At 39.1% G+C, this 72,089-nt stretch overlaps 1 protein-coding gene across 1 annotated transcript; it reads left to right on the plus strand.

Annotated features, from left to right (window-relative positions):
• The first annotated feature begins 11,003 nt into the window (after positions 1 to 11,003).
• HMGN3 (high mobility group nucleosomal binding domain 3) lies at positions 11,004 to 41,658 on the plus strand. Its single transcript, XM_044246856.1, has 6 exons — positions 11,004 to 11,178; positions 29,860 to 29,910; positions 36,533 to 36,562; positions 39,258 to 39,308; positions 40,750 to 40,863; positions 41,407 to 41,658. Exons 1-6 carry the CDS (start codon positions 11,164 to 11,166, stop codon positions 41,443 to 41,445), a joined length of 300 nt encoding a protein of 99 aa, XP_044102791.1. The 5' UTR covers positions 11,004 to 11,163; the 3' UTR covers positions 41,446 to 41,658.
• Positions 41,659 to 72,089: the final 30,431 nt, after the last annotated feature.

A 72,089-nucleotide genomic window follows, 5' to 3' on the forward strand; every position in this document is an offset into this window, starting at 1 on the left:
TATAAAGGCCATCTGCATTCCTTGGCTCATGGTCCCCTTTCTTCTCCAAACTCAGAAGTGGTGGGCTGAGTTCTCTTCACATGGAACCTCTCTGACACTCCTGTGGTCACATCTGCCTTCTGACCATAACCAGGAAAAGTTTTCTGCTTTTAGGAATCCATGTGATTATACTGGGCCCACCTGGAGAGTCAAGGATAATCTCCCCATGTCAGGGTCCTTACTGCAAAATCATTTTTCCATTTTTACATATTCACAGGAATATCCTGGGAATTAGGATGTGGATATCCTTGAGGGACTGTTATTCTGCCTGCCATAGCTAGTTAAACCTCCAAATCTATTTTCTTCTTCTTCAAAAGTAGAACCTCCATGTTATTTACTGGAAGCAGGGAACATCATTGATCAGAAAGAAGACCATGTTTCCCTGCTTCGTTTAATATGTGTGATGTGACTAAATTCTACCATGGGATGTAAGTAGAAGGGCTATATGCAGCTTCTGGAAGTTGCCTTAAAGAAAGAGAGAATTTCTTCCTTTTTCTTTTTTCCTGCTGGCCAAAATGTACACATGAGGAATAAAGTTGGATCAGTCATATTAGCAGATGACAAGCTGTAAAATGAGGATGACAGAAAGATGACATAGGAGATAGCATCCCAGTTGGTCATGGAGCTACTATATAAACCCTGTGATTTTTTTAATTTTTTTTTTTTTTTAAGATTTACTGATTTGGGAGAGAGATAGCAGGGGGAGGAGAAGAAGGAGAGAGAGAGAGAATCCCAAGCAGACTCCAAGCCAGGGCATAGAGCCTGATTTGGAGTTTTAACCCTACCACCCTGAGACCATGGCCTGAGCCAAAATCAAGAGTCAGATGCTCAACTGACTGAGCCACTCAGGCACCCCTCAATCCTGTGATTTTAATGAGAAGGAGAAAATTAACTACCATCTTCCCAACTTCTGTTATTAGAGAGTTTTGATGTTCAAATGTATTCCTATCAAATATATAGGGTGCAATGACATTGACCATGCAAAGTACAGAAAACGAGATGATAAACAGATAAGGAATGAGAAATTGGGACCTGGGATTTCTCCAGGCTTTGGCCAACCAACTAAAGAAAGAGAAGTCATGGATATGGCTATAGAAAACAAAACAAGAACAAAAACAAACCACCAAACAAACAAACAAAACTCACAAAAAAGGTATAACCAATGTGATCCAATAGAGGTGTAAGGTTCAAACATAGCAGCCTTTTCACTGTAAAGGCCTCTTTCATTGTTTTTCCCTGGGAACTTTGAAAGAGTCAAATTTTAATTTTAAAAGTTAAAACTAACTTTTAAAAGTTAAAAGGGGAAATAGGATCCTAAAATCTCAGTGGTTTAAGATAACAAAGTTTTGGGCAGCTGGGTGGCTCAGTGGGTTAAAGCCTCTGCCTTCGGCTCTGGTCATGATCCCAGGGTCCTGGAATCGGGCCCACATCGGGCTCTCTGCTCAGCAGGGAGCCTGCTTCTCCGTCTCTCTCTGTCTGCCTCTCTGCCTACTTGTGATGTCCATCTGTCAAATAAATAAATAAAATCTTTAAAAATAAATAAATAAAATAACAAAGGTTTATTTCTCATTCACTCTATCTGTTCACTGCACGTCAGCAGGGAACACTGCTCATTTCAATAATTCAGGGATCCAGACTGAGAGAATTCATCTTACTGTATGCCTCTTTGTTCACAACAGCAGGAAAAAGAGCGAGTATGGTGAATCAGACACTGACTTTTTAAAAATGGGGCTCAGCATAGCACACTATTCACAGTAGCAGGAGGTAAAAGCAACACAAATGTCCATAGGCAGCTGAATGAACAAACAAAATGTAGACTACTCATACAATGGAATAGTATTCAGCCTTAAAGAGGAAGAAAATCCTGTCATATGCTATAACATGGATGAACCTTGAGGACATTATGTTAATAAAATAGTCCACAATGACAATAATACGTGATTCATTCCATTTATACGAGGTACCTACAGTATTAAAATTTATTCAGAAAGTACAATGGTGGTCACGGGGTAGAGGGGAGGGGAGGTAAAAAGGGAAGCTGTTATTTAATGGGTACAGAATTTCAGTTTTGCAAAACGAAAATGTTCTGGGTTTCATAAGTACATTCATGGGAATGTGCTTAGAGCTACAGAATAGTACACTTAAAAGTGGTTACGATGGTAAATTTTATGTCATGTGGTTTTTACCACAGTTAAAAAAAAATGGTACTCAGGAAAGACAAGCATCACTTATCTTCACATTTAATTAGCCAAAGTAAGACCCATAGCCAGGCCTAACTTTAAAAATGGGAGGAGGAGAAGGATAATCCCATTAGAAGTAAAGCCCATGAACAGTACTGATTATTACCATAGTCTTCTCTTCTGGGCATGAAATATTTCTTTCATCCTCCTTCCTGCCAACAAAATGCATTTACTTGATCCCTTCTGAGAAAAGAGAACTCAAAAGTCCCAGTGATGATATCAAGATCAAAACCCAGGACCTTTGGGTGATGTGTGACCGTCTTCATATCAGAGTATACTATCCTCTCCACCAGGTCCATGTACATCTCCTCTTGATCCAGAGATCTGCCTGGGAGTAGGATCAGGATGACTTTAATAAATGCTTTAATAAAATAATCCTTTAGTAGCAGTAGGAAGAATGGGAAACACACAGCAGTCACTGGCCTTTTATGACTCTGATATTAGACTGAGCAGAAGTTTTAGTACTTCTACCCCAAAGGTGAGGAATTGTCCTGAACAGTCTTCATATACGTTTCCTAGGAGGGGCTTTCCTATGTATTCATCTCCATGGTCCTTGGATTTTCCCTTTGGGAGGCTCCTCTTTTTCTATGATTCTCCTTGACCTTGTCTGAAGTAGGCAGTGGAGAATATACTTGCCTTAGAGATTGAGCAGTTTTCTCAGCATACTTCTCATTCAAGGGGCCAAGTGTCATTTTAAGTCTCAGTCACAGTGGTATTTAATCCAGGTTGGTGCCTCTTTTAGGTGAAACTGTCTTCCAAACTTAAATTTGGTTGACTTCTTATCTACTCCCATGTTTCCTTTCTAGACATATGAATTTGTCATATTTCTGTGCTTTCTTGCACCAAGGCCCGACTCCCTCCATCTCTCCTTCTCTGTCTGTCTCCATCTCTATCTCTACCCCTCTCTTTCTCTGCTTCATTCCCTCCCTTCTTCCTTCCCTTCCTAATTGTAGGTTCCCTGACCCTAGCAGTGAGAACACCTTTCCCCCAAACCATTTTATGTTATGTTGAAAGGAATTTCAGGTCCAACTGAAAAGAATTTCAGGCCACCACACCTAATCCATGTTCAGTGATTTGCTTGCTACAAAGCTGAGTTTTAATGGTTCCTTGTGGCTCAAAGTATCAATTTTATCCTTTATTGTTTAGGTTGAGAACCAGTTGCATTTGAATCCCTGAATTTGTAGACTCTCTAGTCTTTTCTTTTTATTGTTGCAAACTGACCAATTCTTCTTCAAACATATCTCTTTCTTGTAATATTGTGCCAAATGCAGTTGACAGCAGCAAATTAAATGGTAATATTAATGTTTTCAATCTCGTCCCTGAAGTTAGGTGTGCCTTTTACCTTCCAATTTACTGTGGACAACACATTTTCCAAATGTTTCGCTACCAGAAAATCCATTTCTCCAGTCTTCAGCAATCGCGTCTTTGATTCTCTCTGACCAGTTGTTAAGCCAATGCCACATATTTTAGGGTTTATTTTTAAAACAGTAGTCGAATCTCTTAGGTTCTAAGTTCTATGTCATTTCGGAATAACAGATAATCTCGTGATAATAAATTTCCCCCAAATATCAACAACTTAAATAAAAGGTTATTTTCACTTGTATCCCATTTCCATTGGAGGGGATTTCAAAGGGCGCTGTTCACAGTGGTCACTCAGCGACACGCACAGTCTACATCTCCAACATCTGTGCCCATAATCAGAGGTTCAGATGGAAAAGAGGGTGCCCCTTAAAGCTGGAAATATCTTGTAAACAACACTAATAGAAGCTCTACAGCTCTGAGTTCAAGTGCAGAGAACAGAACCAATTATACCTAATTTAAGGGGGAAGAGATACGTGAGTCAATGGCTTATGAAAAGCTGGGAGGACTAATGAAACAGACTCCACCTTTAACTTTCAGAAAACTCTCAAAGTCGCACCCCAGAACAAGGTCATCAAAGCATCCACTAGCATCAAGAATCCATGAGAATTAAAGTACTTTCTCAATCAGGAAGCCACCATTGCTCCAGTTCCAGACCACTTCACACCGGCCACAGTCTATGTCTGCAGAGTGGATGCAGGGAGTCCTGCCTAGCAAAACCCACAAAGCCAGAGCCTGGGATCTCTGCTGATGTTGCTGCAGGAAAACAGAAAGCAGCAGACACAGCAGACATAGCCTAGTGTGGCCTCCTCCTAATCTCCACTTTCCAAATCTCATACTAGTGCATCTAATTGGCCAAATCAAAATCACACCGAGAACCCGAGCTGCATGCGCTCTGGGCTGTGGTTTTTAGATTCTAGCATCGACAGTACAGGGAGGCATATGACAGCAAAGATGGAGTTGAGCAACAAGCCAACATATCTGTCCCTTAACACATGGCAGTAGGCCATAGTTTAGGGTAGCACATTCTACAACAACAATAAAACTTGTTTATAATGTTTATCTCTGCCTGTTTCAAAGTAATTTTAAGACAAACATTCATAATCAGGCCTTTAGGGTTTCAGAAAAAGTTAGAATTTTTCTATGTTCTATTTTATAATCTAGGGGGGAATATAATATACTTTTTTCTGTATTAAACATTTTATTAATTTATTTTTATTTAGTTTATTTTTTAAATTCAATTAATTAACAAAAATGTATTATTTGTTTCAGGGGTAGGAGTCTGTGATTCATCAGTCTTATATAATACCCAGTACTCATTACAACACTAATATACTTTCTTCAAACAAAATATGCTAAGTACTACGCAACAGGCATACATGCATTCTTATAGTTTATTGTCTCCTATTTTCACACCAAATCTATGAGGGATTATATTCATCTGTATGTCATAGGCACCCACCTACCATGGCCTGATCAAGCAGGTGCTTATTTTCCATGCATAAAAAGTACCGGAGTGTTACAATCCAGGGCCAGTACAGAAACCTGCATCCCCGTCTTTTTCTTTCATCCTCAACTTGTGCCTCAACTCGTCCTCTTGGACGTAGATAAATGTTCTACTCTAGACATCATTACCAACTTCTGGGATGGAGGAAGGGAAAAAACAAAGGCAGAAGGCAGCTGTGGAGCTGGGTCTGCCCCTGATCTGTCAGAGGTGGTGTTGACAGGATGGCCTTGTGATGGCTGCACATACCTCATTCACCAAAACGGTGTCACATAGCAACCTCTCCCTGCTGGCGAAGTGGAGAACTAAAGCTTTTGTTTTGCTTTGGCCGGGTTTATTGCAAAAAACCAGAATTCTGTCAGTAAGTCCGAAGACTAGTGTGATTATTGGGTTGGTAACTAGCAGTGTCTGTCTTGGATCAACATCATTATTGTCACTTTTCAGCAACAAAAAAAGCAGATTTCAAAGAGGTTAAGTAATGGGATCGCAGTTCAATGACTTGAGATTTGAGTTCACGCCGTATGGCTCCAAATCCAGGAATTTTTGATGATCATTTATTTAAAAAATAGTCAAAACTTCAGAAAAGTTGCAACATATCCTATATTTAAAGAGGTGAACTGGATCATTTGGAAAGAAAATTTTTTAAAAATCTTTTAAAAGTTCCAAAGGCCAGAAGTGGGACTAGAAATGAGAAAGGGGGAGAGGATGAGATATTCTGTGGGTATAACACAACTCCATGCTTCAAAAAAAAAGCAACGAGAACAACTCTGTGTAAAAGCAACCTTAAAGATTATGGCAACTTTTCAGGCCAGTGTTCCACTGCTAAGTCAAAATGTACTGCCTTGAAAATTATGACAGTTTTTAACCAAGCTAACCTGAAAAATCTTCTCCGATTGCCTTTCGGTGTTTTCCAGAATGATTCATTTGACTCTCATTTCCCTAAGCCTGGATTTTGTTTCTTTGTTTTCACTGAGGAAAGAAAATGGTTCAATCTGCCCTGAAAGGCAGGACCACTGTGCATAGTGACAAGAATGGGGCTCTTGGATGTTTCTTGCAAGATCCCAAGGATTCTGAGGTTTGAAGAAAAACGGAAGACATTAGAAATGGGTAGCCAAGATTGCCATCGTAGAAGGCAGGTGTGGTCCTGAGAGGGTACAGGCAATGGCCTTAATCTACAAGAATGTATAAGTGGGTCTTAGAGATCTATAACAACCCCTGACTAGTTTCTAGCACTTTGCAGCTATAAGCTTTTCCCCTAAAGTTATGACTGGTGTCCTTACCTTGCTGTGTCCTCACCACGAAGCCTCGGGCATTCCTGCCCTTAACTTTGACCTCTTTGAACACAGCTGGATCTTGGCACCAGACACACTCCCAATCTGGCACAAAGGGGTGGCTGAACAAATGGAGTCCAATCCCTGGTTCTAGCTACTGAGCATGGCTAATTCACCCCCAAATAGTTATTGGGGAGCCACAAAGAGCAAATTAATTATACTCTGACGCGTTTAAGCAGCAGCAAGAAGAAGGAGAGGTAAATAACACAGAGATTGAACCTGAAAAGGACTGGGGGTGGGAAACCTGTGTAGAACATACCTAGGGTAAAGAATGTGCACACAGATTAAATTTGATTGAAAGCTGGGAAAAACAACAAGTTGGTTCCTGTTAGAAGATCACAGAATGTCCTGGCCCCTTGCTGTTAATACAATTACAAGGTATGCTTGTACAATCACTAAGATAATAAAACATTGCAAGGGTGTGGTTTGTGGAGCTTTGGGCAGGTTAGGTTCCCTTTGAGGATGCGGGGCCAGGGAATTTAATCTTGTCGGGGGCTCAAAAAGCTGCCTAGAGCCCTGCCAGGAAAGAAGGGAGGAGGTACTATTCTAAGGATCTCAAAGTTTCTAATGACCCTGCAGGCTCCTTGCAAGTACAGGGGGGAGGGGGAGAAGAATGCAAAGTAAGCATGCAGTGCCAAGCAAAGCTGGAACCAAGGAGAGATGGAGCACAAGCCCAGGGGGAGGTCCACTATGGGGAAGTTTCACCTGCAAAATTAGGCTCCTTCTCTGGAAGTGTGGTAAGTAGGAAGCACGCTTTTATATCATTTGAGTCTCACTGCTGCATTCAGCAGATAGTTGTTGAGAACTAGGCCTAGCCTAAAATTCTCAAGTTCTAATATAGGAATCACCGGAGAAGGGCACCTGGGTGGCACAGTCAGTTAACTGTCCTCCTCTTGGTTTCGGCTCAGGTCATGATCTCAGGGTGGGAAGGGAAGCCCCCCACCAGGCTCTGGGCTCAGCACAGCATCTGCTCGAGAGTCTCTCTCCCTCTCCCCTGGCCCCTCCCGCTTGTGTGCACACACTCTCTCTCACTCCATCTCATATATACATAAGTAGATCATAGGAGAAACCTGTCTGATGTGCAGACTCCCAGGTCCAGTCATTACAAATTGTGACTCAAGGTGGGCTTGGGGTCTAGGAACCTGCAACAGACAGCTCCTGTGATTTGGGGTTGGTGGGTCTTAGTCCTGGTTACTTTGTAAAAACTAGACATGGTCTCTCCAAAAGTTAGTGTTCCGCAAACTAGAGATTTGACTAATAAAAATATGAACGAAATACAGTATTCCTTTGCCACCTCTTGTTAGTGGTTTTTGATGTTTTGTTATACTCCCGAAATCATTCACCTCTGGAATTCTTTGGCCAATTTGCTGAAGAGCGATTTGTTCCAGAATTACAGAGCTATCAGAAGCAACAATAGATAGATTCTAGATATTAATTCTCCAGAAATTTGCCATTAATTAAAGCAAAACCCTGCCTGTGCCTGCCTGAAAGAGGAAAGAAGGGGCAGATCAAGAGGGAGATTATCATTTCCCTTCAAAAGTTCCTTTCAAGATCTGAAGATTAAGTGCCTTTCTTCAGAGAAAGACATTGCTGGAACCCCAAAGATCCACAAGATTCACTGGGGCTGTGAAGTAGCTTTAAAGTTTTTTCACCAGTACCTATCCTAAAAATACATTTCAAGTCATAACTTAGAACACTCACACACACCTGCACACACATGTATGCATGTGCACACAACTGTATATGTACATGAGTGGTGAGTATTTATGTGGGAATGTATGAAAAATGGAAACATTTTAGAAAACACTACTTCCCTTTACCATGTAAAATGCACCCTGACATCTTTCATTCTCTGCCCTTTTTTTTCTCCCTCCCTTCTCCTTCTTCCTCTTCCTTAATAATAGCCATGATACCACCAATGGGTTTGCCCTGCTGTTTTGAAAAATGCTGGGGTAGGTATAAGATTCCAACTGTTTCGAGCAGGAAAGAAGAGACGAGGAATCAGAATTGGAAAAGAAGTCTCTTCCCTAATTTTATTTTCTTTCTCAGGCAGCAACTCCCTTCATTTGTCCATTGTCTGTCTTGACTAAGATAGTCTCCACATCTTGCAGAGAAGACTTTACTGGCTTAGAGGTTGATATTTTGAAACAAGTGAAACATTCAGCAGAATATACTGGTAAACAAATGAGTCTTCTTACCAGGTTGACCTTGTCTCCTCATTGTCTGGTATGAGGCATGCTCATTTCTGCTCAGGTGTCTTTACCTCCTAAATTGGAATTCTAGCTACCCACTAAACCATTCTCTTTGCCTACTCCTCTTTCCTCCACAGGTCTGTGCTTATTTTCTCAGACCTTAAAGCTACTGAAGGTACAGGGAGAACCCTCCATCCTGGAATGTTCTTCTGCTCAGGCAGGTGCAATCCACTTCAAAGGAAAGAGAATTGATGTTTTTATTCATTTCAAAACTAATCTGTTATTTTCATCACTTGTAAATGAACTAAGAGGCTCAGATGACCCAAGGTTCCTACAACCAACTTTCTTTACCCAACTAGCAAATTTCATTTTCATTGCAACTATTTTATTATGTAGCAGTAAAAACATTCACAATTTTGTTTGCTGTTGACTGCTTAGCCTTGAAAAATATGAACTAAAGAAGCCAAATTGTGAACCATTTATCATCATAGAGGGAAAAATTCACCCTAGACTGCCTTTGTTGTAAAACATTTTGATCTCCAGAAAGAAAAAAAATTTTCAACCCCGATTACAAGTGCTACCCAGCATCCTTCTCACATAATCTTATTAAAAATGTCTTCACTGGCTTTTTTTTTTTTAACTGCCAAGCATTTTGCAAATAAATTTTTTTCTGAGACAACTCCATTATAAATATTATTTTTATGGTAAAATTATTAACCTCAAAGTTTTTATCCACTTCTCAAGAAAAGAACTGGTTTTATCTGAGTTATCTTGAATATATTGTGATCTACTGAATGCCTGAAAGCAAAAAACCTATCAGAGACAAATCTGTCAAAAGGACCAACTTGAAAAACATCTCAGATTGGGGCAATATGAGCATAAAAAATAGTAATAATGGCAATAGGTTGAAGCATATTACATATATAAAAATCCATGAGTTCCTAAAGATATTACAAAAAGAAAGTCATTGACCACTTCTGAAGTTTGCTAGGATGTCAATTCATTATTTTGGAAATGAATAAAGAAAAAAGCCAAGTGTTAAAATTAACTACTTGATGACATTATTTAATACATATTTGCACCTTCTGCATGGCCAAAGTGGACTTAGCCATGTTTGTGGTGTGAAGTTTGCCTTTAATAGGATTATGAAATTAAGCTTGTCCAATTTTGCTTTTCCTATAATTTCTTAAGAATGAAATTATTTAGTACGGTCTTTTGTATTTGACTTCCTTCATGTGGCATCTTGTCTTTGGCATTTGTTCATGCAGGGATATTTTGTTCCGTTTTATTTCTGAGTATTATTCTATTGCATATGGTTACCAGAGTTCACTTACCCATTCACTAGTGCTTTTCCTGTACCTGCTGAAATGATCATTTTGGTTTTTTACTTTATTTTATTAATATAGTGAATTACATTGGTTGGTTTTCAGATGTTAAACCAACTCTGAATTCCTAGGATAAACCTCACTGGTCATAATGTCTTATCCTTTTAAATGCTGTTGGGTTTGATTTACTAAAATTTTGTTCAAGATTTTTGTGTCTGTGTTTATAAGGGATATTGGTCCATGGCTCTCTTTTCTTTTGAGATCTTATACTGGTTTGTCATCAGGGTAAAACTGATCTCATAAATTCAGAAGTGTTTCTGCAATGTCAGTTTAATGCCCTGCAGAACTTTGAGAAACATTAAATTATGTATATGTTAGATATATTTATTTAAATATATGAAATATATGTTTCAAATATAAAATAATCAGTTCTGACCTTGTTCATTCTTTTTCCAATTTCCATATCAAACATATCCTATTCATCTTCAAGCCTAGTTTGGAGTTGGCTGAATTAGCGTGTGATTTGTAATCACAGATTTTAGGAAACTATAACTAAGTAATTTTAGAGATTATTGTCACTAGATATCCAGGAAGGGAAGCCGAGACTCTTTGAAATTGCCACACTCTCCCAGAACAGGTTATCTTCTCACTCTTACAGGTCTCCATCACCTAACATTCATTGCAAGCCTTTTCGGGGTAGGAAACTTATCAAGTGCCTTGATGTGTCCAAACTTACTCTTTTTCCTGACTATAAAGGCCCACACTGTTCCTACTGACAGGATCCAAATAGGGAGCAGCAAAACAATGAAACTCCAGGACCGTGGGGCTTGGAGGTTACTAGGTGAACTGGGCATGCTCAGTCACCAGGCAGATTTTTTTCGGTGAAGTGGAAACTACAACAGCGCTTACCGTGTGCACCGAGGTGGGCGTGCCCTCGTGGAATTTAGAATGTTGCCGCAGCCAATGGGGCCTCGCGGCCGGCTGTCGGGGCTCCTCATTGGAGGAGCGGGGAGGCGAGCGAGTAGAGGGCCCCGGGAGGGAGCCGCGGAGGTGCAGGTCGGAGAGGCCGGGCTACGCCGTGCCCTGCGCGTGAGCAGCTGCAGCGGCGGCATCCAGCGGCGGTGTCTGCAGTTTCAGCCCGTTGCTTTACTTTTTAGCTGCACGAACGTAGTCATGCCGAAGAGAAAGGTAAGTCTTACCGAGAAAGATTTCAAAGGCCTTCAAATTGTGCTTCCAGCAGATCTTGTCATTGCGGTGGATCGCGCGGAATGCGCTCGGTAGTAAGTCGGGTTAGCGAATCTCGTCGCTTCTCCACGCTTGTTGTCAGATGCCTGTTGCGGACATTCCTCCTTCCCTCTCTCCCTCCCTCCGCCCTCATCGATTTCTGACTGTTACTTTCTCTCCAGCGACGCGGCTTCCCTTCTTTTTGAACTCGTGCTAGCTGGAATGGTTTCCACCTCGAACAACAAGAAGCAAAAAGCTTTCCATTCCAACCCTTCCAGGAGGGGAGTTTCCTCTTTGAAACTGCCGGGTTGTGATTAGTGTGGAGGGAAAGCCGTGATGTGGGGGAGGGGAGGGAAACAAGTCCGTGCATAAGGAGATGGTGGGGGGGGGGAATAAATAAGTCGAGCAGATGTTGGGGTTGTTCTCAGGTGGGCCTAGCCCACGGCTGGGCGCGCCGCGTTGGCTCTGAGGCCAAGGGAAGGGAAAGCCATGTTTAAAATAGCACTCACCCCCCTGCTCGCCTCTGCTGCAGACCCGTATGTACCAACTCCCGTGTCAATCAGGGCCGGGGACTGCGCAGGCGGGGCCGGGCGGCCGGGACCTGCCGGCAGTTCGCGGCGGGAGCGGAGGAGTTAGCCGCGCGCAGGACGGGACAGCGCCGGGGGCGCCCGCCGGGGCTACCAGGGGCCGGGGCCGCCGGGGGCCGGGGCCACCCGCTCCCCTCCGGCGACCCAAGCCCACACTCAGCCGGGAAAGGCGGGGTGCACGTGCCCCGGCGCCCCTCGGTACTCGCAGGGAACTGGGGACCATTTCGTCTCAGCTGCAGCTCCTTGAGGTCCATTACGTCCCCTTCCGCGCGGGCCCGGGACACCAAGTATCTCGCACCGCCATGCACGTTTCGCTCGGAGTTTGGCCTCGACTGACTGACTGGTCATTGTCCCGGGGAGGGAAGGGACGGCTTTCCTCCACCCTGAGAAATCCAGTGTGTGGCGGCTGTAACCTAAGAAAATGTTTTGCACCCTTCCATTGCCTGCCAGCAGGGTAAACCAGCCAGTGTCTTAGATTTGAGGCAAAATTACAAATATTATCCTGATTTATCAGTTAAAGACTGTGGTCTGATTTGTGTCAGTGAATGCATGATTTTAAAATATCGGAGTATTAAAAATACAGAAGCTTTTGCTTCCTTATCTGCCATGACCAAGAATTTGATGGGAACTTGTCTCCTCTACTTTAAAAAAAAAAATACAACAAAAGTTTGTTTGCTTTTTGTTCTTAAAATTTATTGTGCACGTACTATGTGCTTCATACTGTGGGAAGAGTTTGACTTGTGTTCTTTCTTTTACTGCTCAGAACACCTTGAGAGGTGTTAACGCCATTGAACTAGGGGTTAAAGACCTGATTTTCCCAACGTTTCACCGACCAATAGCTAGTAGCAAAGATTTAGTGGTGGGTGGGTCAAGATGAATTTAGGAAATGCAAAGAGATTAGGAACCTGAGAAGTTGGGTGGTACTAATACTTGAGAGTCATTATTTAAATTTGTTTATAAAGATGCTGCTTTCCAGGCTTGTTTTACTAGAACTAGGGTATTTAAAATGATACCACCATTTTCAAAATTGAACTGAGGTTTAATGACTAGGGTGGGAATTCTAGCAGAGTTAAAAGAACCAATCATCAGGAGATGAGTTATGGAGTGAATTCGTGCCATCCCTTTTCCTGAGAATTATTAACAAGTTTAAATGAACAGTAAGGTAGATGTGCGCAAACCCATTATCACAAACTTGCGGACAAGGGCCTGAATGTCATCCCGCCGGACATCAGCATGTTCTTCCGAGATGGAAAACCTGTCCTTGATTAATAGGAAGGCTTTTCGTTTATACCTGGAGCCCAAAGTTGATACCTGGACAGAAGCAGCCACAAATTTAACATAGTTACCATGGCCATCCCATCTATCAGTCACACCTTAGAGCTGCCTTATGGAATCCCCGAGATCACTGGTGCTTACACTGGAAACCACTATCATTAGGTAAAGCCTACCTAGATATGAAGAAAAGAACTGAAGGCAATCTGTGCCTAGCACTTCAAAAGCTATAAAGCTGGGGCACCTGCTAAAGCATTTACACATTGCTCCACATTCTTTTTCTTGACTAAAGGACTGCCTGTTCTACATTAAAATAAATTTTTAAAAGTGCCCCCTCAATACTTTTTTGCCATCTTGGCTCCTTTTTCTCAACTTTTTCCAGAAATCAAGAAAAGTTGTTTGATGAACACCTGTTTAGGCTGTTCTGCAGAGTAAAATCTGGAATCCTAGCACTGCTTTAATGTCATGGGGATACATAGTTCACTCTCGTGGAACTTATATTTACATAATTCATTGAAGGTGATAAGAGTAACAGGCACAAAGCACTTGAGTAACATTAAGCACTTGTGTACACACACACACACACACACACACACACACAGTATATATGTGTGTGTATTCATTCCAGAATATGCTGTTCAGGTGTAGATTGTAAACACTGTAGGATTGATAGGGAAAGAAGGTTGAATTTGGGCTGATCTTGCAAGTGTAGGTAGGAGTCAAATATATACAGAGAAAAACAGAGTCATTTTCTGTTATCAGGCATTTGAATGCCTCTTCTGATTGCATCTTAACATAAGCAGGTCTTGGTTATACAACTTCAAGGCCATAATATCCACATTAATGTAAAATGTTCTTTTATTTTATTAATCATATCTTTATTTTTTTCTGTATCTTTATTATGATAGTTACAGTTACATTAAACCAAATGGTTTTTTTATAACTGTGGTAAATATTTTTTGAAGCAATATGCACTCAACAGTAGAGAGTTCTCTAGGTAGCATTAGATCTCTGAGTTTGCTAAATCTGAAAAAAGTTCAGTTTCCAGTATTTATTACCTAATGGGTGATGGGTCACCCACCACTTTTTAGTAGTGAGTGGAATAGCAGGGAAAATGTAATATGCACGAATGCATGTGGTGGTGAGATCATGAGTGACTGAGTTCTAGACTGTTCTGGTCAGAAAGCCATGAATGCCTGCTGTGGTCACGTTATTATGTGATGCAATGATGTTCTACAAAGAGGAATCAGCCAGTGAGGCCTAGAGTCGTGGTCCTGGCATGATTAGCAACAGCAAACGCATTTTCACATCCTATTTTTTATTTTTCCAGTACCTCATCACTGAAATTATTGAAAATGTCTTGTGTATCACATCAGAAATATTCTAATGAGGCCATTTTCCGTAAATTTGGGATGTAAACATTAGTGTCTCTTCACACTCAAAGGCCTAAGAAAGAAAAGTCTGTCTCTAGCTTTGAAATTTGAAATGAGGTTTTATCTCTTAAAGTGGAGAGTCCTAGTAGTGCTGGGCTTGGCACAAGAGATGCTTAACTAACAATATTCAAGGTTTCTGATTAATGTTTCAAAAAAGTATCACATGTCATAATACCAGAGACAGACTCTGTAAATGAAAATACAGATGGATGTGACTGCATGAAAATGAATATTTCAGTATGACAAAAACCCATTGTTAACAAAATCTAAAAACTTAGGAAAAACTGGGAAAAAGTATTTGTATCACATATCACTAAACAAATTTGCTATTTTAAAAAGATAAAAGTGTCACATGTCCTTATGGAAAAGATGGATATCCTTATAAGAAAACAGCAGACTCAAATAGATGAAATGTTCAGTTTTGCTAGACAACAAAGAGATGTATATTATTAAGAATAAGGAGATGTGATTTTTTAAAAGCCAATCTGGTAAAAAAAGATTGGAAGTGTCACTGCCAAGTGGTAAATGATACACTTTAGCAACAATCAAGCAGTGTGGACAGGAGTATAATTTCCCTTAAAAAAAAAAAAAAAGGCCTTATTTAAGGTGTGATCTACTTATCGTAATGTCCATTCATCTATTCAAAGTATGCTAATCAGTAATTTTAAGTAAATTTATAAAATTGTATAACATTACCATAATCCAGTTTTGAACCATTTCCATCACTCTGAAAAGGTTTCTCGACTTGTTTGCATCTAGTTTCTGCTCCCACCCCAGTTCCAGGCAACTATAACCTACTGATTCTATAGATTTGCCTTTTCTAGAAATTTTATATAAAAGGAGTCAAACAACATGCAGCCTTTTGTGTCTGGTTTCTTTCAGCGTAACGTTGCTGAGGTCCATACATGTTGTAGCATGAATCAGTACTTCCTTCTTTTCTGTTGCCTAAAGATATTCCATTTTTTATTCTTTAACAAATGGATGGACATTTGGATTGTTCCGGTTTTCAGTTATTATGAATAATGATGCCATGAATGTTGATGTGTAAATCTTTGATGGGCATATTTTCATTTATCTTGGGAAGTTTCCTAACTGTAGAACTGGTGGGTGGTAAGAAAGTCTATTTTTAACATTTTAAGAAACTTTCAAATTATTTTCCAAAGTGATTGTACATACTGTCAGTGGATGAAGGTTCCAGTGTCTCTACATCCTAGTATTGTCACTTTTTATGCTTATAGCTATTCTGGTTAATTTAATATACATTTCCATAATAACTAATGACATTGAGCATCTTTTCATGCGCTTACTAGCATGATGTTATCTCTTAGGTAAAATGTCTATTCAGATATTTTGCCCACTCTTTAATTGGGTTGTTTGTCTTACTGAGTTGTTAAGAGTTCTTTAAATATTCTAAATACAAGTCCTTTATTAGCTGTATGGTTTATAGATTCTTTCTCCCAGTCTGTGACTTTTAAAAATAATTTGTCTTAATGATGCTTTTTGATTTTGATAAAATCTACTTAGCATCATGTCTAATAAATATTTGCCTAAACCACAGTCACAAATATCTTCTCCTAGAAGTTTTATAGTTTTCACTCATATTTAGTTCTGTGGTCCACTTGGAGTTAATATTGTATCTAGTGTGAGATAAGGGTTTAAATTAGCTCTCTCTCCTTTGCTTTGGTCTGGTTTAGGTTTTGGTTTTTTGGTTGATGTTTTTTTGTTTTTGTTTTTGTTTTTGTTTCTGTTTTTGCATGTTGATAGCCAGTTTTCCCAACACCAATTATTGAAAAGATCATCCCTTTCCCACTAAATTGCATAGGTACCTTTGTGGAAAACCAACTCATCATAAATATAAAGCTTTCTGGGTTCTCAGTTATTTTCCATTGTCTGTAAGTCTGCCCTTCTGTCATACCACATTATCATGATTATTATGGTTTTATAGTAAGATCTGAATTCTGCTAGTATCAGTCCTTTAGTTTGTTGTTCTTTTTCAGAATTGTTTTGTCTGTTACATTCTTTGCAGTGTAATAGACAAAATACCTGCAAAAATACCTGCCATGATTTTAAAAGGGATTGAATTAAATTTATAAATCAATTTAGGGTGAATAGCCTTCTTAACCACATTGAGGTTTCCAGTATGAATATGAAAGGGCCTAACTACATGTAGCATGCCATCCCATAAATGCTTACTGAGTTTAATTGAGTTAATATTGATATGGTACCTATGTTGAGTAAAGGCTCCAGAATAACGGCTTTTACATTTTATTCATTGATTCACTTATTTCATGTTAAATGACCATTTATGGAGCATCACCTTTATGCAAAGTACCATCATGTTGGGAAAATAAGTGAATTGGGTTGTTTTCCAATCCTTTTTGAAGTGAGTAAGTAAATGCCCTCATTTTGAAGGATCTTTTAGTCTGATAGGGAAGGTAATATACATACGTAAGTAATTATAATTCATGGCAAGAAATAATAATGAGCCATAAAAAAGGCTGAGAATTTAAAGGTTTGTCCAGACCACATGTCCACAGAAGAAACACTGACAAGAAGTTGTTTGGTTAAGAGGTTATAGCTTTTTTTTTTTTTTTTTTTAATCTCAGGAGGATTGGTGCTAGTTTGTTATTAAAGGTGATCTGTCATGGGTCTTTTCTGTGAAGTCTTGCTTTCTTTGAAGTATAAGGAAGTTAAATTCAAGGCCTGTTAGCAGTTGAGGTTACATTGTGTGCAGTAACTGCCCTCCCTCATTAGTAAGTGACTTCAGGGACTTTATGCCTTTCTTGTAACCACCATCTAGTATTATAAAGGTGGTTGTCTGACAAGCACTATGTTTCTAAATTAGCACACATTATTTGATTACCTAATACAGAATTAACTTCGTAATCTTCCTAATTTGACTTGACCGTGAGATATTTGATTTTCAAGGAAAGAAAGTAGTAAGTTTAATTATTTCATATACTTGGTGAGAAGATAACCTGGTATAGTTCGGACATGTACAGTTTACTAGCTGTATGATTTAGGGGGCATTGCTTAATTTCTTCCTAAACTTGGAAGTTCCTAATTCTCTCAGACTCTGTTTTCTTGTCTGAAGAGGGAAGCAGATATATTCTACCTCATTGGGTTGTTGGGAAGTTAAATGAGATGGTGAATGCAAAGTACTTAGCATAGCACCTGGTGTGTGTAAAACAGTCAAGGGGTGTTCATTATTGCAACAATGATATTTTCAGTTATTCAGAGAACTACAGTGAAATAGCAGGCTTCTGATAAGTATCATGCTTCCATTTTGTAGGAGGACAAACAGCACACACGGTGGAACTCACCCTGCATGTTTAATTAATTGCAGTTCTAGAAGGAGATGTTCCACAACCAGATAACAAATGCAGTGTTTCTGAAGGAACTTAGCTTTAATCTGGTGCATTTTTACATGGTTAGCTTTTCTCAAAGAAAAAATATGTTTAAAAATATTTCCATAGAACATTAAAATTCCCTTGGCAAATCAGTTATCGAGTGATCCTCTTTTCCTGTATTTTCTACCTAAAACACTGCTTTTGTTTACACCAAAGTTAAATATATTCCACTTTCCTGCAGGGTACGATTTGGAAACGGTGACTGAAATAAACAGCATTTTAGCTGTCTGCTTTCACAGTACCTAGTATGTTGAAATATGATGTTAGTCTCCTGAGTAATTTAAAAATCAGCGTTGAAAATAACAAACCAAATCAAAATGTTGAATTCTTTTTTCACTGGCTGCATATTTTTTTGCCCATTTCACTGTGTTCTTAGAAGAGTTCAGTCACATTAATTGGTGTGATTTGGTTCAGTCGGTTCAGTTGGTGATATTGGTTCCTGGTCAAGGTATTTATCGAGTCCAGTATTATATCTGTGGACATATCCAGAAATGGAGCCATTTAGATATGCTGAAGGCAAATGCGTATTTGATCACACATAAAGTAAATGATACACATATTCAGAAGAGGGAAATAGGAAAAACGTTTTTAAATTTCAAAATTGGTTGCAAAATTTAATACTTTAACAGTAACAACATATAAATATATTTATTACTATTAAAATTTAAATAGCTGCCATTTATTGAATGCCTGGCTGTACCAGACCTTAGCTGTTATATGCTTTATATTCATTAGGCATCTTATTTTAAACCAAAGTATGTGAAGCTGTTAGAGACAAACATATATGGGAAGTATTATCGTGTAATTTCATACTATTTCATGTTATTCTCACAACAGTTATATGAGGCTATTCTCATCTCACAGATACGATAATGACAGCCACGATAAATAACATTTAGATGGCTTCCTACAACTCAGGCACTGTTCTGAGCACTTTGCATTAATGAATAGAATCCTACCAACGACCCACTAAGGTATGCGTACTCTTCAAACTGCCATCTTACGGAAGGCCCCAGTGATAAGAAATGGCCCAGCTGGGACTCCTGTCCTGGCAGTCTGGCTCCAGAGCCTGTGTTTTTAACTGCCGCGCCCTATGGCCTCTCACACACACAAGAGAATATGAGGATTTAGTAAGATGAAGGAATTCCCCCCAGGTCACGCAGCTAGGAGGTAATAGACCCAGGAATTCTAAGCCAGCCTCTTTTGCCCAAGTATTTTGCTCTTAACCATCACACCAACAGTACTTCCATAAATGTTTATTTCTGAGAACCTCGTGTATTTTTGCTTAAACTAAGATGCCCAGTGAATGGAACAAGGAAGAATCAAGAGTTACATAGATACACGAGTGTTCATTTAAGTAAATGTTGTCGTTATTAAGACATAGGCTGATGCCGTTTTTTCTCGGTTCCTGTCCAAGTTACCCAACAAGTCATCATTATCTGTGATCTTGCCCTCAGGTTGGTCTCAGGGTCTAGGCCTGTGCTTCTGGGAGAGGCACGTTGCCATGAAGGCTTCTGGATATTTCAGTTAACTAATGGACCTTAGGACCATATACAAGATAGGTATGTGAACAGTATCCTCACCCAAGTATTGATATCTTTGAGTATCCAGACTCAGTGTTTCCTCTAATTACCATAAAGTGCTGGATTTACTATTTCCAACATATATTGTCTTCACGAATTTGTTCTATATAGAATAATAGGGATACACTTGTGATCAGAAACACGTAAGTACCTGGCATAGTTTACAATATATTGAGAGATTGTAATGTAAATATTATGTTACTTTTACTTAGGCATTGGATTTTAAAAATGAGCAGGTGCTTTTGTTTTTAGAACTCTTCAAATAAGAATAAAAGCTTTATAATTTAGAAAATCTTTTGGACCTACAACTGAATGGATTTTTATTTCAGGTTCTGGATTACCAAGATTAATGTGTAATTATAAAAGTTATTTTTAAGAGGTATGCTGTTAGGTGATATTATTTTAAAATTGTATTTTGATTATTGTGACCCCATGCAAAGATAAATACCAAGTCTATCCTGAGAGTTTTGTTTTGAGTTGAGTTTTGTTTTGGGTTTTTTTTTTTAACTTTATTTTATTTTTTCAGTGTTCTGAGATTCATTGTTTATGCATGGAGAGGAGAATGGTGTTGGGGGAAATTGGAGGGGAAGATGAACCATGAGACACTGTGGACTTTGAAAAACAAACTGAGGGTTTTGGAGGGGAGGTGGCTGGGGGATTGGGTGAGCCTGATGGTGGGTATTAAGGAGGGCACATACTGCATGAAGCATTAGGTGTTGAGTTTCTAATTTTTTTTTATTTTCTCTCTTTTCTTTTAGAGTATAAGCTGTATTTTTTTTTGTTTTTTGTTTTTTTTTTTACAATACTGGACAGAATTAGTTAAATTCTACTTTGTGGTTAGTCATGAGTATTAAGCATGGTATATGTGGGAGATAAAACATATCAAAGATTTGAGGTGATCAAAATGTGAAGCTTTGAAGGCTCCTTCTGAAGTTCTACATGTGTTCCATATAATACATTTTTAAAAACTATATTCTTTCTACTTCTCATTGCTTTCCTTTACCTCTCCTCTTCATTACAATTTTTAATTTTATTATACCCCTTTTGGTAGTCACATGCAATCACATCAGATCTAGCTGATTATCAGTTTTGCAAAAATATAAGGAACATCATAACTGTATTTACCATTTGCTAGAAATTAATTTATATCTGAACAAATTGGAAAACAAAGTAACCATCTGGAAAGATCCCCAGGTGTAGAAGTTGGAAAACTTGGATCCAGTGTGGACTCCGCCACTCTTTACCAGAGCAAAGTCACCTGACCTCTTGGAGCTTCTATTCTTTGTCTGTAGGATGAGATTGCTAGGGTCACCCATGTATAGTCCCATGTTAGCGAGAGGACCAAGTACAACACAATGTACAAGTCTCTGGAAAATATCAAGGGCTATAAAAACTGATAGAAAAGATTCGGTGTTTTGTCTTTAGTCTGAATAGTGAGATAAAGATACTTTTGTCTGTGTTAGTGACCATTCAGAAATCCGAAATGGTACATTTGTGTGCATCTCAACATACAGTATTTTTAATGAGAAATTGTTTATTATTGTTCATGGGTAATTGTTTAATGACTCAGCAATGAGGGGGTTAGGAAACATTCCACTACATGTTATGTGCTTTTCAGCAAGATCTACAGATTAAAATATTTCCCAATCCGGAAATCTTTTGCTCTTGTAGCATTCTAGATCTGCACCCAATTTTGAAATTCAGAAAACTGACACAAACCACTCTGAGAGGTGTCGTGCTGAGGAGAGTGAACTCTGAGCCAGCCTACCTGGATCTGAATTCCAGGTCTCAATTCACCAGCAAGAATACCAGCTAGGTAATCTTGAGCAAGTTACTTAACCTCTCTAGTCTCAATTCCTCATTTATAAAACTTCACAAGATTGTGGTAAAGATTAAAACATTTAGATCATTGCCTATCACATAAGTGCAAGATACATGATTTCTTCTTCTTCAGTGTCCCTTGTTTTATCCTTTTCCCAGACCCCAATACCTGTAGCCATCCCTGTAATATACACAGGGACACTTCTAAAGTGTGATTAATAAGGACATGAGCAGCTAAGTAAGTCAAGAAGATGAGATCTCCAGGCCCATCATTCTTCATTTATACTCATGAAGAAACTCGGGCAGAGGGAAGTGAGATATGAGCCAGACTGGAATTCAGGCTTCTGATTTCAGCCAGGTGCCTTCCCATCTGTACAGAATCTCTCACATGAAAAACGTAAGTCAGGTGGAAGAGGCGATTTAGACCAAAGAGAAGTGTGAAATGTTTAAGGTTGTTTATTTCATATTAAAGATATACTTCCGTTATTGCATTATATATACTTATGCTAATAAAACATAACCCAACATCCTAGAACATGGCTTTTTTTTTTTACTTTATTATCTTTTATACCTGAATCCCCTGAAAGTGTTTCTCAGAAAAGAGGTAGTTGCTATTTATTTTGGGTCATCCAATCTTTTACAGACAAGTTTTTAACTCAACTGCTTTTATCTCTAACAACAAAATAATATTTTGGGAAAACATACTTGTCTGATGTGACCAGACATACTTGTCTGATGTGACCCAAATAAATGAATTTGGGTTTATAAAAGGTGATGAAATTAATAGACATAAGCAAGGAAGGAGGTAGCTGAGACATTTAACGTTAGTTTGAGTAATAACTCTCTTAACATGATCTCTCATTATAACTATTGGGTTTTTAAAGATTATTGTAAAAGTTATGCAGTATTGGAGGATCCCAAACATAGATCTACAGAATGAATGAAAAACAACCATGCCAATGTTAAATAACGATTCTTTGGGCTTAAATAAAAATTTTAATGTCTGTTTCATGTATCATAGGAATATTTGAATTTAAGAGTACTACCTATTATTTGGAAACCCTCGAGAATTTCATTGGCAGTGCCCCTGTTTGATTATTTTAATCAATATATAGTTGAGTTATATATTCATCAAATATATTCATTTTAGCAGAAGAGCAACAGAGTTCGTTATATGCACATTTCTCTGTGTGGGTTATTTGGATCTTTCCTCCCAGAATTTTCTCTGCTAACCAGCTCACTCTTAGACTGCTTCTTTTCTCCATTCTTGGGTTTGTAACAGAAAATGTAAATTAATTTTTGGGGCGCCTGGGTGGCTCAGTGGGTTAAGCCGCTGCCTTCGGCTCAGGTCATGATCTCGGGGTCCTGGGATCGAGTCCCGCATCGGGCTCTCTGCTCAGCAGGGAGCCTGCTTCCTCCTCTCTCTCTCTGCCTGCCTCTCTGCCTACTTGTGATCTCTCTCTGTCAAATAAATAAATAAAATCTTTAAAAAAAAAAAAAAAAGAAAATGTAAATTAATTTTTAACGAAATTCTAGATAATAATAAAGAAGTTTAAAAAAAATTGGCCAGCAAGTTAGGGAAGAATCACCTCAAAGTGGGTTAAAAGAAGTAATTAATGGTTTAATTGCATTGTTTTATCTGCTCCCAGCTTTCCCACGTTAGCATGGACAGCCCAGGAGTTGAGACTGGATTTGTTCTACGGCTGCTAGAAAATGGTTACTTGAATTTCATACAGACTCTAGGCTCTCAAGTAATTCACTTAATTTATAAAGCAATATCCCTTGTCACTGACAATCTTAGAAGAAAATCTCTTAAGGGCCTACACTTACCAACAAAGAATTTTCGGAACTTTAATATAAGGCCCTGCACGGGTTGCTGAGACTCCTGAGCCTTCCCCTTTTCTTGTCTTGTACGGCTCAGAATGATGGCACAAGCCTCGTACTACCCTTACACGTCCCAGCCATAGCTGGCCACACCGTCAGTATCTGTCTGCTCAGTTAAACCCACAGGTGCATGCCGTTTAAACTGTCCCCAGGTAACTGCTGAAGGGTATAAGGATTTTCCTGTCTTCTCTGGTATCTTCTTGAGATTGGAGGGAGTTACCGCTATCCTGTGGTAACTGCTATTTTCTTTTTCTTTTTTTAATATTTTATTTATTTGACAGACAGAGATCACAAGTAGGCAGAGAGGCCGGCAGAGAGGAGGAAGCAGGCTCCCTGCTGAGCAGAGAGCCCGACTCGGGGCTCGATCCCAGAACCCTGGGATCATGACCTGAGCCGAAGGCAGAGGCTTTAACCCACTGAGCCACCCAGGCGCCCCGGTAACTGCTATTTTCGAAGAGAAAGAAGCTTGGCAATGGGGTAAAATTTTACCTTTTGATTCCTTCTGGGTCATCTGTGGAACAAAAATTTCAAGTTTCTTCCTGCTAAGGACTGCTGGTTTTGTTTAATCTTCAGGAGAATGAGGTTGTGTCCCCTTAGGGCATTTTCGCATCCTCATGTGCAGGGCTCAGGCACGTCTGCGTAGGGAAAGAATGGGGATGGGACCGTTGGTCCGCTGCTGAAGGAATCCATCCTCCCCATCAGCTCTCCTCCTACGCTAGCCCAAGGAGCATTCTGCATCCATGGGGTTGTGCTCTTGGCTGACCATCTTGCTCGCTCCAGTGTCTTCCTATGAACCCAGCTTGAAGCAATTATGAATACAAGTCTTGAACAGAAAAGAAAGAGGCAGTATATAAACCAGATTTATAAGTCATTTAAGAAGTGCAGAAAATGCTATGGATAAGCCTAGTCATGGAATTTGTGTTAGGACACTGTTAAACCAGACTAAATGGAACAAATTTTCCTCTAGTCTTTTTTTCCCTCAGTATTGCTAATATTTATATTTGGACAAAAAATAAATACAGAAAAATCCAGAAAATAATATTTTCATTTACCTGCCTCTCAAAATTCACAAATTTTAATATTATCATTTTGCTTCAGTTATTTTTGAAATAAAGTAAAATGTTACAGATAAAGTTTATGTTTCCTTAGAAATATCCCCTTGGTTCCCTTCCTTTATCATCCTCCTTAAAGGTAACCATTATCATGAATTTGTTGTGTATCCTTCCAGTCCATGATTTTATACTTTCTTGATATATGTGTCATATATAAATCCTTAATATTGACTTGTGCATGTTTTAAAATTTGTAAAAGTGGAATCATATACAAACATTATTCCGTTTTTCTCTTTCTGTCACTTGACATTATAATGGATGAGTGTAATCTGTCTAGGTATATTGTGATTGTTAATGTATTTGGACTTTTTCTAAAGACTGATTTTGTGGTTTTTATTTATTATTTGTTCTTTTCTTTCCTTATTTTTTTGGTTAAATTTTGCTTTATTCCACTCCTCCTGATTTGGAAGTTTATAGATCCTGTTCCTTATGTTAAAAAATTTAAGGGCTATCTTTAAAATTTATTTTAACAAAGTCTAAAATGATTCTGTGTCTGTATCATCCTCCAGAACAAAACCAGGATTCTAGCATGCTGTAACTTCTCATCTATTCATTCTGTTCTCATTTCTTGTGGTTATTATGGTCTCGAGTTATGCTGTCCAGTATGGTAGCCACTAGCTACATGAGGCAGTTAAGTACTCTTTAAAAAAGAGAATGAGCTGAATTTTTAAAATTTCAATTTTAATTGATTTAAATTTAAAAACCTATATTAGATTAAATTTTTGAAAAAATTTAAATATGTTTGGAACAACCTGGATATGTGAAACTACTATAAATTTTATGAACTCTTAAATATAGATCAGGTAGTCTGATGAAAACCTAGCATTTAAGTGGAGATGTGCTCATGTAAAGTGTAAAGTACATGCTGTATTTTGAAGATTTAGTATCAGAAAGCTTTGTAAAATAATACTTCATTAATAATTTGTAAATTGATAACACATTGAAATGATACAATTTTAGATAGATTCAGTTAAATAAAATATTAAAATTAATTCCATCTATTTCTTCTTTTTTAATGCGGCTATTAGAAAAGCTGGAATTACATGCTGTATTTCTATAGGAGAGCACTGGTCTAGGATTTCTGTTGAAACTCCTAAACACAAAAAAATAGGTGTTATTATCTACAAGTAAGAGTTAACTAGATTTACCAGTATTTCATACATTACTTCATATATACTTTGCTTCCATCTGAATTCATTTTTCTAATTGCTAAATTTGATCCATTAGTAACAGGTCCTTATTAAAAGGAAGGCTCTGTTGATAGTTAACTCTCTTAAGTATTTGTATTCTGAGATATCTGTATATCTGTATATCTGTATATCCTTCATTCTTAAATGATAGCTGGTTCTAGGTTGATAGTTATCCTCAACTACTTGACATTACTCCATATTTCTTGCATTTGTAGTTGCTGGTGAGAAGTAATTCTTTGTAGATAATCCATCTTTTAATTGATAATTTCTAAGATTTTTTTCTCACTTTACTGTAGTTTTACTCCATCATGTTTTATTGTATTTATTTGTCTTGTTTCCAGTTTGTTCCTTGGCATAAGATTTTGATCTGGAGACTCATGACTTCAGTTTGGGAAAATTCTCAGCCACCGTGTCTTTGCCTTCCTACTAGTACGTCTGTTCCTGGCTTCTGAAATGTCCGGTGTATGTGGAGTTTCTCAGTTAACCAGTGTGTCCGCTAACCTCTCTTGCGTAGTGTTCATGCCTTTGTTGCTCTCTGTTGTGCTCTGAGCTAATTCCTCCTCAGTCTATGACAATTTATTATTTCTTCGGTCCCTGGTCTAGAGCTTATTTTTGAGAGTTTTTTTCTTTTTTATTTCAGTGAGCCTACTTTTATTTTCGGAATTTGTGATTCAAAAAAATTCAGCTACCTGTTGATTTTTGCCAAAGTTCAGGCCTTCTTGGCTCATTCTCTGTACCCATCTGGTCACCAGGTGTTCAGTGATCCACCTTCCTGATGACTTGTCCTCAGATCAGCTCTCAGTGGTCTTCTAAACTTCTAGAATCCCATCTGGCCACCATGTATGTCTGCCATTCCCTTTCTGGCTCTCAATTCACTACTTGTACTCAGGTGCTGAAGTAGCCTCAGATAGGTGAGTGAGACCTTTTTGTTTGGCTGTGGTTCTGGATTTGAACCAGATTACCACAAATCTGCCCTATCCTGGGAAGTGAGATGAGAACCTTTCTGCCTTGGAATTCCTCAGACTCACCTCATCTTTCCCATTAGCCCACTAGAAGGTTGAAGTACATCTGAGATCATCACTATACAACTCCCAATCCCCATTTCCCCCTTTGTCTTTATTCCTCACAATCTCTTGGAACAAAACCTCTGGGCTTCTGTTTCAATCCTTTCATATCATACCCTCCTTCCTGTCCCCAGACTCATGGCTAAGTGTTAAAGCTGGACAGGGTGTGTGATAAGACAGTCTGAAATGGTAATTCCGTCTGAAATTACTCTGTGTTACCCTGTTCAACAAAAACAGATGACAAGGTTACAGGGAATCTGGATGTGTTGACCTTTAAGGTTCTGTTGAATATAATTTGACATTTGATAGTTTAAGGACTCACTAAAATACTTATTTCATTGTAAAACATCTGTATAACAATTCACCATCTACGAAATGCTCTACCATCTCTTAGTCTTTAGGATAATGCTTGGGAGTTTAATTCATTATCATCTGTCATTCACGGATGAAGAAACTGAACCACTGGTAAGTCACTGGCCCAGATCACAACTCCTAGGTAGAGAGCCAGCATTCAAGCCCATGTCCTGATGGGCATTCATGCTAAAGTACCACACTGATACCAGGGTAAAGATCATCTGGCTTGTTTCTGACTAAATTGTTATGTGCTTGTTAACAGAAGGCCCTTGAGGAGAGATTGCCAGAGAAACCAGCTTTGCCTTGAGTTGTAGTTCTTCACATTTCCAGTCTTATATTCATTCTTCTGAAGCCATTAACATTTTCACTTATACCTGGTTTTTTTGTGTTTGACGTCTTTCCAGGTTTCTCTCTCTCTTTTTTTTTCTTTTTTATTTTTTTTAGTTATTTGCATCTGACTTAGGTCAGTGTTTAGAAAGTAATCTTCCAGTCATATTGCTCTCACTAATGCACTTGAGAGAAAAATACTGAAAATTATGTCATTAACATCCATTTTTAAATTTTTAACATTAGTTAACATCAGAATAACTGTGTGCTACTTCTTTAAATGCCTACCAGTTACAGGTGGCCTAACAGGTGTGAATGAGAGCCCAGCACTTTTTTTTTTTTTAATTTTTATTTATTTTTTAAATTTATTTTCAGTATTCCAGAATTCAGTGTTTATGCACCACACCCAGTGCTCCATGCAATACGTGTCCTCCATAATACCCACCACCAGGCTCACCAAACCTCCCACCCCTCTGCCCCTCCAGAACCCTCAGATTGTTTTTCAGAGTCCACAGTCTCTCGTGGTTCATCTCCCCCTCCAATCAACAGAAGGTCTCATTTGTGGCCAGAAGGGTCGAGTTTGTAGCATGGAATAGAGCAAAGCCAAATGGTCCACGTACAGACTGTCTTCATATGCTCGCACTTTGTAAGATTTTACGGTCTCCAACTTGGCCGGCTGATATAGCAAGATCTGTGAATTAGAAATTCCTGTGCAAGAGAGTGGGGAACAGAAAAGAGAAGCTCTGTTTCCCTTCATGATAAAGAAGGTTTCAGGGAAGAGGGGAAAATGTTGGTTCATTTGGGAAATAAAAACTCCGTGAGAAGCGCCTGGGTGTTGCAGTCGGTTAAGCGTCTGATTCTTGGTTTTGGCTCAGGTCATGATCTTGGGGTCCTGAGATTGAGTCTGGCAAAGGCAACAGGCTTCCCACTCAGCGTGGTGTCTGCTTCTCCCTCTCCCTCTGTCCGTTCCCCAGCTCATGCTCCTTAGCTCTCTTTCTGTCTGTCAAATAAATCTTGAAAGAGAGAGAGAAAGAAAGGAAGGAAGGAAGGGAGGGAGGGAGGGAAGACTCCTAGGAGGGAGAGAGGACTCCAAGGAAGGAAGAGCTCACTCCATGCACATGCATGCAAGGTTCCAGAAAGAGGTGAACTGATGGACTGTGGGTACCAGGCAGCCCTCAGGGAAAATTAAAGGTTTACTAGGTTGTCTGCCTTGAAAAAAAGCTTTTGACTTTCTAAAGGACTTTATCTACTTCTGATCTATGTTTTACATGTTATTTTATAATCTCAGTTTTTTAAATTTAGCATTATTTTATGTGGACTTTCTATGTATTCATGCAGCCTATTTTTAATCCCATTGAATTAATAATTACATAGCTTACTTAAATATTTCTCTTTATTTACTGATCATGTGAGTTGTTTCCGGTTACTCCATATTAGAAACAGCATAACTAAGACTAATTTTACAGCCTTTCTTTGAGTCCTGGTTCCCAAACTGGGATTACTGGATCATTATGTAAGATTAGTCCTGTGTGTCTTTCTCAGATTGCCAGTTTGTTCTTTGAAAATATCACATTAATTTACAGTGTCACCAAGGCCCACCAGACAGTGGGTTTTATGATCTTTAAAATTTTTTCCTCATTTTAATAGATGAGGCATTACCGCATAGCTGTTTCATTTTGCTCAAGCCAAACATTATGCTAAATGTCAGTTTGCTCTTTGTATGTTTTCTCTTGGAAACTCTATTCATATTTTCTGCCCACCTGTGTCATAGAGATTGAATATTCTCCTTCCACCTTTATATGTTTTAAAGTATGTGAAGTAGTTCAATTTTCTAATTAGTTTTATCATTTTCATCTTACCTACTGCCTTTAGCCAATAAAAATATATTGGGATCTGCAGCATGTCGCTTAAATCCAAGAATATTTTTCCCACAGTTGTATGCACGGCTGTACGCACATAAAGGAGTCAGGTGTGAGCTGTCACCAGCGTGGGCAGGTGCTGCCCCAGGGGCTGGGTCAAAATCAGGAAACAAGTCAGCTGGGGTGGCAGGGCTTGGGCTGTCCTGCCAAGGCTGGGAGTTCGGTAGAGATGCTGGAGTTGATGGTGGAAGAATAATAATCAAGACACATTTGTCAAGTCCTATCAAGAAGTGGGCTAGAAATCAAAGCGAGGCAAATATGGAACAAAAATGTGCTTTTGTGCTCAGGCCGAGCTTTCTTAGCAGCCTCATCTTAGAGAAACAAAGCGACTGGAACGTGTGGTGGATTCCTGGCACCACTGCCTCTGGCCGCTGGGTCCCTATTCTTTAGTGATAGAATCATCAAAAATCAATGCAAATGGCTTAGGGTGAGTGCACATTAAAAACAGGGGTTTCTATCAGTTCTTGCACCACTCCGGTGTTAAAATTAGAGCATTTATGCAGATAAATGCTGTGTGTGTGTGTGTGTGTGTGTGTAAAATGTCTCCTCTTACAAACTTATTTTTTCTCCACAAAATATCTGTTGACTTATGTGGTCCTGTGAATTGAAATAGCTTTTTTTTTCCTAAATCTGCCTCAAATGTGTGCTTTCTCTTTTAAATAAAATTCACTGAAATATTTTCTTTCTAGTCTCCGGAGAATACAGAGGGCAAGGATGGATCCAAAGTAACTAAACAGGAGGTAAGTGTATCCTTGACATCCTGTATTTATTTTAACTGGAATTTTTTTAATATTGTTAGGATTGTCTACATCTGAATGCATACAATTCTGAGTAAGGTTGTTGAGACTACATAAGCCAGAGATAAAAGGGTCACTGTGGAGTGTCTCTTGGCCTAGGTAAATTTCAATTGAATACACTGATGAGGCATTTTCCACTTACTGTGTTGTTGATGTTTCTACCTGTTGGTCGTGCTATCTGTTAGAGTGGATACTGAGAATTCCTTCTGGGCAAAGAGCGAGATAATAGGTAAATTCATCAAGGAGAACAAAGTCTGCCTTTCACACCAAGGAAATGAGACTGTTGATTTAATAAATTCTCTTCTCCAGTGAGTGAACTATAAATTTCTTTTTTTAGTTCTGAATATTGGCCTAAAAGGAGTCATCTCTAAAGTAAAAAACTGTGAAGGATACACAAAATGTCAAAATATTAAAGTTCTTTTTTAATCAAGAAAATTCTTAGAGCTTAGGATAATTAATTAGGTAACAATTCAAAGAAGCTCTGTATTAAAGTACAGAAACCTCCAAAAAGCTGAGAAATGAAGAGAGATGGTTGCATCCACGATATTATCATGAACTTCTAAAAGGAGATGGATGAAAAAGTGGCAGATTAGATGCTGACTCTGATGACAGCCATTCACTTTTGCACAGAGATTTACAGTGTGTAGAAAAACTGCAGCTCTTACCCTTGAGCTTATGAACTAAAAGGGGTCATGTGAGAGACAAACCATATCTGGTTAGATTCTTTGATTGGGTGATTCATACTGTGGTTTAATAATTCAGAGGAGTTTGTCATGATAGCCGAACCCCTCCACAAAATTTGTGCAAGGAAATGTGTTCTGCCAAATGGAAAATCTTGAACAGAATCTATAATTAATTTAAAAGCAAAACAGGGGCGCTTGGATGGCTCAGTCCTTAAGCATCTGCTTTCGGCTCAGGTCATGATCCCAGGGTCCTGGGATCAAGCCCCACATCAGGCTCCCTGCTGGGCGGGAAGCCTTCTTCTCCCTCTCTCCCTCCCTCTGCTTGTATTCCCTCTCTTGCTGTCTCTCTCTCTCTCTGTCAAATAAATCAATAAAATCTTTAAAAAATTGAAGCAAAACAAACAAATCTGCCTGTGGCCAAGGCCCCACCATCCATTTACCCAGCATTCAGTGTCTAACAGTTTGGGAGGTGAAGTTTGTGGTCCCATGTCAAGTTACTGAACAAACTCTAGAATCAACCAAAAAATGATAAATGCATGGATTTCCTTGAAAATGGCAAAATGTAATTTGTAGGACAGTTGGCTAAGTGTAACAAATCTTAATGTAATTTTTAGATTTGGACACAAAATGCATTTGGATTTTTCCTGAGGAACTGCTATTTAAATTGATCTGTCAGTCAGAAAACCTAGAAACCATTACACACAATAGATCTTGGATAGTGTAAACAATCTTTCCAATCCTTCTACACAGCAATCAAGCTCGTTAGATTATACGTAAGAGATTTTTGCTTATCCAGATAGCTGTCTTATACGTATTATTTTAGCCTCAGTATTGTTATTTGTTATTTATATATTTTATATTATTATTTTTAATATTTTACTTTGTATTATTATATGTATTCTGTTACTGCTAGCAAAAATCGTTCCTAGAAAAAAACTCTTTCCCTATCATTTAAGCCAAAACCAGATTAAAACTCAGGAATTGTCTTCAGGACATCAACACTTTTGTTTGAAAAGTGAAAAGGTCAGTCAGTTAGCTGGTAGGTTAGGCTAAGAACTTTCAGACAGTATATGGATTGATTTTTTTCCCCCCAGTGAATTGACTGAATTTTCTAGTTATGTCATTGAATATGCACAGGCTTGACTATAGGGAATAGATATCAGTTATAAAGAGGGATCCTCTTTTGAAAATCCTCTTCCACTGCCATGATATTTCAAAGGCGTGGAGCCGAGTATAGTTTTTGGACAATAAGCGACCACAACAATTTGTTAAAAACATTACACTTGGCAGTTTACAAAGCCCTTCATGTTCATTATTTTATCTGATCAATTACAATAACCCCGAAATGAGGGCAGAGCACATTCATTCCGAAACAGAAATGTATGATGCACCTGTAATGTGCCAAGCACTGTTCTAGGCTCTGCAGATTTCACAGTGAACAGAAGAGGCCAAAATCTCTTCCTTCATGGAGCTTCCATTTTAGTGGAAAGAAATAATGTCACTGGATATTTGCTAAGAGAAAAATAAAGCCAGGAAGGGGAATAATGAATATCAGAGAAATGCTGTGTTGGATAATAAGCATATATTATTATTTCCAGCTTTACTGGAGGAAACAAGGTCCTGAGAGAAATACATTATTTTCCACAGATGTCACAACTTGTGTATTGCAGAAAAAGGAAAGATATTTGAGTATCCTGATTCAGAATCCCCTGTCCTAATGCCACTTTTGTAGTAATCATAAATCTGGTTATCCAGTGCCATTTTTCTGTCTTCTTCATTCCCCAGCCAAGGCTCCAATTGCCATCTTTCTCTGCTTCCCAGTTTTGCAAAAAGCTAATTTCTACTTGGCTCCTCATTTGTCTTTGGAAACTAAAAGCAACTTGACTTCTGGCTTTTGTCTTCATGGTCCCTGACTTGTGATGGTTTGACTTATAATTTTTTGGCTTTACTGTGGTGCAAAAGCAATACTCAGTCAGTAGAAACCACGCTTTTTCCCAAGCTAGCTATGTATGATATGATACTCCCCTGTGATGCTGGACAGTGGCTCCCCTCAGCCCTGTGATCATGAGGGTAAATAATCGATACATGTACAACCCTTCTGTACCCAGACAACCATTCTGGTTTTCACTTTCAGTGTAATATTCAATAAATTACATGGGATATTCAACATTTTATTATAAAACAGGCTTTGTGTTAGGTAACTCTGCCCAACTGTGGGGTAGTGTACATGTTCTGGACACATTTAAGGGAAGCTAGGCTAAACTATGATGTTTGGTAGGTTGGGTATAAAAAATGCATTCTTAGCTTATGATATTTTCAACTTATGGTGGGTTTATGAGGATATAACTCCATTGGAAGTTGAAGAAGATCTGTACATGGTCAAGCTAAGGAGCATTAAGAAATCTTATAGAAATAAACAGACTTCCAAATCCCGTTGGAATGGCCCATACGTTTCAAGCAGTATTCAGCAATGTCCAGTGGTTCTACTTGAATCCAGCTACCCCAGTGAACTTTGACATAGTGAGATTAGACTTCCATGTTCTTTTGCAATCAAGATGCTAAAGTAAAAGACTCTGTCTCTTTTGGAGTAGCCTTCATCAGGATTTGCTCCAACCCAGGGAATAATCACTTAATCAAATGCTTATTGAAGACTTTCATTGTGCCCAGCACCTATACACAGCAGTGACAAACCCTCCCATTTCTTGTTTCTGTAATTCTTGGAGACATGTCATTCTGAAAGTCTTCTTTCCTCCTTTGAGAACTACCCTTTGGCCACTTTTCCCAAGGATTCACAGTCAACAAATTGAGAAAAATTCTTCCTGTCTTTTTTTTTTTCCCTGTCCTGCCCAACAGTCCGAGTCTCAAATGAATACTTAAAATTCTAGTTCTTTAAGGAGGAAAGAATAGCAGTCTCATCCCTTTTATAGCCAATAAATACAGCCCATTCGCTTATAGATTTTGAGGCTGTGCAAGCTGGTGGAACTTTCTAGGAAGGTGAACACACTTGCATGCATAACCATGCCACTGCCTGAGTGAAAGGTTCGTCTCAGCCTCCACTGTTTGCAGTGAAAAAGAAAATCTCTTATGATGGTTACTGGAAAGGAAAATTCAAGAAAAGTCCTTTTTTTATAGCATAGAAAGAAGAGCTGGTAAATTTTAGACAGAAAGTCATAAAATGATTTTACACTTAAAGATGTGCTTTTTAGAGACGGTGTTTTAGACAGCCTGGAGAGGCAGATCTTGTTTTTGCATTAATTTCCTGGGCTTTTTATTTTGAAACTCTTATACTGGGCCCGAATTATAAAAAGATAGGGAGTCCTTTGGATCAGAACAGCTTTTGGGCCCTGTAGAATAGTGCTTGCTTGGGGTTAGACTATCTCTGGAAATCCCAAAGGGCTCTCTGACGGCTGCCTTTTCAGTATGCTCAGGGGTTCACATGGAGAGAAAAGGAGCTACAGCACCGGAGTGGGCAATTTTTCACATGATTTGGCCTCACTTCTGTGAGATTTTACTCAGAACCACTACTTGGTGGATAGGAAGGCAATAATAAGTAGTAGTTAATATATTTGGCCTCTTTTCAGATCCCAACCTGGACAGTAAGTGAGCAGTGGCCTCAGCCTTGCTCCCCTCGAGTTCCCACTACTACATGTTTCTGGTGCTTATGCATTCTGTTCACCTCCGCATTTATTGAGGGCCCCTGCGAAGCACTGGAGCTACAGAAATGCAGGAGGGGTACAGACATGAAACAGATGAGGTGAACAGTGAGGTAAGGCTGAGGAGGTACAATATGTTGACACAGCTAGAGAGGGAGTCCGATAAGGTTCTTTCATCCCTCTTGAACATAAAGGCTGCCATTTTTTCTCTCAGAGTGTCTCCTTCTGAGCCCTCTTCTGCCAGCTGTGCATCACTGGGGAGAGGGAGGCCAGCTCTTGAGGTCATGCAGGAGCATCTGTGCTGAGTTTAGTGGATGCTTGGAGAGCATTTTGAAGAAGCACGAGTTACTTGCTGGCTGGCTTAACTGCGACTGTTGTCTTTCCTTTGGTGATACTCAGTTCATTGCAGTTAACCCTCCCGAGAAGGGCATCATGGGATTTGGGTCCTGGTTCCCTGTGACTCATGGGTGCGTTGTCATGAATGCACCCGTGGTAACCCAGCAGACATGGTGCTGTTTCCTCCGGAGCATGTGACACAGGCGCTCCTCCTGTGCTAAGCGTCGAGCTGTACATCCCCTTACCCCATGCAGGGAGTATATCGTGGCTGCCTTCACCGGCGCCGTCTCCTAGTCTCTGCACCTTCTGCTCTTAAGTCCAACTCTGATTTTTCCCTTGAGACCCCAGGGTTAAAATTATTCCTGGAGGCTCTGGCCCTTCATTTCCTTCTGTAGTTTAAAGAAAGATGAGTTTAGCCTCCTCCGGCTATTTTCAGGAAGAAAGTTCTTAGACATGAAGATGGCAAGAAATATTTCTTCTAGTTTGGCCTGACCAGCTGACCTGCACTGACCTAAGCACGGCTTCGAGAATTCCATAATTCCTTGCCGTTGTGGCCTGGGTTCCTACTGACCATATCTGCTGACGCCCTTAAAACAATTATTTGAAGCACATAAGCTATTGTAATGAGGCAAAGTCTGTGTAAGGCAGCAAGAATTAGGAAAAAGATCAAGTTCATTTTTTCAGCACAGCCTTTTGAGAATCTACTATACGTTTGGTGGTACGTACACTGTGTTCTGCCAGAGACAGAACAGTGAGTACAACAGACAAAAAGTATGGAGTATTTATTTCTGGAACACTTTTAAAGAAAGGCAGTTGTACTTTCAGCATGTGAAATCCCGTGGGGAGCCATCTTTTGCTGATGGTAAGGAGAATATCAGTTCTGTGTGCTTCTTTCTGAAATGCCTACAACAGTTTGGCTATTTTAAATTTTCTTTGCAGTCTCATTTGCTTAATTTGTACCGTCCTTGAAGAGAAAAAGATTTCCTGAAAAATGCCATTCTCAACCCAGTTTTTCTAAATTTTCTAAACTTCCAAATTAAAAGAAAAGATTAATGAATTTGGGGGGCATCTGGGTGGCTCATTCAGTTAAGCATGTGCCTTTGGCTCAGGTCATGATCTCGAGTCCTGGGATGGAGCCCCACATCTGCTCAGCCGGGAGTCTGCCCCCTGACCCTCCCCCCTGCTCATGCTCTCACTCTCTCTCTCTCTCTCCCCCAAATGAATAAATTTTTCAAAATCTTTATTAAAAAAAGATTAGTGGGCTTTTTACTCTGTCTAAATCTTTAAGTAAACATACTCATTTAGCAAATAAATAAATATAAATACCTGTTAGAGGTAAAAGAAAGTCTTTCTTGTTAACTGCCTAAGATTTATCCTCATTCTCCTTTCAAGCATAGTAACAAGTCAGGGAACTCCTATTTCTGTTTCTGCACAATTGTATATGTCTTTTTTTGTATTAATATATAAGTTTTAGTTCTGTTTGTAAGGAACAAGAGTCAGACTGGAACTAGTTCTTAAATAGCTCCTCAATGCTCCCGTTGCTCATTCTATCACAAAAGTAGATTATGGGTCGGAACCTAAATTAATCTTCCTTTCTTCTTCTTACCCACAATACCCTTAATTAGGAGAGGCCATTTCTTTGAACAGTGTGTCTACACATCTTTAAAAACTTCCTCTTGAGTATTATGGTACCCAGGGTGCTCAAAATGTGTCTTACCATGCTGACCAGGAACCATACCATTATGGCTCTTTCTGGGCTTTTTCTACTGCAGCCCAGTAATGGGAGTCATACCATTATACTCTTCCAACAAAGTCAGATATCAGGAATGAATTCTTAAAAACCAAATTGGTTGGGTATAATAAGAATACATATTTTTTTCATTTCCTTTGTAGCCCACCAGACGGTCTGCCAGATTGTCAGCGGTGAGTACTCTGGAACCCCCTTGTTATTACTTCTTGTGAGTCCATGTTCCCCCTCCACTCAGGACAAAACAGCAGAAGGAAGATTAAGGTGTTATTTCCCTTGAGTTATTTTATTTCCTTTTTGGAAGGAAATTTTTGGAAATTACTTAGAATTTCTAGCAAACGTGACCAGTGTTGCCAAGCAGTTCACTTGAGCAGACAGGTCAGTGAAAAGTCACAGAGCCAGCCCCATTACCAAGAATATAGAGCCCAGGAAGTTGTTGGATATTGCTAGATCTCCGCAACAAAAGAAGCATGTTAAGTCAAGTCCTACCTTCTGATCCACATATGATGTGCTCAAGTGGACAAGAATTCGGAGTCTCCATGGCTTACGCTTCCATCAGAATGTACGAAAAGCTATCGGAATCCATGTGCTAGAGCCTCATTTCAGAACCAGAGAATCTTTGAAAAAGTAATGATTCTACTTTGCCACTCAGAGTCTCCCTCTCTGGGTGAGGCCTGGGGCAAAGAGAAGGGTTAAGATCATTGGGTATGACCAAGCTCTGGCCATGAATGTGCTCCAGCCCTTCTCACTGTGCTGTGCTCCTTGCTGGCTCTCATGCTCCTCCTTGCTGTCCTGCCAACATACGAGTCCTCATTCTGCCAAGACAGGTGGTCAGCCTGGCTCTCTGGTGGAGGAATTTGGTTAAAATAGCTGCAGCCCATGTTGCGCACTAAGATACAGGGAGGAAGGCATTGGCATCTTGGCCGCCAGGATAAGCTAGCTATTTTGGCCTTTAGTGAAGCATGGATTTCATCCTTGGCCAACACCTGTGCCTGGCACAGAATAGGAAATCAATGCAGAAATGTTTATTAGGACACTGACAAGTTCAGAAGTATGGCCAAGTTTGGGTTGAGTGAGGCAGTGTTTCATGTGAATAGCAACCTAAGGAAGTGATGTCAGAGCCGCCAGAAGGATTAAGAGCCGGGACATGTGTGGGTACACAGTGAAACTGGATTCCACGGAAGCCCCCTAAAGGTGGTGTGCTCTGTCCAATATTAACTTTAACCATGGTTCAGTAGTTCTATTTTAACTTTTGTTAGGGTTATACATTATACTACAAGCCGCTGTAGTCCATGGATCTGTAGCCCAGTAAAGACCTCATAAGTCAAATAAAAACCAAAATTTAAAACCAGGATTGTCCTAAGCACCATGAACGTGCAGTATAAGCACCTTCCACTGAGATCATTGCTCATGCTGCTGACCCAGAGCCTCCTCGATGGCCAGTGGGACTACGGACTGTAGAACCTCCTCCTTTCCTCTCCCATGAATACACTTGACTGCTGACTTGGGGAGAGGTCTCTTTTACAGAAGATATATAAGAAAATTATTTGCTGTAAATTGTGAAAAAAAAACACATGTTAATTCAAAACAATCAAAACCTGAAATAACATGATTTTTTAAATCCCGAAAATGTAGGAACTCTGCAAGTTGCTGTATTTGGAGAACAGACTATAGATTTAGAGTAACAAAAACACCCCTTCCTTCTCAAACCCAGTTTTCTGGTGTTTTGGAGGGTTTTTTTATTTGAAAATTCATGTCGAATAGCCTGTCTTCTAGAATTGCATTGTCTATGATTTTCCTTTATGCCCTTGATGAACAGGGCCAGATTCAATTATGAACCTGAGCCACCTACAGACATTGGGGAGGAATTTTTCTCCAGAGGGGGAGACCCTGGGCAGTGTTTTTTGCTTGGAAACTTTTCTCCTTAGTGCTCCTAAAGTACACATTTTTTTCTAGCTTGATGAGAGAAATATTTGCCCTAAAATAGCTACAGAAAACTAGAGGCTTAAACCCATTATCTTCCCCACTGTCCCCACATGCACCCTGGTCTAGGAGCCCTGAAAAGCAAGAGAGAGCTGAAGCCCCCTATGGAGGGGACCTTAGCCAGAGGACAGGCACTGCTCATGGCCATGGGGAAGAGAACCACCCGAATCAAGAGAAAAATGGTCACTTCGCGGGCTCTTCGGCTACATTTAAGAAAAATCTTAAACTTTGGATGCTAACAGTGGATATTTTATCATTATAATCATGTTCTTAATAAAGAGCTCCAGGGGCAAGTGAGCCCAGTGTCTGGGCAGGCGAGAGATTCTTCTCTCACCTTGAGCTGGCATTGGAGAGGATGAAAATAGGAAGAAGCTTGGCTACAGAACTTGAAATCAACATCAGAAGTAGGAGGATGTGGAAATGATTTTGAAATGCTTCACAGGCAGCAGTCTTCATTACCGGATGGGCTTTGCCTGCGATTGTGCTGTGATTTCTAGACTGTTGGGAAGGCCAGTATGACCGAATTCATTGAGTCATTTGGCGGAGGGCCTGAGTCATTCCTCTCGCCGGTGTGCTGTGATCAAAGGAAGTACAGAGACATCAGAGATGGAAGCTTAAACCTGTTCCTGGAGAGCTACTCTGGACTGGGGAATAATGAGTCGGCTTTTAAATCTCACCTGCTGTTCACTTGAGAACCTGGGATGAAAATAGTTATGAAATGCACAGATCTTTATGCTATTACCTGATGCTGAAAATAGAACGAAATATTTTTAAGTGAACAGAATCATAGTCAAAATGGACTGTTGTCTTTTGCAGTCTTGCTGCATTCCTTTTGGTCCCGAGGGTTGTCTTTTTTCAGTATTTGTGTGATTTAATTTATCTTTACAGAAACCTGCTCCACCCAAACCTGAACCTAAACCAAGGAAAACACCTGCTAAGGTAAGAGGTGCTCCCTCCCCACATTAGCCTTTTAAACAATGAGTAAATTATAATTCCATATCTAAAAATCATCCAAGGAGAGATCACATTTACCAATGCAGGCTCAACGTACGACTAGAAAAGTGTCACCATTGTTAACAGTCTTTCTCAAAAGGCATAGAGCACAGTTTTATGCTGTACCAGGAATGTGTTTCTCATTCAATCAGTAAAGGCAAAGGAAGTCAGAGCGTGTTGCTTCAAGAAGCCTCATGTCCAAGAAGGGTTTGGTAGCAGCACGCAGTTCACATGGTGGCTCAGGAGGCATGAGGCTGGACCCTGGCCACCCAGGTGCCCGCAGCTCCAGGGGCTGGAGGAGGGGTCCTGACTGCCTTTAGCTAACTGGTCTTAGGCTAGTCTGATGACTCATCGTACAATAATTAATGCTAGCAAATAATTAACATCCACAAACGTTTATGTGGCTCTTCTACTATGCCAGACCCTGTTCTAATTGCTTTTCTTATGAAGCTTTCATGTCAGTCCTACTGAGGTAGGTACACACACCCAGTTTTGCAAATGAGGAGACAAGCCCAGAATTATTAAGAAACTTATCCCAAAGAGCTTTTCTGTGCTCTGCCCTTCAGAGCACTGTTGTGAAATTTTTGAAACTACCCATATTTGGGGGCAGCGCCTGGGTGGCTGAGTCAGTTAAGCGCTGCCTTCCACTCAGGTCATGGTCCTGAGGTCTTGGGATGGAGCTCCAAATTGGACCTCCTTCTCCCTCTGCCCCTCAGCCCTCTCATGCGCTCTCGCTCTCTCTCTCTCTCTCTCTCTCTCTCTCTCTTTCTCTCTGTCTCTCACGTGTGCGCTGTCTCAAATAAATAAATAAATAAAATCTTTTTTAAAAAAAGAAACAGAAAGAAAAAAACTACATGTATTTGTGGCATTGAGTAGATGATTCTGAAGCAGAACTCACTTCTGTGGCTTCATCTTAAAATGAGGGACTTTTCTTCACGTAGGGCTTCATTTTCAAGCATTTTCTCAGCCTTCTTGTCCCTCAAGCGCCACATCCTCCCGTGAGGGTTTTTCTCTTGCTGGCTCCTTCCCCAGCTTCTGCCTCATCCTTCCCACAGCCGCTGTTGCTACAGCCACTGCTCTTGATCGGCAGAACCCCTTCTCTGTAGCAAGAGAGGAGGCCCACTGAACAAAGGCATAAGGAGAAGCCTCATCTTTTCCCCAGAAGAGAAAGTCAGTGGACCATCCAAGTAGCCTGTTACCATTCCCACAGGGCCTCAGTGTGACTCACTTGAAGCCCTGCAGACTCGGCTTCCCCTCTGCCCCCCGCAAGCCACCACGTTGGCCATGGCTGCGCTCCACCTCGTGTTTGGGCGAGGCCAACAGATCTTCCCTGACCTCAAATCCCGTCTAACGTGCTTTGTTTCCCTGTGCTCTGACCCTCTGTTAGAAAGAACCGGGAACAAAGATTAACAAAGGTGCTAAAGGGAAGAAGGAGGAAAAGCAAGAAGCTGGAAAGGAAGGTACTGCACCATCTGAAAATGGTGAAACTAAAGCTGAAGAGGTACTTGCCATGACTACCTCCCGCTGATTGACTCAGTGTCTTAACAGAAATTGCTCAGTACTTCAGCCAGTGATAGCACGTTCATAATGTCTCTTCTTTATTGCCCGTAATGTTATTGCAGATCCACATCTCTCGCTCAACTGTTAATGTCTCAACCTCCAGAGGTACCCCACCCAGCACACTGTCAGTAAAGGGGCAGATTGAAACAGTGAGAGTTAAGGGTACAGTAGAAATTCTGCATGTTTGCAGTGACTAGAAGCAGATAGTAGTGTGGTGTTTTTCTTTTAATCACGGACAGTGGGAGCTTGCAGGTAAACGTCTGTGGCCGTTTGAAAAGCAGAAAGCAATAAATGCGGCAGAGTGTTTGCGTACTGTATTCCTGCCTTGTCTGCTTTACACCCAGAGTTGAACTAGGTTTTGCAATAGAGCTGCTAAAAAACAGATGTTCAAAGCGTGTGTGTTGGCTGGGTAGACTTTTCTTTGGCTTCTAGTAGCTTTGATAGTAACTGTCTCTCTTTTTTTTTCCCCCTTTCTTTTTCACAGGCACAGAAAACTGAATCTGTAGATAACAAGGGAGAATGAATTGTCGTGAAAAATTGGGGTTGATTTTATGTACCTCTCGGGGCAACTTTTAAAAGCTATTTTTACCGAGTATTTTGTAAATGCTAATTTTTTAGGATTCTGCTAGTTGGCATACAAAAATATATAAGGACGGACATTTTATCTTCTCATGGTTGTGCTTTTTGGAAATTTCCATCATCCTCAAGTGAAATAAATATCAGTTTGATATTGGAAGCTGTGTGTAAGATTGATTCAGCATTCCATGCGTTTGCTTTAAAAATCGAGTCCTGTGCAAACTGTGGTGTTTTTACTGTGCGTATTTAAATTTTTCATGCAGTTTTTCTAGAGCAATAATCAGTGGTGCTTTTGTACCTAGGTTTTATGTGATTTTAATGAAACATGGATAGTTGTGGCCACCTGCTGACTATTTGTGGTTTAAAATAAAAGGTTTTCTTGCCTGCAAATTACCTGCCTCTTAGTACTGTCTTTACTAAACTTGGACAGGGTTTCATTTTGCTGTTGCAGAAGACCTGAAGAATAGTTACAGTTTGTGCCATAATGGTATCTCTAAGAAGTCAAATAGGATGATTTCTTAATTGTTTGGCCTTTACAAATGTTATTATTTTATTTTTATCTATTTATTTATTTATTTATTTTCATCGTAACAGTATTCGTTGTTTTTGCACCACACCCAGTGCTCCATGCAATACGTGCCCTCCTTAATAAAGTAAATTGGTTTTTTTTTCCTACCAAGAGTAGAACACATTCCTAACTGAGACATTTGTCATGCAACAAATGTTATTATTTTAATAAAACCATCTATGAGAGCTAGCGTGGAAGGACTACATCTAAAACACTTGATGCCAGAAGTGGTCAACAATGATCACCATATAATAAGCTTAATAAAACGCTATTTTTTAAAAGGTCTTTATAAACAGAATAGAGTTCTCTTAAACCAGAGCTGGTGAAAAACCACAAACTAGGGCTAATACTTGAAGATCTGTCACTTTTGGGGTGCCCAGTGGCTCATTTGTTAAGCATCTGCCTTAGGCTCAGGTCATGATCCCAGGGCCCTGGGATCAAGCCTGACGTCAGGTTCCCTGCTCAGTGGGAAGCCTGCTTCTCCCTCTCCCTGTGCAGCTCCCCCTGCTTGTGTACTTTCTCTCTTTCACTCTCTTTCTCTCTTTCTCTCTCTCTCTCTCAAATAAAATTAAAAAAAAAAAGAAAAAGAAAAAAATCTGTCACTTTCAAAATACACTAAGTCACATTTTACTAAAATACTTTCCCATTTGTTGAAGACATCACCACTTTGAAAACTCTTTACCCATCATGTCCACATTTTAGCCTTGCATCAACAGGAGAAAGGAAGTGGCATAGGTAGTATTAGAGCTTCTTTCTAGGCTAAGAAAAAGGGACTCGGATGCATATGCCTACAGGAATGAGAAAAACCAGGATTCGGACCTGGTCTTTTGAATTTTAAACATAGCCTGTCTTGGTCTGTTCAGGTTGCTGTAATAAAATACTACAGTTTAGGTGTCTTATAAATGAGAGAAACTTATTTCTCACTATTCTGGACACTGGAAGTCTAAGCTCAAGGTCTCGGTATGGTTAGGTGAGGACTGGCTTCTGGGTTGTAGATGTCTCGCTATGTCCTCCCGTAGCTGAAAGGGCTAGGGAGCTCTCTGGGTCCTCTTTCCTAAGAGTACTAATCCCATTCTTTAGGGCTCCACCTTTCCCACTTTCTAATACCATCATCTCTGGAGGGTAGGATTTCAACATAGGAACTTGGGGAGATCACAAACATTCCAACCATACTAGGCTCCTCTTTCTGGAGGGACTTAGGAGAGCTAGGAACAGAGAAATTATTTGTAAATGTATTTTTTTTAAATTTCTTTGCATTCCTGAGAAGTTTGGAAACCACATGAGCACCCCAGGATCACTGACTTCTAGGGATTCCTCTTAGATGAAGACTTGACTCTTAAGATGGAAAGTAGCACCTGTTCTGCTCAGGACTCTTGAAACAAGGCCATTTTTCCTCAGGGCCGTAGCATATAGTGGAGGGCTCAGAACTTGTGTAACTGTCCCCAAGTCTGTTGTGAATCAACTGCGTTTACCAGCCATATTATATACAGCATAATCTTGTTCATAGTTGTTTTGGCTTCTGATTATAATATGTACCTTAATTTGTGTTGGGCATGCTGAACACAGCTTTTACCCAAAGGAAAATAGCTGGTATCCTGTGAATACTTTATGAAAATATTTTCAGTGTGCACTCAATACGCCAGTGAACTATATTGCCGACTGGCTTTCAGTTCACAAATGCAGCATAAACTTCACAGGTCTACTTTTTAGACAATGACAAAAGTGCTACAGGTGATTTTTTTTTTTTTTTTACCAGACCTAATGATAGTATATAAAGATAGATGTCAAAGTCCTCCTTTCTCCCACTCTTGTGTCCTAGAGGTAATACCGCACACTGCTTTCTCTGTGTATATATGTGTGTATGTATATGAACATACTTGTCCCCGCACATATGCACATGTCATATGCACATTCAATTTTCAACTTATTAAACGAGTGAATTGGAGATAAAGATTATTTCTAATACTGCAGTGCTGCCTATGATAACTACAGTAAACATTCTTGTGTACAAAGCTTTTGCCTACTTAGATATTTCTACTCAACTAAATAATTTCCTGGAAATGGAATGTCTGGATCAAAGGGAATGTACATTTGACATTTTGACTATTGCCAAAAAATTGTACCCATCCATTTCCATCAACAGCATATAAATGCCATCTTTTCTTACCTTTGCCAGCACTCTCATTTTGGTCAGCCTAATAAATGAAAAATAATGCCTCACTGCTTTAATTTTATATTTGTTACTAGTAAAACTGAACTTTTCATATATTTAATGTCATTTGGATTTCTTCTGTGAATTATGAGGTTTTTCTGACTTTCTGTCAGGGATCAGTGAGTTTTAATCATTTGTGAAAACATATGATTATTCACAATGACCATTGACGCTATTACTTTTACTCAAATATGCAAAGATCAGGGATTTTTAGGTCATTGGTTGTGTCTATTAAAGTTTATGGGTATTGGGGCACCTGGGTGGCTCAGTCAGTTAAACTCTCAGCTCAGGTCTTGAGCTCAGGGTCATGAGTTCAAGCCCTGCATTATTAAAAAATAAATAAAGTTTATGGGTATTATCATTACCATATTAACAAAGTGAGGGAATGCTATAGGGCAGACAACTACCAAAATAACATAAGAGCCCCAGTTTGGTTCCCCAAAATTTGATCTGATGGATATACTGCTGGCAAACAGATAGAAATTTGGGGGATACCCATGACTGCCACATAGCTTACCCCAGAAGTGAATTTATACATGTTGGAAAGTGGCCTTCTTTTCCAAAACACTGTCTGCTAATCTGATGGAAAGTCATAACCCTGTGAAATCTACAATGACTCTGAGTTATTGGCATCCCCTCTAGTTAAGCAATGCACTGCTTCTACGATATTATGTGCTAGTCCTAATATTCTCCCTGGAGTTGACCTCATGGATTGTGGTGCAATAAGAGTGAGCTCAGAAACAAGTGGCCCTGAAATTACCATTTTTAGATTATGTGAAAAGATAATCTGAAAGGCAAGATCCATTCGTCCAACAATAGGTGAATTGCCCCATAAAATCTTGAATGTACATTTACATAATTAAGGAATTTGAAACAAAGTTATGAAACAAAGGCTTTTTTTTTCCTGTCCCCAAATTTTAGAGGACTTCACTCTTGGCTCAAGGTACAAGTGCTACCTTTTGCCAATCCTAGCAGGCATAGGGAAGTCATCTCAACTTTTAGCTATCACATGGGCTAACATGTCTTCTGAATGCTATTCATTTAATCATGAGTTCTAAGTTTTTATTACTATTTTCTGTTTATTATTTTATTCTGAACATTGATTTAAATCTCCCTGGATAACTTTAATGATTAAGATAATAAATAATTGTGATTTATTTAATGCCCTGTGGTAAGTACATAAATTAATTTGGGAGAAAATTTGTGAATTCTCTATTAAAATAATACAAGTAAAAATGAACCCAATTTTCCAATCCCAAATAGAGCTCAGGCTTATTTAAAACTGCAAAGGGAACTTTGTGATTATCTCTCCTTTAATAGGAGAAAAGAAAATCTTTAAAATCCAAGTTTTAAAATGATATTTATATATAAACTTCATGACTTTGAATGAAGTAATGGTTTATTAGATATGACACCAAAAAGTACAAGCAACCAAGCATCACAAAAATTTCAAGAAAGAAAAAAAAAACACAGAATGGGAGAAAATATTTGCAAATTACATCTGGTAAGGATCGCATATCTAGAATATGTAAGGAACTCTTAATGATTCAAAAATAAACACTGTTTTAAAATAATTTTAAGATGGGCAAAGGAGGAGCACCTGGGTGGCTCAGTGGTTAAGTGACTGCCTTCAGCTCAGGTCATGATCCCAGAGTCCTGGGATCAAGTCCCACATCGGGCTCCCAACTCCACAGGGAGTCTGCTTTTTCCTCTCACCTTCTCCTCGCTCATGCTCTCTCTCACTGTCTCTCTCTCAAATAAATAAAATCTTAAAAAAAAAAAAAAGATGGGCAAAGGATTTGAAAGCTGTTCTTCCAAAAACGTACATCAGTAGCCAATATGCAAATGAAAGGATGCTCAACAATTAGTACTTAGGAAAATGTGAACCAAACCATTACAAGGCACCAATTTACATGCATTGGGGTGACTTTAAAAAATGAAAAATAGCAAGTGTTGGAGAAAAAGTGAAAAAATTAGAGCCTTTTTCATTGCTGGTGGGAATGTAAATAAAATGATACAACATATACAAAAAACAGTTTGGAAGCCCCTCAAAATGTTAGAGAGTTACTATATGACCCAGCAATTCCACTCCTAGGAATGTGCCCTAAAGATCTAAGAACAAACATTCACACAAAAGCTCATATGTGAATGTGTAAAGCAGTGTTATTTATAACAGCCCAAAACTGGAAACAGTCCTGATGTCCATTAACTGATGAGGGCATAAACAAAATATAGTAAGTATATCCATACAATGGAAAATTATTCAGTGAAGAGAAAGACTGAAATGCTGATACGCTACCACATGGGTGAACCTTGAAAACACCATGCCAAGTGAAAGAAGGCAGTCACCCAAAACCACTGATTGTATGATGTCATGTATATGAAATGTCCAAAATGGGCAAATCCGTAGTGGTAGAAAGTAGATACATGGTTACCAGGCATTGAAGAAAGGGGAGAGTGGGGAATGGCTGCTACTAGGTACAGAGTTTCTAGGAGGGATGACTTTTTTGGAGGGATGACTGTTCTGGAATAGTGGTAATGGTTGCACAATCTTATAAATATACTAAAAACCACAGATGTGTACACTTTAAAAATGATGTTTTCGAGGCTGTTGTAAGCACAGGACTTAGAATTAGGAGGTCTGGTTTTAAATCTCAGCACTATCTCTCGCTAATTGTATGAAACCCAATAGGTCATTTAACTTCTGCCTCTCAATTTCTCATCCTCAAAATAGAATTAATATCTGTTGGACAAAGCTGTTAGGCTCAAATGAGATAGTCACTATGAAATCACTTAGTGCAGTGCCCAAAATACAGTAGGTTTTCCATAGATGACAACTGAACTGGAATTGGAAGAATACACATGAAATGAGTAGGCTTTGATGAGTGCATATCATGTATGTTCATTTTAGGCAGTCAGCATTCAGTCAGCCCCCTTCAAACAGTGCAAAAGGAAGAATTGTGTTCCACTTAGAAGCCAATATAGTGGAATGGTTAAACTTACAAACTCTGACACCAGACTGCCTGGGTTCAAAACCTCTTTGGTACTTACTGGTTGTGTGTCCATGGACAGATTACACAGTCTCTCTATACTCTAGATCTTAGAGTTCCCACTTATAAATGGAAATAAAAATAGTACCTACTGTCTAGGGTGTTATAAATGTTAATGGTACAGAGTAAGTGCTTAGGAAGTATTATATTCCAGGTCAAAACATGGAGCAGATGAGATGTTAGGTCCTTGAAGGAAGGAATCATTGTCTCATTCTCCTTTGTGACACCTAGTAAGAGGTCCAATGAATGTCTCTTCCCAGAGACATGGAAGAACCAAGTTCAGGGCTGTTAGCATTGCCATATCCATCTCCAACTTAAGCTAATTGGATGGTGTAACTCAAATATGCAAAACAATTCTGGCCAGTCTTCCTTGGAATTAATATAAAAATTAAACCATCTTAAGGACACAAAAAAAGGAAACAAAAGTGAGAATGAACTTTTGGGACTTCACCAAGATAAAAAGCTTCTGCACAGCAAAGGAAGCAGTCAACAAAACAAAGAGGCAACCCACGGGTCAATAAAACAAAGAGACAACCCACAGAATGGGAGAAGATATTCGCAAATGACACTATGGACAAAGGGCTGATATCCAAGATCTATGAAGAACTCCTCAAACTCAACACTCAAAAAATATAATCACGTCAAAAAATGGGCAGAAGACATGAACAGACACATCTCCAAAGAAGACATACAAATGGCTAACAGACACATGAAAAAATGTTCATCATCATTAGCCATCAGGGAGATCCAAATCAAAACCACATTGAGATACCACCGTACACCAGTTAGAATGGCCAAAATTAACACGACCGTAAACGGCAAGTGTTGGAGAGGATGTCGAGAAAAGGGAACCCTCTTACACTGTTGGTGGGAATGCAAGTTGGCACAGCCACTTTGGAAAACAGTGTGGAGATTCCTTAAGAAATTAAAAATATAGCTACTCTATGACCCTGCAATTGCACTACTGGGTATTTACCCCAAAGATACAGATGCCGTGAAAAGAAGATCAATATGTGCTCCAATGTTCATAGCAGCAATGGCCACAATCACCAAACTGTGGAAAGTGCCAGGATGCTCTTCAACAGATAAATGGATAAAGAAGATATGGCCCATATATACAAAGAAATATTACGCTTCCATCAGAAAGGATGAATACCCAACTTTTGTATCAACATGGACAGGACTGGAGATTATGTTGAGTGAAATAAGCAGAGAAAGCCAGTTATCATATGGTTACTTACTTGTGGAGCACAAGGAATAACATGCATGATATTAGGAGAAGGAAAGGAAAAGTGAATTGGGGCAAATCAAAGGGGAAGATGAAGCATGAGAGACTGTGGACTCTGAGAAACCAAATGAGAGTTTTGGGGGCGTGGGGGGATGGGTGAGCCTGGTGGTTGGTATTAAGGAGGGCACATATTGCATGGAGCCTTGGGTGTGGTGCATAAACAGTGAATCTTGGAACACTGAAAAAATTAAATGAAATTTTAAAAAATTAAACCATTTTTACTTCATTTAGTTGGTATTTAAGCTAAAACCTTTTAAAACACTACTGCCATTACTTTAAGAACATTTTTTTGTTGGTTGTGGTGTTCTTACAACAATACCTGTTTAACCTGTGTACTCACATACTTTTAGACCCAGCTTCACTTTCCTAGAAAAATACACCACAATATGTAATGCCTTTATTTCTAGATCACAAAAGCACTTAACAATTAAACAGGGAATATTTATTTAGAGATAAATACACCTAGACCTAGGTTAGTGGGTCTTGTTGAGTTCCTTGAAGCTAAATCATCAACTCTAAAGATGGAGAGAATCCCTGAGGTCATCTAGTTGCTCTCTGATGTGGCTTGGATTCCCCTCTATAACAGGAAAGCAAAGAGTTCCTCAGACTTATATCTGGTCATAAAGGAGTTATCCCTCAAACAGCTCTGAGGCTTCTATTGTTGAGCCAAGATCTACCTTTCACTGGGCCCAGGAACACAAAGAACTGATTCTTCCCCCAGCAGTCCCTCAAACATCTGAAAAATGGCAGTTATATTGCCTCAGAAACACCTGGTCTCTCTCACACATCCATCTTAGATTCTGGTCATAGGACATAGACCTTTTTTAAAAAGTAATGCATTTAAATTAGTCTCATAAATTCATATGATTGAGAAATAGAAGCAGAAAAATTTCAAAACGATGACATGAAGTTGAACTATATGAAATGCCTATCTTCTCTTCTCCTACAGACCTTCCAAAACAGTGGTTTCTTATGGTTCAACCTATACTTTTCCTCAGTTTTACCCCCTTTTGGAAGCTTGGTTAGTGAGTTCATCCTGATCTCTAATAAGTATGTTTGCAGGGCAAAGAGCACTTCAGGACTGCACCAAGTACTGTCTTCCAGATTTATCAATTCATCAAAAATATATCGAACATCTAAATGATGGGCATTTTCCTAGGCATTAGGGGTTCAGTGGTGAGAAGGTCAGTGTCCCTACTCTTAAGGAGCTTAGTCTCTAGTGAGGAAACCAATGTTAATTACTTAGTAACACAAATAAATGTGTATTTACAAGAGCCATTACAGAATTCTAATCTCTTCATGATAAATGTTTCATGTAGTCCCTCTAATGCACTCCATTTTGAGAAGGATGTTAGCCACAAATGAACCCACAAGAAACTAAGCTAACTTACTAAATAACATTTTTAAAGTATTAATTCACCTGGTTGTTTTAAAGTACCTGTGAAAAATGGCAATTTGGGCTTGGTATAATAAATGTTTAGTTGCTCTTCCAGGAAATAATTGGTCCTGAGTACTTCTTATAGCTCGTCCACTGATGTCTTTTTTTTTTTTTTTTTTTTTTTTAGATTTTACTTATTTATTTATTTGACAGACAGAGATCACAAGTAGGCAGAGAGGCAGGCAGAGAGAGAGGAGGAAGCAGGCTCCCTGCTGAGCTGATGCAGGGCTCGATCCCATGACCCTGGGATCATGACCTGAGCCGAAGGCAGAGGCTTTAACCCACTGAGACACCCAGGCGCCCCAATCCACTGATGTCTTTTTGACTAAAAGACTCTAGTCACTTGAATCACTGGTAGGCTTTGAAGGACTCGACAGGTGAAACAGATTTTTTGAAAGAATGGAAGATGCAAAGAGAATGCTGTCAGAGTTGGGAATCACAGAACTGGACCTTTGTGGGCACCTGATGTAGCTTTCCTCTTAGAGCCAAGTCCCCTTTGAATTCTAAAACAATTGCTTTTTTTTTTTCTGCACAGTTTTTGAGGTCTTTAACTAGTAGGCTCCAAATCAGAACAAGAGGGTTTAAACAATATACGTTTACTTTTTGTGATAGAATTCAGCTTAAGAAATTGGTAATGAGTGGGTCGCCTGGTGGCTCAGTCAGTTAAGTGTCCAACTCTTGATTTCGGCTCACATCATGATCACAGGTTCATGAGATCGAACCCCAAGTCATGCTCTGCACTGAACATAGAGCCTCCTTAAGATTCTCTCCCACACCCGTTTCTCCCTCTCTAAAAAAAAACTAAGGAAATTTTTAAAAAGAAATCGGCAATGAATCATACTCTTAAAAACTGGTTTACTGAGCATGTACAGAGTGCCAGGAGCTGCACTGACGTAGTGACTATTAGGCAGCTACAGTGTTCTGACCACTTCTCTACAGAAGTACTAACAAACTCAAAAAGTGATGTAAATTTTGGCTTTGCTCTTAGAAATAAAACAGGCCTTGGCTATATGCATTTCCGGATTTTTTTTTTTTAAACAAGAAGTTGAATATTGATTCTTCAAAACTGACCTTCAATAAAATACTCCATTAATCAACAACTGTTGAATGTCTACAATGTGCCCCATGGTAGATAGCAACAAAAGGAAACTTTACTGACCTTTTCTGTCACAATGAGTTGCTTTTCCTCTGCATTCTCATAGCACCTTTCCTGACCTATATTTTGTACTTATTTTATTTGTCTGGTACTATAAAACGATGTTTCCTGGTCTATTTCCTAAAGTAGAATTTAAGCATCTGGAGGCAGGGAATTGTTCATCCTTATTCTCCAAAGCACCTAACTGGTGTTTGGTACATAGGAATTAATTAATGAATGTTTACTGAAATGTTTAGGGGGACTGAATTCAAAGTCCAAACTGTTCTTTCCACTTTCAAAGTACTACTGACCAAAAAGGAAGGCAAAATCAAAAGCTTCTGCACAGCAAAGGAAACAGTAAAAAAATCAAAGAGGCAACCCATGGAATGGGAGAAGATATTTGCAAATGACAGTACAGACAAAAGGTTGATATCCAGGATCTATAATGAACTCCTCAAACTCAACACACACAAAACAGGCAATCATATCAAAAAATGGGCAGAAGATATGAACAGACACTTCTCCAATGAAGACATGCAAATGGCTATCAGACACATGAAAAAACGTTCATCATCACTAGCCCTCAGGGAGATTCAAATTAAAACCACATTGAGATATCACCTTACACCCGTTAGAATGGCCAAAATTAACAAGACAGGAAACAACATGTGTTGGAGGGGATGTGGAGAAAGGGGAACCCTCTTACACTGTTGGTGGGAATGCAAGTTGGTGCAGAAACTTTGGAGAACAGTGTGGAGATTCCTCAAGAAATTAAAAATAGAACTTCCCTATGACCCTGCAATTGCACTCCTGGGTATTTACCCCAAAGATACAGATGTCGTGAAAAGAAGGGCCATCTGTACCCCAATATTTATAGCAGCAATGGTCACAGTCGTCAAACTATGGAAAGAACCAAGATGCCCTTCAACGGACGAATGGTTAAGGAAGATGTGGTCCATATACACTATGGAGTATTATGCCTCCATCAGAAAGGATGAATATCCAACTTTTGTAGCAATATGGACGGGACTGGAAGAGATTATGCTGAGTGAAATAAGTCAAGCAGAGAGAGTCAATTATATGGTTTCACTTATTTGTGGAGCATAACAAATAGCATGGAGGACATGGGGAGTTAGAGAGGAGAAGGGAGTTGGGGGAAATGGAAGGTGAGGTGAATCATGAGAGACTATGGACTCTGAAAAACAATCTGAGGGGTTTGAAGTGGCGGGGGGGTGGGAGGTTGTGGTACCAGGTGGTGGGTATTATAGAGGGCACGGATTGCATGGAGCACTGGGTGTGGTGAAAAAATAATGAATACTGTTATGCTGAAAGTAAATGAATTCAATTTAAAAAAAAAAAGAAAAAAAATGATAAAAAAATCATCAAAAAAAAAAGGAAGGCAAAACTATGGCACATAAAAGAGGAAAAATACTCTACAATAGTAAATGTTAAATGTGTACAGTTCAGAAATATTTTGAATGGCTGTGGGAAGGTTCAATGGTGGGGAGAGTATAGAGGCTCTTGATTTCTTAAGGTGGGCTAGATGAGTCAGAGAGGAGCAGAAGGACCTGTCAGACAAAGGAACAGCCTTTATGAACACTAGCATCAAATATATCTGGAAGAGGTTCATCTCCCAAAACTATGTTTTAGATACTGAATAAGTTAATTCACCATTGCCTGCTTCCATTTCCTCTGTAAAATGATTGGGTTGGATTTGATTAATGGCTTGTAAAGACACTTTTAAAGCAGTAAGAGACCAATAATTCTCCCTTGATAATGGTGGGGGAATCTGAAGGGGGTGTCTGACTCACCTTCTTGACCATCACCCCATCCCTTGGGGCTGCTCCTAATGTTCATTGACTGAGCCCTGGAACACAATTTGAAGACAATTGAGCCAGGGGATCTCTGAAGGCCTGGGTGACAGGTTGACTCCTCCTCCCAGCTGTCAACATGCACAAAAGACAAGGATACATGATGACCGAAGAAGAGAGTTGATGGTGGGGCGCCTGGGTGGCTCAGTGGGTTTAGCCGCTGCCTTCGGCTCAGGTCATGATCTCAGAGTCCTGGGATCGAGTCCCGCATCGGGCTTTCTGCTCGGCAGGGGGCCTGCTTCCCTTCCTCTCTATCTGCCTGCTTCTCTGCCTACCTGTGATCTCTGTCTGTCAAATAAATAAATAAAATCTTTAAAAAAAAAAAAAGAGAGTTGATGGTGGGAAACAGAGAGAACTGAGACTAGGAACACAAATCACTCAGCACTGTGCCTAGCATACAAAACAACTCGGGAAATATGATGTAAATATATGGGAAATGTGATAGTGCAGGCTAGGAATGTGAAATCTACACAGTCATGGAAGCACTTAATGGCAGTCACCAGTGTTTGGACCTGATTAAGCAAGAAACATGGAGCCACTCGGGATTCTTCCACAGAGAAGAGACAGGATGAGCACAGTGTCTAAGGAAGAGGAGTCGGGCAATTAATTGGGTCCCTCAATTACCCCCATTAGAATTAGAATATAGTCTGGATATTGCATTTTACAGAATTATTTTTAGTTTTTTTAAGGTGTAAAATGGTACTATACTTATTTTTAGGAAATATATGCTGAACTGTTTAAGGGATGAAGGGCTGTGATAATGGCATTTTCAAATAGTTCAGATGCATACACATGTATGTGTACATATATCCATCTACATAGATACAAGTATGACAAAATATTAACTATCAGATCTAGTGGTCGATATACAGGAACTCCTTGTAATTTTTTTCTGTATGCTTGCATATTTTCATAATATAAAGTTAGAAAAGAAGTGGGGAAAAGAAGTGTTTTTTCTTTGATCTTTTTATAGGAGAAAGAAAACAATTAATAATGATAATCAATAATGATACTCATACACATTAGGAGAGTACTTACTCTATGACACGTTGTAAAGTAAAAAATTTGGCTTGACCCAAAGCTTCTGAGAAGTATCCTATAAATTCTCAGAATATCCCAAGTGAATATTCCTGATGGGCCCCATGGGTCATGGGTATCAGCCCAAACTGGGGTGGGAGGGATGAGGTGTAATACTGGAGACTGATGGGCAACCAATCAATTAATCATCCCTCTGTAATAAAGCCCTAATAAAAACTGTACACCAAAGCTGTGGTGAACATCCCAGCTTGGCAATATTCCATGCGTATCACACATCAATACCAAAAAGGTAACACATCATGAGGAAAATGGAAGCTTTGCCTTTGCCTCTACCCTATGTGGCTTTTCCTATAGCCTCCTCTAATTTAGACCCTTTCCCTTAATAAATCATAACCGTGAGTGTAACCCACTTTCAGTGAGTCCTTTGAATCCGTCCAGTTTTATCACATTATCTGCTTTCGTGAGATCTAAGCTGTTTGTTCCAGGCTTCCTCCTGATCCTTTCTCTCTATCTGTTTGTCTTCCAGATCACTAATTCTATCTTCTGTCTCAGTTACCCTAGCTTTGAGAGAGTTTAGATTGGATTGGAACTCATTGAGAGCATTGTGGACCTCCTCCCTGGCAGCTTTAAGCTCTGCCCTAACATTGTGAACATCCTGTCTGGTCGCTTTCAGTTCGGCCCTAATCAATTCTGTTTGGTCATCCATGGCTTTCTCCAACCTAGCTATTGCCTGGATAATTGTTAGCCTGAATTCTCTTTCCGACATATTGTCTATGTTGATAGCCATTAGCTCTATTGCAGAAGGTCCATCCTCTGTATTTTTCTTCTGTTGGGCATTCCTCCTCCTAGTCATTTTGGTGGGAGAAGACTGAACAGATGTAGCTGGATGTATCAACTCTGGTGCAGTCAAGGTGCACCCTGGAACACTTCCTGATCTCCGTCTCAGAGAGAAGCCTCAGTCTGGGTGCAGAAGCTGAATAAATTCCCCCTTGGACGCTGGCAGTGCAGGTTCCAAGTTAAAGACCCTGGGGGCGCAGGATCTTTTGCTCGTCCCCAAAGCCAAGGCAGTGGCGGCTGTCTGGGAGCTCCTGACCACCAGAGAGGTTCCAAGCAGCGATCGCACACTATCAACCCTGGAGTGGTTTGGAGAACTCCTTGAAATTGAAGTTGGTCTCAGAAGTGAGGACAGTCTTGGGGATCATACCCTTAGACTTTGCACTTGGCCAACACCAAGCTCAGACATTCTTCTTAATACTTATGTGCAAATATTTAATATTCATAACCTAAGCATGAATGAATGGCAATAGGATCTACAATTTGGCTGATTTCACAGATAAGGAAACCAAAGAACAGATAACAATTTGCCCAAGATCATACAGTGAGGAAATGCCAGAACTGGAATTTAAACCCTGGCAGGCCACGCCAGAGCTACTGCATCTTGTTGATAAGGAAACAACTCTCCATCAGGAATACAAGTGAAAAGAATTCCAGAGTATGTAAGTCCAGGGAGCAATGTAGATTGAGTCCTGTGTCCTTGTTCTCTAACTGCAGAAATGTGAAATAATAATAATGGACCTTCAGAATAAACACCCTGAGGCACAGCAAGACACTGCCCCAAAAGAAAGATTCAGTGATGTGTAATACTACCCACTTTGTTTTCTAAGACCATTAAGTGGACTAATTAATTTTATAAAGGAGTCCAAGAGTTCTAACAGAATGGGCTTTCTCATAAACTTTCCCTTTATCCGATCAGCAAGACCTCCACATTCTCTGACCATTCTAGTTAATAGGAAGCCTGCTGTAAAATTTCAGTGGCATGGAAAAAATGCATTAAAAAGAGAGAGCAGTCCCACACCTCTCTCCACTAATTGATAATTGACAATAATCCAAATCTAAATGACATGAGCTTCAGAATTCAAAAATAGAAATGGCAAAAATTTCAATACCCTAAAGAAATTATATGAGGAAAGATCTATCTAACAAGTGAAGCTCCTATATACTCTTCTTTTGCAGAATTCAAAATGCTCCAGTAGGAAAGGTCTAATTTTAACAAACCACAAATTCCAAAACTCGGCAAGCACTTAGGTAATTTTGTAAATCAACTAGCTGAATATGCGTTAAATTTTAATCAAATTGTTACAAAAGCTTCCAGACAAATGGTACTATATAGGTGCAAGCAAAAAGTGTGAATGACTCTCTATAGTAGACACCAAAGTTGGGCATTTGCTCTTTGAATATGTGCATTGATGTGTGAACAATGCCCTTACACAGGTTGTGAGGATACTATTCTTCTCTTGCCACCCCAAAAAGCCTGGAGGTAAGCAATTCACTAGTGGGGGAAAAATTAGGCAATGCCAAGAGTACATAAAAACAAGAGAGATCTGAGAGATTAAACCTCTGGTGCTGCTTTATTCTGCTAACTGGAGCCTAATGGCCAAATGAACCTCTTGAGAGGTTTTAGTTTGTGCCCCTCTATGGCATTTCTTAAGTGGCTTATATTTCATCTAAAACATAAATCCCACAACTCCAAACAATGTGTCTTGAGATAATGCTTTGTTCTGATATCTACTATAATCATTTTCCAATTTTTCCAATCATTAAAAAAATTTGATTCTAAAACATACTTATGTACGGTCCTGAAACCTTAGGTAGGAAAAAGAGAACAAAATGAAGAAAGAAAAAAGAGGAAACGGTGTTTACATGTTGACTTATCAGTAAAAAAATAATAATAATCAAAGGGCCTACAACATAGGAATATTATGAAGATGAAGCAAATTAATATTTTTTAAAGGGCTTGGGACAGTACCTGGCACGTAGTAAGCTGTATAACTTTGTTTAATACAATTTTTAAACACAAGCAAAAGAAACTTTTCAGGCACAGGAAGAATAAAGTGAGTGAACATCAGAAACCTGGCTTTGTTCTCCTTATAAGTAATTAAGTACCATGAGGCTGTTCTAGAGGCAGAGAGAATTGAGGTGCAGTGGGAGAAATGTGTTTCCAGCAAGTCTTAGCTAAGTGTGTTATTCCTTGGTTTATTTTTATTATATGAGTTTTTTGATTCTGCATACTTTGAAGTTTGCCTCAAGGGAAAAAGTTGAATTGGGACTCTTTGTGACTAGAATCTTTGGCCTGGAAGGTTGGCACCTTCAACTGTTTCTCATGCCAAGCCTTTGAGATTCTGTTCCCGTTCCAAAAGCTGACAGGAGCTTCCTTGCAAGTTTTTCTAAAAGAAATGAATGAGACTAAACTCCAACAGATTTCTGCCTTTATGGACCCTTAACTAGCCTAATTAGCTTGGTGAATTAGCAGTACGAAGGCCAGAATGCAGAGTGCAGCAGGCCCCAGTGCTGGGGGTGGAGACAGGGGAGGCCCTGCAGAACACGAAGTGAGACCAATCCTATGGCCAATGGGGGCCACTCAAGAAAGGCTGCCATGAAAAGACTGAAGAAAAGTTGCTGCCATCTTTTGGCTGATCGCACAGGAACATGGATTTTGGACTATGAGCCATGCAAATTTGTATCTAGAAAAAGGTTTGTAATGCCAAACCCAGGGAGCATAAGATATTACATCATTTCCACTTTGGGCGTGAAAAAAAGAAGGACAGTTTTAAGGTGGTTCTGAGTAGCTCTTTTCCCTTCCCAAAGGGAAGGAGAAATGACTGACAATGGAAAGTGTCATTAAGCAGTGACAGAAGGGACTCGTGTCAAATGCAAAGAAGAACTTCCAGGCCTTCTCAGAACAGTTATACTAGACCTGATCAGATCACCTACTTTGTATAACAAATATTTGTTAACATCCCCTTTATCATACCGAACTAATGCTCACAGATAATATAATATACCTGTAGGCATAATTTTAAAAACTCAATATACAGGGGTGCTTAGGTGGCTCAGTTGGTTTAAGTGTCTGCCTTCAGCTCAGGTCATGATCCCAGGGTCCGCGATCGAGTCCCACCTAGGCCTTCTTGCTCAGCAGGGAAACTGCTTCTCCCTCTGCTTGCTGCTCCCCCGGCTCATGCTCTCTCGCTCTCTCTGGCATATAAATAAATTAAAATCTTTTTTAAAAAATCTCAATATATTGCTCTCACTGCACAGGGCAGAAGAATTTAAAACAAATTTATAATAAACTATTTCTATATGTAAATGTTTGATCATGACATAAGAAGACATACTGGAGTAGATAGATGCAAAAATGGGTTTAGATATAAGAAAAATAACACATATTCAGTGAATGAGCAACATACTTCCCTTTTACTGGAAACCTTGCAGCCGGGCTTAAACACGTTTATAGTATGTGTGGAATCACCAGGCAGCAACAGCTGCAGTTTCCCTGGAGACTCAAATACTCCAGTGGTGTTGCAGTTGGTGATGTGGTTTTCTGAAATGTTCACAACACTTGTGAAAGCTCCAGTCTAAGCACAATGTTTAAAACTGTGCAAAAAGCATTCAGAATATTCAGTGCATGGGGTGTCTGGGTGGCTCAGTCAGTTAAGCCTCCGACTCTTGATTTAGGCTCAGGTCATGATCTTAGGGTCATGAAATTGAGCCCCATGTGGGGCTCTGTGCTGGGTGTGGAGCCTGCTTAGGATTCTCGATCTCCCTCTGCCCCTGCCCACCACCACCCCACTCTCTTAAACACACACACACACACACACACACACACAGAAACTTATGAGCACTTATGAGCAGTGGGGACATGAGAAGGTTGTAAGAGATGTAGGATGATGCTACATTGTGTGGGACTGTTCCTGCATTGTAGGATGTCCAACATCCTGGGTCTCTGCCCAAGAAATGCCAGTAAATTCCTCCAGACCCATCTCACCCACCTCCCAGCTTCTGATCATTGTGAAAACGGATGACTCCACGAAAGACCTGAATACCCTCTGAGGGCATGGGTTGGCCCCATTAAGAAACACCAGTCTATAACCTTAGTAACCTCTCAGTAAAGTCTGGATGGGAATGAATCTGGGTGTGAGGTCAGGAGTTAAGGGGTGGGGTCTCTGCTCTGGTTTGGGGCCTGAGGGCATGGAAGGTGCAAATTCACAAATAAGCTTCCTTCTCTGTGTTTCTCCATTCCAACTTTTTAATTTTAGTGTACTTTATTTTTTTTAATCAAATGTTTCAAAAGCCAAGTAGTACCTAACAGTTAGTGCTACACACTTCACCAAGTCCTTTCCCAAAGGCATATACTTTCAGATATTTCCTTTGGTATATGCATCCATAATTCTAAATAATGTATTTTTCTCTCCATAAGGATTGATATTTTAACTCTATGGTCAAATAATCTTCGACAAAGCAAGAAAAAATATACAGTGGAAAAAAGACAGTCTCTTCAATAAATGGTGCTGGGAAAATTGAACAGCTATATGTAGAAAAATGAAACTCAACCATTCTCTTACACCATACACAAAGATAAACTTGAAATGGATGAAAGTGAGACAGGAATCCGTAGAATCCTAGAGGAGAACATAGGCAGTAACCTCTGCGATATCAGCCACAGCAACTTCTTTCAAGATATGCCTCCAAAGGCAAAGCAAAAATGAACTTTTGGGACTTCATCAAGATCAAAATCTTCTGCACAGCAAAGGAAACAGTCAACAAAACAAAGAGGCAACCCACGGAATGGGAGAAGATATTTGCAAATGACAGTACAGACAAAAGGTTGATATCCAGGATCTATAAAGAACTTCTCAAATTCAACACACACAAAACAGATAATCATATCAAAAAATGGGCAGAAGATATGAACAGAAACTTCTCCAATGAAGACATACAAATGGCTATCAGACACATGAAAAAATGTTCATCATCACTAGCCATTAGGAAGATTCAAATTAAAACCACATTGAGATATCACCTTATACCAGTTAGAATGGCCAAAATTAGCAAGATAGGAAACAAGGTATGTTGGAGAGGATGTGGAGAAAGGGGAACCCTCTTACACTGTTGTTGGGAATGCAAGTTGGTGCAGAAACTTTGGAGAACAGTGTGGAAATTCCTCAAGAAATTAAAAATAGAGCTTCCCCATGACCCTGCAATTACACTACTGGGTATTTACCCCAAAGATACAGATGTAGTGAAAAGAATGGCCATCTGTACCGCAATGTTTAGAGTAGCAATGGCCACGGTCGCCAAATTGTGGAAGAAACCAAGATGCCCTTCAACGGACAAATAGATAAGGAAGATGTGGTCCATATGCACTATGGAGTATTATGCCTCCATCAGAAAGGATGAATACCCATCTTTTGTAGCAACATGGATGGGACTAGAAGAGATTATGCTGAGTGAAATAAGTCAAGCAGAGAGAGTCAATTATCATATGGTTTCACTTATTTGTGGAGCATAACAAATAACATGGAGGACATAGGGAGATTGAGAGGAGAAGGGAGTTGAGGGAATTTGGAAGGTGAGGTGAATCATGAGAGACTATGGACTCTGAAAAACAATCTGAGGGTTTTGAAGGGGCGGGGGGTGGGAGGTTGGGGGAGCCAGGTGGTGGGTATTAAGGAGAGCACATATTGCATGGAGCACTGGGTGTGGTGCAAAAACAATGAATTCTGCTACACTGAAAAGAAATTAAATATATATATATATTAAAAATCATATTTTATGATTTATGATATTTTAAATCATAATATTTTAAAATTTAGATATGATTATATTATATATAATTTTACATATCATATATAATTAAATAAAACTATATTCTGTATAATCTATATACTATTATAATGTATATTATTAAAATCTTTTGTAATCATAAATGTTATCTATTGGCTTTCAAGTGGGGAATATAAACTTTCGTGGCATATGTACAGCATATATTCAAATTAAGCACTTTCATTTCGTGTTTTAAAATTTACAAGTGAGTTTGCACATGCATCATTTCATGTGATATCCTCACAGAAGTTGCTGTTGTTTTTTTAAGATTGTATTTATTTTTTTATTTTAGAGAGAGGGTGTGAGTGCAGGGCAAGGGGCAGAGGGAGAGGGAGAGAATCTCAAGCAGACTTTGTTCTGAGTGCAGAGCCCCATGTTGAGATCAGTCTCACTACCCTGAGATCATGACCTGAACCAAAATCAAGAACCAGGCATTTAACCCACTGAGCCACCCAGGTGCCCCGCTCCTCACAGAAGTATTGATTGGGATGCTGTTACTGTCATTCTCATTTAAAAGATGGGAAATTGGAACATGAATAAGTCATATATTCAAAATCTTGACTATGAAATAGCAAAGACAGGACTAGAGCCCAGAATGTTTGCTCTTAGCAGACTGTTATTCTCTACCTTGCTTCAACAGCTTATTTGTCTGTGGAACTATCCTGGTTAGATTTTTCCTTCTGGTAGAAACACCTTCAAGGCTATGCTCCAATGGCACCTACTTCCTGAAACTTGACTGACCCTCCGCAGGCAGATTTTTTTCTCTTTGTGTTCCCAGGACATTGCCCATGCTTCTGTCATAGCATCATCACAATGAATCATAAGCTGTCCTTTTCACACTGCCTGAAGTTGGATCATGAGTTCATCAAAGCCCTAGGCAGCTCCTACTTCCTCTTTATGTCCCCAGAGCCTGGCAGGTTGTCAGGCACATGGAAAGTGTTGGTTATCCAGGAATGTGAAGAGGCATCTTTGTGCTGGGACCTATGCTAAGTGCTGAGGGTACACAGCTAACCAAAACAGAACACACTTACTGGCTTCCAAGCCTCTAGTTTAGTAAATATGTGAATGCTTAAGTGCTACTTTCTGAAATGATAGAGAAGAAATGATTTCAAGAAAAAAGCCACACGGAGACTGAAGTCCTCTCAGACTTGGCTTGCTTTGCACCTTAAAATGTAAAAGATTAGCCAAAACAGACTGCAAGAGATATGTATGAAGGACAAACTAGATTCATAAGGTAATGAAGACCTTGGGAAAGGAACGTAGTTTACAAAAAAGGAGGTCAGTAAAGGTATATTCTTATAAGAACAAAGATGAAAAATGATTTTTGGTGAACAGAAGTGATTTATAAGTAAGACCAACAGAGGCTTACGTTAATCAAGATGGGAAATTGTAAGTCTGTGGCTTGATATTTTATATGTAAGAATTTTGAATAGCTTTAACAACATACAAAATACCTTTGGCTTACTAGGTGGTCAAGGAGAAAGAAGAGGAACAATTTAAAGAGATAAGCCTTCAGTGCCAATATGATAGCAGCAAAGGAGTAAGATTTAGCAATGAATTAGTAATGAAACTGAAGGGAGTTTATAACATTATCAAATCAAATGATATTGAGAAATTATAAAGGAAAGAGAGGAGGCTCTATGGGGGGGAGTAATTTTTTCAATGTCCAGTTGACTAAGAAGTGACAGCAATAACACCTAGTAGAAACTACAACATGTTATATATAATATATAGGTTATATCCATAAATGCTATTGAAAGTTATTTGAGTTGATAGTCATGCATTTCTTTCCTTTTTTCAGCCTAGGAAGGAAAATAGCCATATTAACGTCGGTAAATAACTACAGTTACAAAAAAGATATTTGGGGAGTACTATGTTGGCCAAATAACTCTAGTTCAAAGAAAGAGTTGACTATTTGCAAAGAATAATAATAATAGGCATAATAATAGATACATACATGTACTAGGCCTTAACACAAACTTGTCCTAATATTCTGTAAAGAAATTTTAGTGAGAAAAGTAAAGCAGCTTTCCTTTGGTCACATAGAACAGCTCAATAAGGGGGCGCCTGGATGGCTCAGTCAGTTAAGCATCTGCCTTCGGCTCAGGTCAAGATCCCAGGGTCCTGAAATTGAGCCCTGCGTCGGGCTACCTGCTCAGTGGGGAGCCTGCTTCTCCCTCTGCAGCTCCCCCTGCTGTGCTTTCTCCGTGTCAAATAAATAAACTCTTAAAAAAAAAAAAAGCAGCTAATAGATTTGTTGTGCGAAGTACTGCACTAAGCACTTTATATATATTATGACCTCTTCGTAATAAATCTAAGGAGAAACCCTTATTCTTATTTCATTGATGAAGAAGCAGGACTTGGGAATAATTCTTGCCCAAAGTTCATAATAAAAGTTGTAGGAAGAATCTCATTGAAGTCCACCTGATTTTTCTCTTCCATGTGGCAACCAGTAATTCTTCATTGACAATATGATACCTATCGATTCTGCAAGGGTGTCCATGTAAAAATGAATGACAATTTCCAGAAAAAGCTGGTTACACAAACTCTCTTTGGTCAAGAAATAATAATTATCGGGGCACCTGGGTGGCTCAGATGGTTAAAGCCTCTGCCTTCAGCTCAGGTCATGATCCCAGGGTCCTAGGATAGAGCCCCACATCAGGCTCTCTGCTCAACGGGGAGCCTGCTTCCTCCTCTCTCTCTGCTTGCTTGTCTGCCTACTTGTGATCTCTGTCTGTCAAATAAATAAATAAAATCTTTAAAAAAAAAAGAAATCATAATTCTCATTATCATCATCATCCTCATTGATGGCAAATATCTGCCATTCTCAAAAAGAAGCCACTCAGTTTTCATTAATGATACTGACTTGGGTAAATTCCTCACACACAACAAGTTAATGGCTGCTTCACACTCTAAGTAGGGACTCAATAAAGGCAGAACAGAAGCGGCTAATTTTTGTGGCTTCCATGCAAACCACGTACTAAAAAGGTAATTTATAAGGGAGGTGGACTGAATGAATTTCAGGTTGAAATAATGAATGTTAAATTAGGCTTTTAAATCTTAAAGGAAGTTTCAAACTGACCAAGTGTAATTTTGTTTTGTTCAACATTTTTTTCTTTCATATTAGCATTTGTTTTAGTATAGCCAGTTATTTATCATTAGCTGGCTTCTGAAACTAAACAAATTGATTTAAAAAGAGAGAGTCTTAATAAAATATCCCTGCTCCTGATGCATTTGTGTCTCCATCCACAACATCCTCATAAAGTCCAAGAGCTAAAGAGTAGCTGGGGGTTATGCCCTTTCCGGACCAGGTGAAATGGCAATTAGCGGTGTAATGGGGTCAGCAGAGGGCCAAATAGCTTTTCCTGAATTCGCATGTGAAAGGAATGTGGGCAAATTAACTGTGTCTGACTAAACTCCACTTTATTTGCTGCTGGTGACATATTGCTAGAGCCAGATTCGTCTCTAAAAATGGAACCCTTCAGGGATCCTGGAAGAGTTCATTTCACCTTCTTGGTCATTACTCTGCCTAATAATAAAACTCACAGGTATCTAGTACTTATGTATACAGGGCTTCGGTGCTTTACATCTATTATTTTGTTCTTACAATAACCCTATGAGATATTGAGATATTGATTCCACCAGGATTCACTCCAAAAAATAAAAAAGAGGAACCACTGTAAATATTTTAAGCAACGTGGGATTAATACAGGGAATCTGGTGTTTGCGAAATTGTTAGATGGGCTGGAGAAGTAGGCTCTAGATGGGGCCTCCAGAAGTAATTCCCAGAGAAATAAAGAACTGGCCCACTAGGAGAGCAATTACCTTCCCAGTCAATGAAGCTAGTAAATTTACAAACCATGTCCCAGAACAGGAATCCAAATTCAAAAGGCTGCTACCACTGCCACAGCTTTTGACACCCAGGCAGCTGGAAAAGGATATTGGAGCCCTGCTGCAGATGAAGCCTCACGCCTCCGTCATTTTTCATGCCAGCCATAAAATGGCCAAGTGAGAGGAGAAGATGGCCTCCCCGTGTCTGCCTTCCAAATTTCAAACAAATCCATCTAAATGGATGAGCCCGAAATCCCAGCCAAACCCTTACTTGTGAAGGAGTTTGAGAAATGCAGAATTTTAGCTTTTCAACATCTGCAAGAGAGGAAGGACCCAAGGACGGAGGCAGAATTCGAGCAAGGAGATCCACCTCATTATTCCAGGTAGGGATTGTATTACCATCCTTGGGCCCACTTTGAATAAGGAAATTGAGGAACTGAGAATTAAGTCAATGGCCTAAGGTAAAACCAAGGCAGTCTTTTTGAGAGCCTGTGCTCCTAAACCCATGGCCTCCTTATAGTCCAGTTGTGGTCCTTTGTGCATATAGGCTAAATGAAAATTCCAGCAACATAGCTCACCAAAGTGAAACTTTTTTCAATGATAAAAAAATTCCCACGAGGCAAATCAGGAAAAAGCCAATGCCGCAGTAAGTAAGGTGGATTCTTCCTACCTTAATTATACTAAACAAAATCCACTTAATCAGATAGATCCAGCAAAACTCTTGAAACTCTTTACTTTTCAAAACGTCTGACTTTTGATTTGGGTACTATTAGATGAAACTGAAATGGTGTTTCAGCTTGGAGAACCAGGAATAAACAGGGATCCAACTCTAGATGAATTCCCATTCATCACTAAATTCAAACCAAAATCTCAGAATTAACCACTACAATGTGACAAGGGACCTCTTCTGGAGACAATGGAATCAGACATCCAGAGAACAACAGAAAATATCATCTATCCTCTAGCCCAGAGCTGGTGTGACTGAGACATTGCCAAGTCTTTACCCATTTTAACTAGCCCATTTTAACTTCCTCGCGCCCCTTTATAGTTAGACCGGGCATGTGAGTTCTGGGCCAGTGGAAGTTGGGAAGGAATGATGTATATTATTGCAGGCCTGGCAACCCTTCTGGGATGACTAGTCCGTGTGTTGACAATCGTGGAGTCTCAAGATAGAAGGAGCCTGAATGACTGTATTTGTAGGGGAGTATCCAGTAGGGTGTTACTCTTTGGATAGCCTCAATTTCATGGCATTTTACCTACCTTCTTCTCCTTAACATCAGACTCTCTTTTTTCAACAATTCATTCAAGTATTTCCATTCCCTTTGCTTTGCTTCTGCTTCTCAAAAACCAGAGCAGCAAAGCTGCACACAATGTTGGAAAAAGGGAAGAAAAAATCTAAAATGGAATCAGAGAAAAAGAACTCGACCTGAAATTGCTGTACCTTTAAAGTCCTCTGATAGTGCCACCCCTGGAAAAAGTAGCCCTTTCCATGTGCTGGAATCAGATCACAGGGATGAGCTCTTCTCCTGGAGTGGCAAGAAGCAGCATGGGAAGACAGTAAGGAGAGGACTGGTGCTTGCTTTTCTGGGGACCACTAGTGATCACAGTGTAGAACGACATGGTGAGGGTCTCCTTCTGTATACCAAAAACGTATGAATAGGCAAAAACAGATTTCACACCCCCTAAGAAGAAAACCCGATAGCTCCTTAAAAGTACCATTTGTATATGATAGCAAATACATTCGTTGTAGATCACTTTTAGCTGTTCATTAAACCAAATTCCCTGGGGACATTTTATGTCAATGCTTTGGAAATTAGTCCTTGTTACTTTATGTAATTGAAGACAATAAAGCTAAGTGCTTGTTATAGTCTTCTGTTATTTGAAACAGGGACTCCCAACCTCAGGTCCTGTCTCCAGTCCCCTCAATGGCCTTCCAGGTAATGATAGGAATCTGTGCATGATTTTCATTATATCAGAAAACCTTTCAGAAATGGGACATTTAACTTAAAGCTGTGTGAACTAAATAAAATGTCAAGTTTCTTTTTTTTTTTTTTTTACTGAGACTGTATCAGCTTAGTACAAAAATTGATCATCTCAGAGGACAATTGATAGTTGAACATCTCATGCCATCTGGTCATGCTGAATAGCAGCCATTTAATGTCTTTGATTAATAAAAACCCAGGAAGACTTTCATAAAGAGCAACCTTAAAAAATTGGCTCCATGGAGGAAATACTATTAGCAGTTTAAGAATCTAGCCAAAAAGTGGAAGCAACCCAATGTCCACCAACTGATGAGTGGATGAGTCAAATATGATATAGTCATACAATGGAATATTATTTAGCAATAAAAAGAATGAAATACTGATATGTATTATGACATAGATGAGCCTCAAAAGACATACTTAGTGAAAGAAACCTGTCACAAAAGACCATTTATTTCATGATTCCATTTATATGAAATGTTCATCCGATCCAAATCTATAGAGACAGAGAGTGGATTTGTAGTTACTTAGGGCTGAGCTGGAGGAAAATGGTAAGTGACTATAACAGATATGATTAGGAAAGGTGATGACAATTAGATTGTGGTGATTACCGCACAGCTCTCTATATTCTAAAAACCGTTGTAGACTTAAATGGGTGAATTTTATGGTGTATAAATTATATCTCAACAAGCTGTTAAAATTTTTCAAAATCATGAATTGAACTCTGTAATTTTCCATTTGACCAAAATTAACCTGGATTAATGGAATCTTACAATCTGGGAGTAAAGTTGGGTTCTGGAGAAACAACACAAAAACAAACAGTAACTCTGTATCTTCCCTTGGGAGAAAATGCTAGACCCTCAACACAGTCTCCCCCTCCTTGTCTTCTCCTGCACCCCCTTCCTTACTCATGGCAGAAAGTCATAAGATAAGATTGTGGCCCAAGAGAAGCTATTTCCCCACTGCCCTGTCCCCATAAATGACCCAGAGCTTCACATGTTTTCGCTTCCATGCAGAGAACAGGGCCTGTAGCCCTTCAACCACACCAAGATCAATTCTTGTCCTTGGCAGTTTTCCCTTTTTCCTCTACAGCTGGTTTTACCTGGCATATCTGCTTATATGCAATTTTTCCTTTTGCTGCTTTGAAACATTTAACGAATCTCCACTAAAGTCATCAAGAGGCACAATAGCATTCTCCTATTTCCTATTTACAAGTTCTAAGTCAATTGTGAAAATTTCAGAAAATATATAAAAGTATAAAAGGGACGCCTGGGTGGCTCAGTTGGTTGGGCAGCTGCCTTCGGCTCAGGTCATGATCCCAGTGTCCTGGGATCGAGTCCCACATCGGGCTCCTTGCTTGGCGGGGAGCCTGCTTCTCCCTCTGCCTCTGCCTGCCATTCTGTCTACCTGTGCTCGCTCTCTCTCTCTGACAAATAAATAAAATCTTTAAAAAGAAAAAAAAGGGAATACAACCACTACTTAGTAATAACCTTTGTTACCATTTTGACATATTTCCTTCTAAGGTTTCATAGATATTTTTATTCTTTTTTCTTCCCAGTTAAAATCATACCAGATGTTTATTTTTGTAGATTAAAGGAATCACATAACTAGTCTCCTTGTTATGAGTGGCTGATAAATCTTTTTTTTTTTTAAATCTTTTTTTTTTTTTAAGATTTTATTTATCCATTTGACAGAGAGAGATATATTTTTTTTTTTAAATGAGTGGCTGATAAAAAGCCTAGAGTCAAAGGCACAAAATCTTAACACCATTCGTGTTCTGGATAAAACTCTCTTCTAGCTTCATTTTATGATTTTCTATTTAGATTTTTTCTATCCTACTTTCCATGTTCTCCTATTTCTACATCTAATCTTTTATTATATGTATCACTATGAACAATGCTAAAGGCTTTCCTAAATAAGTATTTTTTCATCATAATCATTCTTAAGTATACAGCTCAGTAGTGTATTCACATTATATACTCACATTATAATCTTGCAGTACTTAAACTCTATACCCATTGCATAACAACTCCCATTTCTTCCTCCCTCTAGGCCCTGGTAATCACCATTTTACTTTCTTTTTCTATAAATATGACTACTTTGGATATCTTAGATACCTCATATAAGAGGAAGCATACAGTATTTTCTTCATGTGACTGGTTTATTTCACTTAGCATGATGACCTCAAGGTCACCCATATTGTTGCATATTGCAGAATTTACTTCCTTTTTAAAGCTGAATAATAGTCCATTGTATGTATATGTTACTTTTTTTTTTTTTTTTTGTCCTTTCATCCATTAAAAGACATTTGGGTTGCTTTCACTTCTTGGCTGTTGGGAATAAACCTGTTATAAACATGGATGTACAAGTATCTTTTTGAGATTTCCCTTTCAATTCTTTCAGGTATATAGCTAGAAGTAGAATTACTGGAGCAAAGGGTAGTTCTATTTTTTATTTTGAGGAACCACCATGCTATTTTCCACATGATTGCACCATTATACAATCTCACCAGCAGTGCACAAGGGTGTCAAGATTTCCCCACTGCCTCACCGACACTTATTTTGTCTTTTTGATAGTAGCCATACTAAAGGGTGTGAGGTGTTATCTCTTTGTGGTTTTGATTTGCATTTCTTTCATGATTAGTGATGTTGAACACCTTCGCATATGCTGTTGGTTTTTTGGATATCATTTTTAGAAAAATGTCTATTCAAGCCCTTTGCCCATTTTTTATCAGGGGTTTTTTTTGTTATTAAAGTGTAGTTTTTTGTATATGCTGGATATTAACCCTTTATCAGATACATGATTTGTAAATAATTTCTCCCATTCCATAGGTTACCTTTTCAGTCCAGTGATGTGCCCTTTGATGCACGTAAGTTTTTTAGTTTAATGTAGCCCCATTTATCTATTTGGTTTTGTTGCCTAATTTTCATGTCATATCCAAGAAATCATTGCCAAATCCAATGTCAAGAAGTTTCCCCTATGTTTTTTTCTCAGAGTTGTATAGTGTGGGGCATTATGTCTAAGCCTTTAATCTATTTTGCATTAATTTCCACATATGGTATAAGACAAGGGTTCAACTTTATTCTTTTGAATGTAGATATCCAGTTTTCCCAGCAGCATTTATTGAAGAGACTGTTTTTATTCCACTGAATGATCTTGACATCCTTGTCAAAGATTATTTATTTTACCATATACACAAGGGTTTATTTCTGGGCTTTTTTTTTTTGCATTTTAATAATTGTCACATTCTATTTTTTAATTTAATTTTATTTTTTAAGTGTTCCAAGAGTCATTGTTTATGCACCACACCTAGTGCTCCATGCAATACATGCCTTCCTTAATACCCACCACCAGGCTCACCCATTCCCCCTACCAAAACCCTCAGTTTGTTTCTCAGAGTCCATAGTCTCTCATTCTTCCTCTCCCCCTCTGATTTCCCCAAATTACTTTTCCTTTCCCTAATGTCTCCCATGTTATTCCTTATGCTCTATGAGAAAGTAAAGCAATATGATAATTGACTTTCTCTGTTTGATTTATTTCACTCAGCAAAATCTCCTCCAGTCCTGTCCATGTTGATAAAAAGTTGTGTCAACTTTTGTATCAACTTATTCATCCTTTCTGATAGGCTTTTATTCTATTCCACTTATTTGTAAATTTCTGTCTTTATGCCAGTACCACCCTGTTTTGATTACTATAGTTTTGTAATATGTTTTGAAATCACAAAGTGTGAGGCCTCCACATGTGTTTTTCTTTTTCAAGGTTATTTTGGCTATTTGGAGTCCCTTGAGATTGCACATAAATTTTAGAATGATTTTTTTTCTATTTCTGAAACAATGCCATTGGGATTTTGACAGAAATTGAATTGAATCTATAAATTGTTTCGGACAGTATTGACATCTTAATAATATTAAGTGTTCTAATCCATTAATACAGGATATCTCTCCATTCATTTTCTCTTTTTAAAATTTCTTTCAGCAGTATTTTGTAGTTTTTGGTGTAAGTCTTTTTTCACCTTGTTCATTAGGTCTGTTCTTAAGCAGTTTATTCTTTTGATGCTATTACGAATGCAATTGTTTTTTAAATTGCCTTTCAGATTTTTCATTATTAGTGTATAGAAATGCAACCAACTTTGTTGAGTTGATTTCATGTCCTGAAACTTTATTGAATTTGTTTATTACTTTTAACAGGATTTTTTGTTTGTTTTGTTTTTTGTAGAATCTTCAGGGTTTTCTACTCATAAGATTAAATCATGTTCAGAGATAATTTTATTCTTTTCTCGCTTGGATGCAATAAACAATTTTTTAAGTAGAATAAATGTGTTCCCTGTGTTACTGAGATATAATTGACATGTAACAATGTATTCATGTTAGGTATATAACATAATGATTTGATATATGTAAATTTTGCAAAATGATTCCCACAATGAGTTTAGTTGGCAGCCATCACTTCACATAGTTACAATCATTTTTCTTGAAAGAGAACTTCTAAGATTTCCTCTTAGCAACTTTCAGATTATAATATGGTATTATTAATTATAATCATCCCACTTATAAGTCATCACATCTTGTAACTGGAGGTTTGTACCTTTTGACCACCCTTACCCATTTCCCCCACTGCCCCACTGCTAGCAATCACCAATCTAGTCTCTGAATTTGAGTTTAGTTTTTTTGAGATTCCTCACACAAGTGAGATCATATACTATTTGCCTTTCTGTGCCTAACTTATTTCAATTAGTGTAATGCCTTCAAATAGGCAAATGGCAGAGTTGTTGTTGCACAAGGCAGGATTCCCTTCTTTTTATGGCTGAATATTTAACTGTGTATTTATGCCACATTTTCTTTATCCATTCATCCATTAGTGAACACTTAGGTTGTTTCTATGTCTTGGCTATTGTAAATGGTGCTGCAGTGAACATGTGGATGCAGATATCTTTTCAAGATATTGATTTCATTTCTTTGAGTCATACACCCAGAGGTTGAATTGTTGAATCATATGGTAGTTCTATTTTTAAGTTTTTGAGGAACTTTTATACTGTTTTCCATAGTAATTATACTAGTTTGCATTCTCACCAACAGTGCACAAAGGTTCCCTTTTCTCTAGATCCTTGCCAAAGCTTATTATCTCTTGTCTTTTTGATAATAGATTTCCAACAGGTATGAGGTGACATCTCATTTGTGGTTTTGATTTCTATATTCCTGATGATTAGTGATGTTCAATACCTTTTCATATACTTATTGGCCATTTGCATAGAGGTTGACTTATTGGAAACATGTCCAATTTCCTTATTTGGAAAAATATCTATTCAGTTATTCTGACCAGAGTAAATTTTAGATACCACCACTTACTATCAATAGTATAGTATAACCCACATCATTAAAAATATTTTTATAATGATTTTTAATTGTTGCATGAATCTGTCATCTAGGTATGCCATAATTCATATGGCCATTCTTCATTGTTTTATTGTTGGACATTTAGGTTGTTTTAAATTTGTTTTATAATAAGGAGCAGTATTCCA

Source organism: Neovison vison, chromosome 1 (assembly GCF_020171115.1).
Source record: "Neovison vison isolate M4711 chromosome 1, ASM_NN_V1, whole genome shotgun sequence".
Classification (NCBI taxonomy): domain Eukaryota; kingdom Metazoa; phylum Chordata; class Mammalia; order Carnivora; family Mustelidae; genus Neogale; species Neogale vison.

Excerpts from the sequence above, each read along its gene's own strand:
- HMGN3 (XM_044246856.1), top strand. Across the intron at positions 29,911-36,532 it reads CCAAAGTAACTAAACAGGAG|CCCACCAGACGGTCTGCCAG; the intron begins GTAAGTGTATCC and ends TTTCCTTTGTAG. Across the intron at positions 36,563-39,257 it reads GGTCTGCCAGATTGTCAGCG|AAACCTGCTCCACCCAAACC; the intron begins GTGAGTACTCTG and ends TTATCTTTACAG.